General features: G+C 31.4%; 2 protein-coding genes across 2 annotated transcripts; both read left to right on the plus strand.

Annotated features, from left to right (window-relative positions):
* The first annotated feature begins 3,354 nt into the window (after window positions 1–3,354).
* LOC139484364 (vacuole membrane protein 1-like) lies at window positions 3,355–25,107 on the plus strand. The gene is made up of 8 exons (XM_071268101.1): window positions 3,355–3,373; window positions 4,247–4,272; window positions 8,682–8,792; window positions 10,228–10,311; window positions 12,633–12,773; window positions 20,228–20,308; window positions 21,456–21,572; window positions 24,329–25,107. Exons 1-8 carry the CDS (start codon window positions 3,355–3,357, stop codon window positions 24,374–24,376), a joined length of 627 nt encoding a protein of 208 aa, XP_071124202.1. The 3' UTR covers window positions 24,377–25,107.
* A 1,102-nt stretch (window positions 25,108–26,209) lies between these two features.
* On the plus strand, window positions 26,210–50,505 carry LOC139486320 (fibroblast growth factor receptor 2-like). The gene is made up of 6 exons (XM_071271184.1): window positions 26,210–26,275; window positions 33,316–33,451; window positions 36,983–37,179; window positions 37,652–37,815; window positions 41,292–41,404; window positions 45,462–50,505. The coding sequence occupies exons 1-6, from the start codon at window positions 26,225–26,227 to the stop codon at window positions 45,656–45,658; spliced, it is 858 nt and encodes a 285-aa protein (XP_071127285.1). The 5' UTR covers window positions 26,210–26,224; the 3' UTR covers window positions 45,659–50,505.
* Window positions 50,506–72,089: the final 21,584 nt, after the last annotated feature.

Genomic DNA, 72,089 nt, shown 5'->3' on the forward strand with positions numbered 1-72,089 from the left:
TCTAAATAAAACTTTGAATCTTGAATCTTGAATCACGGATATGAGTTTTGCTAATGCTAATACAACTGAGTGTTTTTGTTAATTAGTATCGTCCTGAATATCATGAAATATTGTCCATTGGACGTGAAGCAAACAACTTATATCCATACATTGTTTTTGATGTTTGGTCTATTATATCATAACGCAGGAAAACGAAACCATCCAAATTCATGTTTTCGGTATAAATCTTAACGTCATTCTTGTGTTGGTTACAGTTTGACATTATTACATTGAAAAAAACAAAACAACAAAAATTAATTAAGTTAATTAATTAATTAAGTCTCATTATAGGTTATTAGAAAAAAATGAGTATGGTTAGATTATTAAATGCATGTAAACGTAATATTATATGTAAAACTGAAGTTTCTTTTCAATTTCCTTCATTCTTTTTAATGCATTAAATGTATGTGTATAGATAATCTGTCAAAGTTGTCCCATTTCTAGAACATGTACTATATTTTTCTATCTTTGAGTGGTTATTAGAAAATCCAAAAACCTTAGAACTTGTTGTTTTAGCATGTTATTATCTGCATGCCATAACAGATTAATAGCTTTATTTTGCCTTTTTATAACTGAGAAAAAAATCTCCACGGCTTAGATCATGCAGGACTGTATCCTACTGATGTAAAGTTTTAAAAAAAATACAAATCATAATACTAAATTACATCTTTTCGCGCCTTTTGATAAAACTGTTGCATATAAATGTTTCACTCAATTGATGTATTTACTTTGGCGTTGCTAATGATATAAGTGCGAGAACTATTAGACGGTGCATCATTGAACTGAATTGACCTGCGTAGGCGTAGGTGCAATAAAGTTGTCATTTCACTTATCAAGCTTTTAACCACATAACGGTAACCAACTCATCATGCATGCTGATTTTGAGCACGCGTCTAATCGTTTCAGTCCCTTTAACAAATACCGCTGTTATGAAAGACCTTTAATAGATACTTTCAGCTTCCTTTTTTTAATCATTAATTAAAATATTAATTCTTCCGACTTGGGTATCTTGTTATTTAAAAAGATGCCTTTGGTCTTTGTTTTAGATTGCATTTCTGTAATAAATAGGATTTTACCGAAAAGCACTAAACTTAAATATTTTGATATACGTAATTCCAGAAACATCTCTTATTATCATATATATGGGATGTGATATGACTGTTGTTTCTCTACTATCTGATACTATCTAATATTTGAGACCATTCAGGTAAATGGTATTTTTTTCAATCAGATTATTAATCGGTTTTGTCTAAAACTACTACATATAAATTCAACATATAAAAATACAAATCATAATACTAAATTGCATCTTTTCGCACCGTTTGATAAAACTGTTGCATATAAATGTTTCACTCAAATGATGTATTTACTTTGGCGTTGCTAATGATATAAGTGCGAGAACTATTAGACGGTGCATCATTGAACTGAATTGACCTGCGTAGGCGTAGGTGCAATAAAGTTGTCATTTCACTTATCAAGCTTTTAACCACATAACGGTAACCAACTCATCATGCATGCTGATTTTGAGCACGCGTCTAATCGTTTCAGTCCCTTTAACAAATACCGCTGTTATGAAAGACCTTAAATAGATACTTTCAGCTTCCTTTTTTTAATCATTAATTAAAATATTAATTCTTCCGACTTGGGTATCTTGTTATTTAAAAAAGATGCCTTTGGTTTTTGTTTTAGATTGCATTTCTGTAATAAATAGGATTTTACCGAAAAGCACTAAACTTAAATATTTTGATATACGTAATTCCAGAAACATCTCTTATTATCATATATATGGGATGTGATATGACTGTTGTTTCTCTACTATCTGATACTATCTAATATTTGAGACCATTCAGGTAAATGAATTTACACTAGTACAAAAACTGTCTTTAATAATAAAAAAAAAAAGAAAAAAAAAAAAAAAAAAAAAAAAACCTCTATATCTAAATAATCGAGGTCCCGAATTTAAAGAAATTTAATTCCCGACATCCCGAAATTAGAAAAAATAAATCTTGGATCCCGAAAGGGTCAATCCCGAAATCAGGCCCGAGCTTAAAAACACCCGATCCCGACGTCCCGAAAAAGTCCTGCCCCTCCCTCTGCCATGTAGTTATCAAAATTTTCGTGTTTATGCTGCATACATCAGATTTTTTTTTCTTTCTCGATACTCAATCAAACAACTCAGACTAAATGATCTTATTAAACATATTGCGGATAGCCATTTAATAAAAAAAGTACAGAAACTAACTAACTAATTTTATTCAGTATAAAACCCAGCACAAAAGGATCATCGCTGAAAAACAAGAGCACATATCATACAAAAAATTATCAGTTTCCCTTTATGAGGGGGGATAGGAGGGGTCTTAATCCCGAAATCCCGGACTTGAAAAAAATCCCGAGGTCCCGAATTTAAATAAAGCAAATCCCGACATCCCGAAATCCGAAAAAAAGGATTCCCGGATCCCGAAAGGGTCAATCCCGAAATCCCGAGTTTAAAAACACCCATTCCCGGAGTCCCGATAAAGGTCCTATTCCCCCCCTTTATCAGTTTATGATCCTGTATGTATCCATACCAAAATTGTAAAAAAACAAAACACAGTTCTTTGATTTGCAAAGAACGACAATAAATTCTAGGTTATCATTATTTGAACTGAAGAAGGTTATAAAAAAAAACAAAAAAAAAACCACTGTAAGTCAGAAAAATAGTCGTGAAACATTTTCTGATTAGCTGAAGGGTGGTTTGCATTCGACAATCCTCGGTAGAATCCGATACTCTAGCTCCTTCCTAGATGAGGGTACGGAATCGGCCGAGTTGAGACGAAGACAAGTTTTTAAGTTTTAGATCTAAGTAAATAAAGACATGACAATTGGCTTTACATATACAGTGCGTGCCTAGATCGTAAACGTCACACAAAGTGCTAATATATAGATACGATGAAATCTTAAAAACCTTTTTATTAGATGTTATGATGTAAAACGACAAATTCTATGCGTGGATTAAGTATGTAGACACTATGAACGTTTTATTCGATTTTAGTTAATGAAAACAGAGTCTCTGATGAAAAGAAGACAAAGTGTTTTAGCTTTTAGATCCTTAGTCTATATTGTGAAAAGCGAACTATTTTTAGATTTAAATGCTGCAAGCTTGTTATTCTTTTTACCCGTGTGAATGTGAGTGAAGTAATTTATTTTACAACATTTATCTTTTACTATTTTACTACGTAAACATATATAACCCATAGGCGGATCCAGGGGGGCCTGGGGGCCCGCCCGCCTTTTGTGTGGGAAAAATTGGTTGCTTATATAAGGAATCACTGACGCATGACTGGAGCCCCCTTAGGTCAGTCAACGGGCCCCCTTATGAAAAGTTCTGGATCCGCCACTGTAATCCCCCCTGTATATATGTCCGGTAACTAGCCTAACAATTTTTAACGCAACTAAGAATGCATACTACAAGCTATGTGACCTACCGAATTAGACTATTTACTGGATTTGTTATCTCATACGCAACACGACGGGTGCCAAATGTGGAGCAGGATCCGGCTGCTTACCCTTCCGGAGCACCTGAGATCACCCCTAGTTTTTGGTGGGGTTCGTGTTGTTTTTTCTTTAGTTTTCTATGTTGTGTCATGTATACTTTTGTTTGTCTGTTAATATTTTTCATTTTTAGCCATGGCGTTGTCAGTTTGTTTTAGATTTATGAGTTAGACTGTCCCTTTGGTATCTTTCGTCCCTCTTCTATACGTCCTCAATCCTCAATCTTATGGCCTGTTGGCACGAATTGTCCCAATGTGCAGTTTTCCTCTCTGGTGCGTTTTCCTCGACGTATTTTCTCAAGTTCTCTGTGCTTTAAATTTGGTATGCGCTGGTTAAGATTGGGATTGAGGAACAGCAGTATTAAATCTGCCCGTTCTGTGCAACTAGAAAGTGATTCTGTATATATTAGTGGAGGATATCATTATTCAATATATAGTGTACATATTATATTCCTACATTCATGGTGGTGGGTTTTGTTCTACACGCCGTAACGGTGTGGTTGTCCTACAAAGGATGTGAAAATTTGGAAGAAGAAGAAGAAGTTTACCTTATCTCCCTTTAGAACTATTTATAGATGGCGCTGTATACAACATGGATGCTGTCTGTAACATTATCAATTTATGTTTTATGTTTACATCTTCATGGCACACATTTAGTAGAGTTATTTGATTGCCAGGGGGATGTTACATCACATTTCAAAAGGTTAGGATTGAAATGTGGACAGAGACGAGATTTTACAGCCGAAATTCTGTCGGAAGGCAATTTATAATGGGTACAACTTCAAGTCAAATCGGCACCTGTTCAAATCGGCACCTTGTTAAATCGGAACTAGTCAAATCAGCACCTATTTAAAGTCAATTCGGCATCCTATAATATTTGATAAAATAAATATAAATAATTCTAAAAATGTATAAATTCATGATCTATTATGGGGGTTGGATTTCTTCTTCTCTTCTTTTGTTACAGAAAACCATCAACGTACTGATGTTTACTTTCCGGCGCATGCCTGGTAAATGTTTTTTAATAAATTTATGTTGATAATTTTTGTCAAAATATAAATTAACAAAATATTTCTTATTCAAAGTTGTTTTTGGTCATATGTTTTCATATTTTCAATTTTTACAATTTTTCTTTGTTTTTAATTTATACAATTTTTTTATTTAGTTTTTAAATATTACATTTTTATACGACCGCAAAATTTGAAAAAATTTTCGTCGTATATTGCTATCACGTTGGCGTCGTCGTCGTCCGAATACTTTTAGTTTTCGCACTCTAACTTTAGTAAAAGTGAATAGAAATCTATGAAATTTTAACACAAGGTTTATGACTACAAAAGGAAGGTTGGGATTGATTTTGGGAGTTTTAGTCCCAACATTTTAGGTATTAGGGGCCAAAAAGGGCCCAAATAAGCATTTTCTTGGTTTTCGCACTATAACTTTAGTTTAAGTAAATAGAAATCTATGAAATTTTGACATAAGGTTTATGACCACAAAAGAAAGGTTGGGATTGATTTTGGGAGTTTTGGTTCCAACAGTTTAGGAATTAGGGGCCAAAAAAGGGCCCAAATAAGCATTATTCTTGGTTTTCGCACAATAACTTTAGTTTAAGTAAATAGAAATCAATGAAATTTAAACACAATGTTTATGACCACAAAAGGAAGGTTGGTATTGATTTTGGGAGTTTAGGTCCCAACAGTTTAGGAATTAGGGGCCAAAAAGGGACCCAAATAAGCATTTTTTTTGGTTTTCGCACCATAACTTTAGTATAAGTAAATAGAAATTTATGAAATTTAAACACAAGGTTTATGACCGTAAAAGGAAGGTTGGTATTGATTTTGGGAGTTTTGGTCCCAACAGTTTAGGAATAAAGGGCCCAAAGGGTCCAGATTTAAACTTTGTTTGATTTTATCAAAAATTGAATAATTGGGGTTCTTTGATATGACGAATCTAACTGTGTATGTAGATTCTTAATTTTTGGTCCCGTTTTCAAATTGGTCTACATTAAGGTCCAAAGGATCCAAAATTAAACTTAGTTTGATTTTAACAAAAATTGAATCCTTGGGGTTCTTTGATATGCTGAATCTAAAAATGTACTTAGATTTTTTATTATTGGCCCAGTTTTCAAGTTGGTCCAAATCGGGGTCCAAAATTAAACTTTGTTTGATTTCATCAAAAATTGAATAATTGGGGTTCTTTGATATGCCAAATCTAACTGTGTATGTAGATTCTTAATTTTTGGTCCGTTTTCAAATTGGTTTACATTAACGTCCAAAGGGTCCAAAATTAAACTAAGTTTGATTTTAACAAAAATTAAATTCTTGGGCTTATTTGATATGCTTTATCTAAATATGTACTTTGATTTTTGATTATGGGCCCAGTTTTCAAGTTGGTCTAAATCAGGATTCCATATCAAGTATTGTGCAATAGCAAGAAATTTTCAATTGCACAGTATTGCACAATAGCAAGAAATATCTAATTGCACAATATTGTGCAATAGCAATTAATTTTCAATTGGAGTTATCTTTCTTTGTATAGAATAGTAGTTGATAATATATGTTGGAAATTTACCAGACTTGACTATGATGTCATTTTCTATTTTTATTTGCCAATAACTTTATGTAAATAACTTCATTGGAAATTTGCCAATATAAAATGTTGCTGATGAAGCTTTTTTTCCTTATCTTATCTAAAATGTTTTTAGATAATGTATGTTGGACATTTGCCAGACATGACTATGATGTCATTTTCTATTTTTATTTGCCAATAACTTTATGTAAATAACTTCATTGGAAATTTGCCAATATAAAATGTTGCTGATGAAGTTTTTTTTATTGTTTTATACAATAAACAATGTATATTCACTTTTACTACCAACCAATCTTTACCATTCAGTGATAACAAGCACTTTATTTTACATTTTAATATCTTATGATGTATTTAAAAGAGTAGTTATTGTTGCAAACTCCATTAGAAATTTGAATTGATATCAGTTTTGGAAAAAGGGAAACGGGGATGTGAAAAAAAGGGGGGGGGGTTTAAATTTTTCTCATTTCAGATTTCATAAATAAAAAGAAAATTTCTTCAAACATTTTTTTGAGAGGATTAATATTCAACAGCATAGTGAATTGCTCAAAGGCAAAAAAAAACTTTTAAGTTCATTAGACCACATTCATTCTGTGTCAGAAACCTATGCTGTGTCAACTATTTAATTTTAGATTTAAAAAGTTTGAAGAAATCTTTAATTGATTTGTAAAATCTTGACATTTGTTTTGTGTAAAAAAAAAAACATATAATGTAAAAAATTTGATCACAATCCAAATTCAGAGCTGTATCACGCTTGAATGTTTTGTCCATACTTGCCCCAACTGTTCAGGGTTCGACCTCTGCGGTTGTATAAAGCTGCGCCCTGCGGAGCACCTGGTTTGACATAAAATGTCGTTTTATGTACAAAACACTTGGGATGGACATCGTTCAGTGTGAGGAATTTGTACAGCCTCATAAAATTTTTCAAAAGTTTGCCGTTTTGGGTTAAAAAATTACGATTTGGGGTCAAATAGCAGAATTTTGAGAATTTCACCGAGATATAATGCCGAAAATTTGAAAATTTGAATATTTTATGAGGAAAAAATGATCAAAACATGAATAAAACTGTGAACATGGTGTAAGTGAATGAAATAAATACACAAATAACTACAAACAAGTTTTTATTGACATTTATTATGAAGATCTCCCACTTGAGCAATAGTAGCCAGGGAAGCCATCGTCTCAGAGTACCGTAGATACTCGCTTATAAGTCGGAAGTTTGGGAGTAAAATTCAGAATCCAGAGAGGGGTACCGACTTATAAGAGAGATCCAGCGACCAGAGGAAAAATCCAAGCTCGAGAAAAGTGGTCAGGAGTGAATTTCCTGGTCAAAACTACGTCGGTGATTGCCAAACCTACATAAATCCCTAAATTAAAAGTTTTTGTTAAAAATAAATGACTACAATACTGTCTTTGTGTTTCATTTGTTCTCTGTTAACATTTTTCTGTCAATTTGTTTTGAATCTCCGACTGTTTCCGGTTTGTGTATTGATTTTCATGGTCAAATGGTTTGTGCATAAACCCAAAAGAAAAAGCCAAGAACCAAAAATGAAAACGAGATACTAATGTACCAACTATGTAAAAGGATGTATTCAGCGGAGTTATTGTGTCATTATTGTGATATCATGATATCAATTCAATACTTATAAATCATACAATAATCAAAAATAATTTTAAGATTCATTCCCAAGATCAAAATATTATTCATTAAAAGGTCTCAGGTAAACCACAGTGAGGTAAACACAAAGATTACAAAATTGATTGGCAAGCCAATATAATCCATTGATAACCTTTAATTAAGAGACAAAGAGTTGTATTCACTAAAGGTGTGAAAAACATCAGTGATATGTGAACAGATGACACTAATGAGTTGGGAGTTATTTTAATATAAAGTTGATTAGCTTCACTTAATTTTTTTAATCCTTTATAAATCATCACAATATAATGAGAATTATGAAGTGTACATGCTCCTTTAACGCTGAGTTATGTGTGCTGTGAAAATATTGATTGACTTTAAATTTTTTCAGGTTCATATTGGTTTATGTTCGCTTTTTCAAACAATAGGTTGTTAGTCATACCCTACAAAATCATTGATGCATTACGTAAACAACACATGGCTAATCTGTAATCAAACAGTGAACAAAACAACAGGAATAAATACATCTTTATTATTAAACAGCTTTATAAATTATCATAATCAACATCAACTAAATTCAAACCAAACAAACATTCATGCAGAAAATGAATATAATTCCTGGATTTGCATTGGTTTTACCGACGTTCAGTAACTGTCAGCTGCAAACAAAAATGTCCAAATTTTGTCCTATTTATACGAGGGTCAAGACTAAATCCTCAGAATTTGGAGCTGAAAAGGGTATCCGACTTATAGTCGGATCGACTTATAGGCGATTATCTACGGTAGCTTCTGTCTGGGCAGCAATCGGTGAAAGGGTTAAAAGAAATATTAGATTTATTAAGAAGAAATCAATAAGAATTTATAACCCATGATATTATGTCCTCATTTTTCAGTATGTTGCAAAAATAGAGAAATATGTATTATGGTGTGCATATTGGTTAGGTCTTGGTGTACTATCATCTGTAGGTCTGGGGACAGGATTACATACATTTCTATTATATCTGGTGAGTATATCTTGGTGTACTATCATCTGTAGGTCTGGGGACAGGATTACATACATTTCTATTATATCTGGTGAGTATATCTTGGTGTACTATCATCTGTAGGTCTGGGGACAGGATTACATACATTTCTATTATATCTGGTGAGTATATCTTGGTGTACTATCATCTGTAGGTCTGGGGACAGGATTACATACATTTCTATTATATCTGGTGAGTATATCTTGGTGTACTATCATCTGTAGGTCTGGGGACAGGATTACATACATTTCTATTATATCTGGTGAGTATATCTTGGTGTACTATCATCTGTAGGTCTGGGGACAGGATTACATACATTTCTATTATATCTGGTGAGCACTTTATCTAGGTGTATTAACATTAGTCTGTCATGAAACACATGATTACAAACATTTTTTGAGTATCTTGTGATTGACCAGGATTACATGCAGTTCTGTTGTGTTTTGTAAACTTGTATATTTTGTCTTATCTCTAAGTCTGTTAAAAAGATTACCTTGTGTTTTTCAGAAATTCTAGATTCAGAGTTTATTTTTACAGGAATTTAGATGCCATCCTCTACAACTCCATATACACAATATCCCATGTTAAATGTTATTATACCCCACGCAACGAAGTTGCGGAGGGTATAATGTTTTTGACCCGTCCTTCCGTCAGTCCGTCCGTCAGTCCGTCCGTCAGTCCTGTTTCTTGTCATCGCAACTCCTCTCAAACCACACAACAGAATTTCACGAAACCTTTTCAGATAATAAGGACATACTATGTAGTTGTGCATATCGACAGGAAATTGCGATTTAATTTTTTTTCTAGGAATTACGCCCCTTTGAACTTATTTACTTTAATGTACTACTACAACAGTTTGTCATCGCAACTCCTCTCAAACCACACAACAGAATTTCACGAAACCTTTTCAGATAATAAGGACATACTATGTAGTTGTGCATATCGACGGGAAATTGCGATTCAATTTTTTTTCTAGGAGTTACGCCCCTTTGAACTTATTTACTTTAATGTACTACTGCAACAGTTTGTCATCGCAACTCCTCTGAAACTACACAACAGAATTTCATGAAACCTTTTCAGATAATAAGGACATACTATGTAGTTGTGCATATCGACGGGAAATTACGATTCAATTTTATTTCTAGGAGTTACGCCCCTTTGAACTTATTTGCTTCAATGTACTTCTGCAACAGTTTGTCATATCAACTCCTCTGAAAACACACAACAGAATTTCATGGAATTTTGTAGATAATAAGGACATACTATGTAGATGTGTATATTGACAGGAAATTATTATTCAATATTTTTTCTTATACCATTTTTTTTTCTTGTACTTATTTAATTTCTCCAATGACAATGTGGGGACTTGGGGTATGTGAGCGTGCTCACTAAGGTTCTTTAATTTGTATTATTTCAGGGACCACATATTGCAGCAGTAACGTTAGCAGCTTATGAATGTAAATCTACAAACTTTCCAGAACCACCATATCCAACAGAGTATGTATAAAGTTTATTATACCCCACGCAACGAAGTTACGCCCCTTTGAAATTATTTGATCAATATACTACTGCAAGCTTTTGTCATCGCAACTCCTCTCAAACCACACAACAGAATTTCATGAAACCTTTTCAGATAATAAGGACATACTATGTAGTTGTGCATATCGACGGGAAATTGCGATTCAATTTTTTTTCTAGGAGTTATGCCCCTTTGAACTTATTTACTTTAATGTACCACTGCAACAGTTTGTCATCGCAACTCCTCTCAAACCACACAACAGAATTTCACGAAACCTTTTTAGATAATAAGGACATACTATGTAGTTGTGCATATCGACAGGAAATTACGATTCATTTTTTTTTCAGGAGTTACGCTCCTTTGAACTTATTTACTTTAATGTACTACTGCAACAGTTTGTCATCTCAACTCCTCTGAAACCACACAACAAAATTTCATGAAACTTTGTAGATAATAAGGACATACTACGTAGATGTGCATATCGACAGGAAATTACGATTCAATTTTTTTTCCAGGAGTTACGCCCCTTTGAAATTATTTGATCAATATACTACTGCAAGCCTTGTCATCGCAACTCCTCTCAAACCACACAACAGAATTTCATGAAACCTTTTCAGATAATAAGGACATACTACTTAGATGTGCATATCGGCAGGAAATTACGATTCATTTTTTTTCCCAGGAGTTACGCCCCTTTGAACTTATTTACTTTAATGTACTACTGCAACAGTTTGTCATCTCAACTCCTCTGAAACCGCACAACAGAATTTCATGAAACCTTTTCAGATAATAAGGACATACTACTTAGATGTGCATATCAACAGGAAATTACGATTCAATTTTTTTCCCAGGAGTTACGCCCCTTTGAACTTATTTGCCCAATATACTACTGCAACCTTTTGTCATCGCAACTCCTCTCAAACCACACAACAGAATTTCATGAAACCTTTTCAGATAATAAGGACATACTATGTAGATGTGTATATCGACAGGAAATTATGATTCAATTTTTTTTTTATACAATTTTTTTTTCTCATACTTATTTTATTTCTCCAATGACAATGTGGGGTATGTGAGCGCGCTCACTAAGGTTCTTTAATTTAAAAATGTTGTGTTTAAAATTTTTATACCCCACCTAGGGGCAGTACCTTTTTAGGTCTGTGCGTCGTTTATTTGTCTGTCTATCCTGCTTCAGGTTAAAGTTTATGGTCAAGGTAGTTTTTGATGAAGTTGAAGTCCAATCAACTTGAAACTTATAGCATGTTCCCTATGATATGATCTTTTTTTATGTTAATGCCAAATTAGAGTTCTGTCCCCAATTTCACAGTCCACTGAACATAGAAAATGATAGTGTTAATAGGGTATCCGTGTACCATTGACACATTCTTGTTTGCTAATACTTCCCATATTTCTTAATTTAGTAAGATACATGTATCAATGGATTTAGTGAATGCTTTATAAAATTTTGATTTAAAGTTTCTGAAAGACTTGCTTACTCTTAAATTTCACGGAATAGTATGATTGTGTTAATCTTCCTAAATTTTTAACCTTCCAATATAAACAGTATCTTTAAGTAGTTGGAAAGTTATTTTTCATTTGATACTTTCTACTTCATCAAAAACAAAGTTTTGTGTTCAGTAATATTTTGAAGATTAATTTTCCTGTTTGAATTGTTTTATTTTGTGAATGATAGGAATCAATTCTGAATTTTATAATTTTCTGGATTTTTTTTAATAAATTTCTTATGTTGAAATAGCATTTTTCTTTAATTTGCTTGTGTTTCTTTCCCTATTAGTTGTATGACATATAGTTTCTTAAATATTTATTATAAAAAAGAAGATGTGGTATGATTGACAATAAGACTACTCTCCTCAAGAAACCAAAATGATACAGAAACTATCATAGCAAATAAATAAACTCATCATATATATATTTAGATAAAATTGAGAATGGATATAGGGAATGTGTTAAAGAGAAAACAACCCAACCTGAGAGCAATATTCACCAAAGACCACCAATGGGTCATCAACACAAAGAGAAAAATCCCGCACCCATGGCATGCTTTAGCTGGCCTCTAAACAAAAATGTGTACTAGCTCAGTGATAATGGATGTTAAACCCGAAATATATAAATGAACTAAAATTAAAAATCATACAAGACTAACACAGGCCAGAGGCTCCTGACTTGGGACAGGCACAAAAATGCAAGAATATTTTTTATACCACACCATACAAGAAGTACTAATTATTGGATAATTTATATTATAGAGTGAGAGATTAAAAAAATATATCTTTATGTTTCAGGGTGCTGGGACAGCACTTGGAGAATTGCCGCCCTATTTTATGGCAAGGGCAGCCAGGCTGTCAGGGGCAGATCTTGATGACGATGAGTTTGAAGAAATAGAAGAACTCATTCATGAGACAAAAGAGCATCCTGAAGAATTAGTAAGTCTCACAGGTTATGGTCCGAGTGAGAGTGTGTACTGTTATTTTTGGCCTTTCATGTTTTTGTGGGTGCCTTCTAGTAATCACTCTGTTTTTTATGCCCCACCTACGATAGTAGAGGGGCATTATGTTTTCTGGTCTGTGGCTCCGTTTGTCTGTCCGTTCGTCTGTGCATCCATTCAGGTTAAAGTTTTTGGTCAAGGTAGTTTTTGATGAAGCTGAAGTCCAATCAACTTGAAACTTAGTACACTTGTTGCTTATGATATAATCTTTCTAATTTTAATGCCAAATTAGATTATTACCCAATTTCACAGTCCATCGAACATGGAAAAGGATAGTGCGAGTGGGGCATCTGTGTACTTTGGACACATTCTTGTTCTGTCTATTTTATAATTTTTACTTTTGTCCTTTGTGCATTTTGTGTCAACTTTTGTGAAACCATTGACACGATTTAAAATGTAAGTGGCATTCTATCTTTTTTAAACTCCCCTTCCAACAACCTAAGCTTTTGAGGTTTAAATCTAGGAATCAGACTACCTATCTGTCTGTTGGTCACTTTACACAGTTGTAGAACTCTACCTGACAATGTACATGAAGGAATATAATCTTGGTCGTATTATGATAGGGGAGATAATTGAACCTACTTCAATATTACAATATGTGGCACCGTACTCGGGCTTGCAAAATCAATAGTCTTACTGCAAATCTCAAATTGCTGGGCAGCAGTGCAAATTTTTAAGTACTTAAGGCAAGAATTTTGTGATGTTTGCTTACTTTGCGAAATGTTCTGAAAGAGTAGAGGGCACCTTTATTTCTTTTCAAATTCTTTAATGATTATCTGTTCCATACTAATATTCAATTAAAAATATTTACTAATAAATATCAAAATGTAATATAATTCATTAGACATTTCTTACTTCTATTCATAGCATTGCATAATGATGTATAAACTACATTTTTACGTAAGAAGTTATTTATTGGATTTGGTGTTTCAGACAGCTGCTGGCGGATAATTTGGCTACGGTCATCACACGTTCAAGCCATGAATAAATTGAACAGTAATTTACTAAAAGCTAACACCTAATATCAAGTTGTATTTTTTCCCCAATATTTATTATGGATCGGATTTCTACATGTTTTACATACTTACAATGAAATTGTTTATAATTTACACAAAAACTTTCCAATATTTTTTATTTTTTTATTTTGTGTTTATTTAGCATCTGTACAGTCATAACAGTGTTCTAGAATCCTTTTCAACATTTTGAACTATAAACATTTTAAACGACCATGATCTTGAAAGTTGAAGAATTTCACTGAGTGACAAAAAGGTTTTTCTGAATTCCTGTTGCAAAAAGGGAATGGGGACTTATCATACTGAGCTTTTTATGGTAATTGTCTCTTGTAAGTGTAACTCCTCTTTAACATCTATGCACAGACATTGATGATACTTTCTCTAATTTTTGTGCTATTTTCACATTTCCTGACCGGTGTGAGAAAAATATTTCTCCTCACTAGTGAAAAATCTGTTCTCGGCAAATGATCAGTCGAAATTTGATTATGACATCTAAATGTTTTTTTTTCTTCTGAATTGTCCTATGGTGACGCCATGAAAAAAGGCGGCAATGCCTGATGACGTCGCATATAAAGAACACAAGTTTCTGAAAATCTTTGAAAAAGAAGGATAAAAATCATTAGAGAAACAGATTCCGACACTATAACTCGTGTATTACGATATTTCTCCACTTGAGACAGTTAAATTTTAAGCCTCGTGCTTTAAATAATAAAATTTAACTGTCTCGAGTGGAGAAATATCGTAATACACTTGATGCAGTGTAGGAATCTATATAGATACAGTTGTTGAACACTACTTGACGGTGTAAACAAAGAAACGTTATCTTGTTCTTACTGTCCGAGTGAAGATAATATTATTTATGGTTTTGGGGATATCCATTTTAAAATTCACTAACAGTGTAGGTATTATACCTCCCTTTTTAAGGGAGCTGTATATAGTAATTGTATGTTTAACTTGTTGGTCTGTTTGTCTGTTCATTCTCATGTCTCATATTTGGACTGCTATATCTTCAGAAGTTTTTAGGCATCTTGTTTCTGAACCAGCATTGAAATGGATTTCATTTAAAAAAATTAAAGAATTTTTCTTGCATAATGATATTGAGCACATAAATAACCATATGCTACGTCTTAACAAAACACACGACTTTGCTTCTTTGTTATGTTGGCTTGATTTGTCACACTTTTTACAGTGCTTAGAGGGTATGACTTTGTTAGCTTTGTTCACTGTGTTTGTTAGTTATTACTGTAATTAATAACATTAAAGGTACCAATTTTTCTGCACCAGATGTGCATTTTGACAAGAAATGACTCTTCAGCAATGCTTTAGGTGGAAATATTTGAAAATCCAAAACTTATAAAAAAAAAATAAGAGCATATGACCTAAAACGAGGAAAATATAGCTAGAAGCAAATTAGCAACAAAAAATTTATCCATTATTTTAAATCAGTTCATATTTCAAGTAGATCTAGAGTTAACAATGGTTAAAAAGTAGAATTAAATGTGTCCAAATGCATTTAAATAGTAAACAAACAAGAAGGATTTGAAATTTCTGTTATCTCAAGCATGATAATTGGAAAAGAATTTTTAGGCAGTTAAGCTGCCTTATGCGAGCACCCTGGATTTGTGTTCTACCCAATAAATGCTGAAATACGTGCCATTGTTATTATCTAGCTGGATATTATGTTATTTATAACTTATTGGACATTTTTTTCATACTTTTCATTCTGGATTACAAAAAATATGATCAAAAAAACCTTAAATGATCGTCGATTTTCCCAAAAGTTTTGAAGTTGCACATAGGAAGTAGAGCACATTAGGAATCCTTATGTATTTTATTTTCCCCTGATCTCTTGGCTAAGATGTCAAAGAACAAATGTATGAAATATTTAATCGCCGAAAATCTCTAAAGATAAGTAGTTTAGATTTCCGAAATTGCAAAAGTCGTAGGAATATTGTTTGTCATCAATACGTAGTCATTTACGTCAGCAGTCTATTAAAATAAGTTCGACTGATCACGCTGTTGGCGGCAATTTTGAATTAGAATACGAAATTTCGTATCTTTTCAGTTTGGACGCAGGGGTTCAAATAAGCGGTGGTCCGAGGTCTGCGACCTTCCATTTTTGCAGTCGGACTTTCTACTTGGTTACTTGCTACGCCCGACATGCCCGACGGACCTTGAAAGAAAATAAAAAATTAACTTTCCAAACATTTTTACCAAAGTTTTCTAATAAACGATCTCAAACTTATTTTCATCATTACTATCCATGACAGCGATGTTCAATTAGTTCAACCGCTAGATTTATACAGAAAATCGCCGACAAATAATGTGTAAATCCGAGTAAAATCGTATCTCACTCCATCTGTCAAAAACAACATTGAAAATAAAATGGCGGCCGGGGAAGACAATTACAATATCGGATCCGATTCCGGAAGCGGATAATGGTAATCCCGGGTTTGGCTATCATTTAAAAAAAATCCAGACAGGTGGCAAAATACATCTATGCATGGTAAATAAATATAAACACTAAAATTGAAAACCAAAAGATATATGTAAAAGAAAGCAAAAGGAGAAAACATTTTGTACACAAATTTTAATGTCAAAATCCAATACAATGTGACAGCTGGGAACAGTTTATCTAACAATATATATGTTCCTGGTAACAGTATAAATTTTCTTTATCAGTGATAAATGTTGGTAATGCATGTTAGATGCTTTTAAAGTTAAACATATTACTGCAATTTCAAGGGGTATTTTTTTCTTCTCAATTTTGATGGGTCAGTTAAAATAGATGGAAGTTTCTTATATAAAATAAAGATGTACATGTATGATTGCCAATGAGACAACTGTCCACAAGATACCAAAATGACACAGACATTAACAACTATAGGTCATCGTACTGCCTTCAACAATGAGCAAAGCCCATACCATTACCACATAGTCAGCTATAAAAGGCCCCGATAAGAAAATGTGAAACAATTCAAACGAGAAAACTAATAGCCTTATTTATATAAAAAAAATAACTATGAAACAAATATGTAACACATAAACAAACGACAACCACTGAATTACAGGCTCCTGACTTGGGACAGGCACAAATAGTGCAACTATATATATGATACCTGAATGTAAGCAAATCTTATTATATACAGTCCGCCAAAAGTTAAGCACCACCTATTTTTATTGCATCGAATTTTTTTCAAATATAAAAAATCAATGATTCCTCGAAAAAAAGAAAACAATCATATAGCAATTTTGCTAATGTATACCATAAACAAACCACAAATATAATTTTGGTCACTTATGAAGGTTCTATGCATGTAGGTTTTTCGTTCATATAAGTAGTGTTAATTACACAATTCAGAAACAGAATTTAAGTTTCACTGTGATTTTATTTTTTTACAACAATTGATTACCTAATACCAATAAAATTTTCTACACATAATCTTTGGTATGTTTGGTAAATTTAATGTCAATATTTGAGTCAATAGCATGTGTAACAACCTCTCTTCCGGTACAATTTCATAACACGACGTATCATTCTCGGTACAAGCCTTCAAAACTTTAGTTAACGAATCTGTTGCATTAAACAACAAATGCCACTTTAAAATCGACAAAATATTGTGAAGGTGGATCTCTGCGATTGAGATTTCCGCCAATGGCACCTCATACATGTTTGGTAGGGTTTTTGTATTGAGACATGCAAGGTTAAAACATAGTGTAAATGGCTTGTTGCTCTTTGGACTCGGTTAAAATCCGTGCCCTGTGTGGTCTAGCGTTGTCGTCCATGTACAAGGGTCTTGACAATGTTGACGCAAGTGGGGGATTATTAAAACAAGGGACTTAAATGTGTTAAGGCATCAAATCTCTGTATGTCTGTCCGTTTATGTTACCCATCAGAATATGCATACCCAGCTTATAACGGTATAAGAAGCAATCCTGTACTGGAACAACACCAGCACTGAATGCAGTCCTTGTGCAAACATTGTCTTGGTCATCGGCCGTTTTGTTTTCCAGCGAAATTCGTATTATGGGGTCTACTGACAGTAAAAGATACTGATTCCCATCTGACCAATGAGTGTTTTGTCAGCTTCCTATTTTCAAGCATAGAACGTCATTTTCCCATTGAAACCTGATGATAGAGTGCCTGCTTGTAATTACAGGTCTCTATACACCACGACTCGCTCTTAGGTTGCCTCTATGCAGTCGACGGACCAATGTACGAACACTAATACGACCACCTGGGGAAACAGTGTATTTGTTAACTCAAAGATGACCTTTAATAAAAGGTTGCTTGACTGCTTTATCGGAGTTCAATCTTTTTTGTCGTAATGAATTTTCTTAGTGTGTGTTAAGGGTAATTCATAACACCAAACATACATTTTTTTTTCGAAATTGTTAAAAAAATATTGCCAATTATATTTCGGTGGTGCTTAACTTTTGGCGGACTGTATATATAGGTGGAGTCCATTGGGCCACTCTGCCTCCTCCTGTTTGATAACTTTGAAACGGATGAGATCCCCAACCCTCGACCATATACATTCATGTATGAGACTAAATAAATAATCAAATGAAATATAGGGGAAGTCCCCAGGGTCACCCCACCCCCTCATGTTTTAGAACTTGGAAACAGTCGAGATTCCCACCCCTAAACCATATTTATTCATGTATGGGACAATATATAATTAATCAAATGAAATATAGGGGGTGTCCCTGGGGATCACCCCATCCCTCCTGTTTGATAACTTGGTAACGGTCGAGATCCCTATCCCTAAGCCATATATCTTCATGTAGTGGACAATATAACAAATCAAATGAAATATGTAGAGGGAGTCCCTGGGGATCACCCCACCCCTCCTATTTGAGAACTTGGAAACGGTCGAGATCCCCACCCCTAAACCATATATATTTATGTATGGGACAAAATAATAAATCAAATCAAATATGTAGAGGGAGTCCCTGGGGATCACCCCACCCGTCCTATTTGAGAACTTGGAAACGGTCGAGATCCCCACCCCTAAACATATATATTTATGTATGGGACAATATAACAAATCATATGAAATATAGGTGGAGTTCGTAAGGCCACTCTCCCCCTTCCGGTTAGAGAATTTGGAAACAGTTGAGATCACCAATTTTAAACCATATATATTCATGTATGGGACAATATAACAAATCAAAGGAATAATGTGGGGGTTCCTAGGGTCACTGTTCATCCTCTTGTTTGAGAACTTGGAAACATTCGAGATCCTCAACCCTAAACCATATTTATTCATGTATGGGACAATATAACTATTCAAATGAAATATAGGGGGTTCCCTGGAGGTCATCCCACCCCTCCTGTTTGAGAACTTGGTAACGGTCATGATCCCCACCCCTAAACCATATATATTCATGTATGGGACAAAATAACAAATCAAATGAAATATAGATGGAGTTCGTGGGGCCACTCTACCCCTTCCTGTTTGAGAATTTATAATGGTCGAGATCCACTATCTTAAACCATATATATTTATGTATGGGATAATATTACAAATCAAATAAATTATAAGGGGGTCCCTATGGTCACTGCACACCCTCCTGTTTGAGAACTTGGAAAAATTCGAGATCCTCACCCCTTAACCATATATACTCATGTATGGGACTATATAACAAATCAAATGAAATATAGGGGAAGTCCCTGTGGTCACCATACCCCTCCTGTTTAAGAACTTGGAAACAGTTGGGATCCCAACCTCTAAATAAAATGAAATATAGGGAGAGTCCCTGCAGTCACCCCACCCCTCCTGATTGAGAAATTTTAAACAGTTGAGACCCCCACCTTTAAATTAAACCATATATATTCATGTATGAGAACTGATCAAATGAAATAAAGGGAGAGTCCTTAGGGTCACCCTACCCATTCCTGTTTGATAACTAAGTGTACTGTTGAACACATACAAATTCTAGGGAAGCAAGTCTATTCATACTTTTACAAGCTCGTACTAAAGTCAATTTGAACTTCTAACAGTCAACCAATACTAACGTTAACGAACTGCAATCATTGCAAACTTGTACCACTGCAGACTCATGACCATGAAAAAAATATACTTGATATATATATATATATATATGTGTTGCTTTTAAAAACTTTGACAAAATATGAATTATTTGCCTCAATGATTAATTCATTAAATGAACATAAATGTACAATATATGATTGTTTAATGTTTGTTCTTTTTAAAAAAATCTTCAAAAAACAATTTGAAGCGACAATATTTGTCTTATTATATAAACTTCTGCCAAGTTTGCCTCTGCTTTTTTTTTTTAACTTAACTGCCTACAGCGCCTTTGGTGCTTTGATTAATATATTCTTGTCTATTGTTTTATTTTTTATTTTCAGGGATTTATGGAAAAATCTAAATTAGCTGTACATAACCTTGTACAGAAAGTTGGATTCTTTGGTATATTAGCCTGTGCATCGGTAAGTACTGACCCCAAGGGTGACTGGGAAATAGAATATGGTCACTTGGTCTTCTCTCGACTGGCAGTAAAACGCTTGCTGAAGTGGGGTGTCCGTTTGGCTGTGCGGGATGTATCAAGTTCGCAGTCACGTCCGGTCAGAATGGGGACGTTAAATCCGATGTCTCGTGTAGAGAGAGTGCCACGCTCTTTGCACGTAAAGAACCCTTGCAACAACTCTTTGAGGGGTCCGTAGGTGGCCTGTTGCAAGGCAAAATTTCTTTCCCTATCCAATAAACCCTCATTTTCCAGTGGCAGTCCAAATTTCCCCGACCATCATCCCAGATGGCCTCTATTGTGACAAGACCTACCTATTGTATTTATTGTGAACTTGTTCTCGTCCTGAATATGCATGAAATAATTGCCACTGGACGTTAAGCAACCAACAATCAATCAATCAATCGGTAAGTACTAAGCTAGATAAACATTACTGGGGTTTCTATGTAAGGTTTAATCTTAATAAATGGTACTTTTAATTTGTGTCTGAAATTCTGAATACTGTAAACCAACTTAATTTCGCAACTGATTAATTTTCGCGACTCTTGGGGGAAGAAAAATAACGCGAAATTAAATCGTCGCGAATATGTATAACTTGGATCTTTCCTTATTAAACTATATCAAGTTAACTAAAAAATCGCGAAATTAAATCGCCGTGAAGTAGACTAGCTGGAGATAAACGCGAAATAAAGTATCCGCGAAAATAAGTTGGTTTACAGTATGCAGGTATTAATCTTAAAAACATCACTTCTGGAAAAACTTTTCCAAACGACAAAACATTTTTTCTATAAACATGGTCAATTTGTCCATTATCAGACAAAAAAACATGCTTTATTTTAATCTGTGCCTCTTTGTTCTTTAATTCTATTTTTAAATCTGTATAAGAAGTCTGTCAGTTAAATATATGAGTTGCAGATGCTCAGATGTTGGTACATATCTATTGATAAAATATTAGATATAGGCTAATTTTAGAAATTGGTATTGTAATCTTTTAAACATTGAAAAAGCATAGATTTTATTTAAGCTTACTTCATTGTGAAACTGGATTGCCTCTGAATTTGTTTAAATTCAATTTTGATTGTTTTGATTATAAATTTTACTTTTTTTTACAGATACCAAACCCTCTGTTTGATTTGGCAGGAATAACATGTGGTCATTTTCTCATTTCATTTTGGACATTTTTTGGTGCAACATTAATAGGAAAAGCTGTTATTAAAATTCATATACAGGTAAGTTCTATGTTATGTTGTTGGGTAGCTATATCATAATGAATACTCATTTATTGTAATTCATACACATTTGCAGTGTACTATAGAACTAGAGGCTCTAAAGAGCCTGTGTCGCTCACCTTGGTCTATGTGAATATTAAACAATGGACACAGATGGATTCATGACAAAATTGTGTTTTGGTGATGGTGATGTGTTTGTAGATCTTACTTTACTAAACATTCTTGCTGCTTACAATTATCTCTATCTATAACAGTACTTTCTGTGGAAAATGTTATTGAAAATCTTCAAATTTTAAGAAAATTGTTAAAAATTGACTATGAAGGGCAATAACTCCTTAGGGGATCGTCGTCGTCGTCCGAATACTTTTAGTTTTTGCACTCTAACTTTAGTAAAAGTGAATGGAAATCTATGAAATTTTAACACAAGGTTTATGACCACAAAAGGAAGGTTGGTATTGATTTTGGGAGTTTTGGTCCCAACATTTTAGGAATTAGGGGCCAAAAAGGGCCCAAATAAGCATTTTCTTGGTTTTCGCACTATAACTTTAGTTTAAGTTAATAGAAATCTATGAAATTTTGACACAAGGTTTATGACCACAAAAGAACGGTTGGGATTGATTTTAGGAGTTTTGGTTTCAACAGTTTAGGAATTAGGGGCCAAAAAAGGGCCCAAATAAGCATTATTCTTGGTTTTCGCACAATAACTTTAGTTTAAGTAAATAGAAATCAATGAAATTTAAACACAATGTTAATGACTACAAAAGGAAGGTTGGTATTGATTTTGGGAGTTAAGGTCCCAACAGTTTAGGAATTAGGGGCCAAAAAGGGACCCAAATAAGCATTTTTCTTGGTTTTCGCACCATAACGTTAGTATAAGTAAATAGAAATCTATGAAATTTAAACACAAGGTTTATGACCATAAAAGGAAGGTTGGTATTGATTTTGGGAGTTTTGGTCCCAACAGAATAAGGGGCCCAAAGGGTCCAAAATTAAACTTTGTTTGATTTTATCCAAATTGAATAATTGGGGTTCTTTGATATGCCGAATCTAACTGTCATGACTGTGTATGTAGATTCTTAACTTTTGGTCCCGTTTTCAAATTGGTCTACATTAAGGTCCAAAGGGTCCAAAATTAAACTTAGTTTGATTTTGACAAAAAATGAATCAGTTAGGTTCTTTGATATGCTGAATCTAAAAATGTACTTAGATTCTTGATTATAGTCCCAGTTTTCAAGTTGGTCCAAATCGGGGTCCAAAATTAAACTTTGTTTGATTTCATCAAAAATTGAATAAATGGGGTTCTTTGATATACCAAATCTAACTGTGTATGTAGATTCTTCATTTTTGGTCCTGTTTTCAAATTGGTCTACACTAAAGTCCAAAGGGTCCAAAATTAAACTTAGTCTGATTTTAACAAAAATTGAAATCTTGGGGTTCTTTGATATGCTGAATCCAAAAATGTACTTAGATTTTTTATTATGGGCCCAGTTTTCAAGTTGGTCCAAATCAGGATCTAAAATTATTATATTAAGTATTGTGCAATAGCAAGTCTTTTCAATTGCACAGTATTGCGCAATGGCAAGAAATATCTAATTGCACAATATTGTGAAATAGCAATTTTTTTTTTAATTAGAGTTATCTTTCTTTGTCCAGAATAGTAAGCAAGAAATATCTAATTGCAAAATATTGTGCAATAGCAAGATTTTTTTTTAATTGGAGTTATCTTTCTTTGTCCAGAATCAACTTAAATCTTTGTTATATACAATATACAATGTATATTCACTTTTTACTACCAACTGATAAATTAAAATAATCTTTACCATTCAGTGATAACAAGCAGTTTTTTTTACATCTTAATATTTTATGATGTATTTAAATGAGTAGTTATTGTTGCAAACTCCATTAGAAATTTTAATTGAGATTAGTTTTGGAATAAGGGAAAGGGGGATGTGATTAAAAAAATTGGGTTCAATTTTTCTCATTTGAAATTTCATAAATAAAAAAGAAAATTTCTTCAAACATTTTTTTGAGAGGTTTAATATTCAACAGCATAGTGAATTGCTCTAAGAGAAAACAAAAATTTTAAGTTCATTAGAACACATTCATTCTGTGTCAGAAACCTATGATGTGTCAACTATTTAATCACAACCCAAATTTAGAGCTGAATCCAGCTTGAATGTTGTGTCCATACTTGCCCCAACCGTTCAGGGTTCAACCTCTGCGGTCGTATAAAGCTACGCCCTGCGGAGCATCTGGTTTTTCTGATGAACACATGAAGAAGGAGCTCACTTCTTTCAATGCATACATACACATTCTCAGTCAAATTCAGTGTTTACAGTCAAATATGCCAGATTACATGTACATGTATATAATTTATTTGTTAAGCATGAAGGATTATGATACAAAATGTGAATTGTATGCAATTATTCATATTTGCTAGACAAATAAATAGCTTATACTGCAAAAGTATCTGTTTTCACCACATAAATGTCATTATGGTGTCATTTGTTTACATCACAACACCATTTGTATTTATATACTATACATGTAGATAGTGTAAAAAAAATAAAACTCTGGAACGATGAACAGAAAATGGAACATTAACAATGATTAAAAAAAAAATGGTATTTTTACCTAATAGTGATATGATAGTGGGATTTTGTATTGACAGTTTTTATGGACATTTACTTTTAGATATACCTTGGAGTATGGAACATATACCTTTGTTATACATGTATCTTTCTTTTTTGTTACAGTATCGAGAAAAACAGAGTGATTGGTTTGGTCAGCATGGTAAGAACTGACATGTGACAGTTTGCATCATGGGGGATCCTAATGGAAAATTGTGTGTAAGTAAAATAAAATCTCTTATGTCTGAGATTTTTATTTCATGTACATTAATTATAACCCATGGATCAAAGTTCTGTAGGGTATAATGTTTTTGACTTTGTCCATCAGTCCTGTTCTAGTCATCCCAACTCCTCTGAAACCACTCAACAGAATTTTATAAAACTCTGTAGATAACAAGAACAAAATATGTAGATGTGTTTATCGACAGAAAATTACGATACACTGTTTTTTCTTTCATTACAATACATTGCAATATCAAAAAAAAAAATGTCAGATTTTTATAAATAAGCAAGTTATAATATAACTTCTGAATGAATTAAAATAAATCGTACACAATCGTCTTTGGATGCGTTATATGTGGGCACACTGTGACCATGTGATTGTTTCAAATCATCAATCATTTGATTCAAATGTCATGAATGTGGGAGATTAATAAATGATGTAAAAAAATCTGTAAACACATAAACATGATAAAGACAAGAAGAAGAATTTAAAATTTGCAAATCCAAAAACAAACAAAATTTGCAGAGTTTTCTCCAGCTGGGATGCGTTGGTTTTTATTGAGTCCTAAGTTAAATTATGACCATATTTGTTGACCATTGTAACAACTAGATATGGCTTTTTATTCCCTCTATGTCATGTGTGCGTTTTTGAAATTTGCATGTGAATATTAACAGAACTTCTCATTATTCATGTTATTACCATGTAAATATTTTTTGTAAAAAATGCAAAATAACTTCAAAATGTATGTACACATTATACTTATGATACTTTTTTTTCTTGTAGCACAGAACCTTTACTCATTTGTTTAAATCCGAGAAATAAGATTGGTTTACTGTGGCATCAATTCTAGAAAACACCTTTTCCACTGTTAAGCTACAAGTTCCAAATATAAGAGATACTTTTGTCATCCTACTTACACCTGAAATATACTTTTGTTAATTGTTGCAATGCCAATGGCGTCTTTGCAGGGTTACTCACACTAACAAAGAAATTCACTTATGTTAAATCAGGGTACTCACCATTTGACCATGACCTTAGGATGAAAGACAACAGCCAAAGCACCCTTCCTTTGCTTTTAATTTTTTTCCCCAATAATACATGTACATGTATGATTTTGTATACATTATTGTTCTTCTAAAACTTCATGCAATGAAAATAGCATGAAATATATGCTTTCAAAATGTTGCTAAACATTTCTTTGTTCATATCTCGCAAAAGTGTAATTATCTTCTTTTCATACTGGAACCATTCACATGTGCTTTGATACAATGACCATATTTCTGGCGACTACATGATGTTTGGCTAATTAAAATGATTAAAATCTTTTTGTAAGTGCTGTTATACATAACAAAAAAAGTAGAATAACAGAAATACTGAAATCCAAGAAAAATCCTACAACAACCATGACAACTGACAAAATCTAATCACCAAATTCATCAAGCAACATAATCCAACGTTAACAGTTCTGAATATAAGTTACACAATACTTTACAATTGTTAAGCACTGGTTATGTTTCATGCTATTTAAAATCCTAATAATTATAAACAACCTTGGCTTATGTAGTTAGGATTAATTTCTGCAAGCACTTAGTATAATAAACATACTGCCCTCAATTGATGCAATTCTGGGCTGGCAAACAACTGCATTCAGAAATATTAATTCAACACTTGCAACGTTGTCTTAATGTTAGATTTATTTTTCTTTATTGGATATTGTACCTCAACACTTAAGACAGTATATATATTTACTACATATTTATTTTTGTATTTTTTTTCTTTTCTAGATCAGATAACACAGGATGTTACCACTGTGGTATGACTATCAATTCATGGCATTAGTGAGCCGAAAGGTTTGTAAATATTGTAGCTTTGCCTTTTATTTTTCAACCTTTTATTTTTAATTTTGTGTTAAATGAGGTCTTAATTTCCATTTAAGTTAAATATTTCTTTACAATTATGGAAACAATGCTGAATTTTCTGTTTCCATTCTCTAACTGAAGTTTGCATCAACCAAATAATATAAAAAATGTATACACAATGCTTATTCACACAAATTTTTAATGAAGCATGAATTTGGGTACATTCACTTTTAACGTTATGGGTTTATATGTCCGTTTGATACAACCGCAAAAATAATTAAAAAAAATTTAGTTGATATTGTTATACGTTGTTGTCATCTGCCTTGTTGAGCGTCATCCAAGACCAATGATTTCGGGATAATAACTTTAGTATTTATAAGTAAATAGAAATCTATGACCACAAAAGGAAGATTGGGATTGATTTTTAGAGTTTTGGTTCCAACAGTTTAGGAATGAGGGGCCAAAAGGGTCCAAAATTAAACTTTGTTTGATTTCATCAAAAATTGAATTATTGGGGTTCTTTGATATGCCGATTCTAATCGTTTATTTAGATTTGTGATGTCTGGGCCCCTTTATCAAATTGGTCCACATTGAGTTCTAGAGGTTCCAAAATTGAACTTTCTTTGATTTCATCAAAAATTGAATTGTTGGGGTTCTTTTTAAAATATGCTGAATCAAATCATGTATTTAGATTTTGTATATTGGACCATAGCAGGTAAATGTCCAATTTAATTTTTTTAAGTTCTAACACAACATTCATTGTGTGTCAACTAGCTATGTAGGCCAAAAATTAATTATTGTTTGTTTCCCTTTCCACGACTAACCCTGTAAAATCACTGCAACACGAAAATTTTTATTGGCCATTCTTGTCCAAATTTTTTTTTTCTATGTTGGTTTTTTTTTATACCTTTCTGATGCTGCAGTCATCAAACGTTTTAAATCAAAGCTTTTTTGCTTTGAAGCTTCTATATGATTTGGAATCAAGGAAAACAAACATAATGCCTTGCCACATGATTTGTGTTGTGTGCAAGGGTGATCTTAAATCTGAAGCATCTTTCAACCCACTGAGTGCACCTTGATTGGATTTGTCTTTAACCTCTGTTCCTGTTTAAAGGATAAAATCTTTTGAGTAAAAATAGTCTGAGACGTCTGAACAGGTTGAGCACAAGTCAGGAAATATATTTCCTGCTTTCAGAGAACGTCCCTGATTTCTGGTGTAAAAAAAAAGTTTAAATGTGATTTCATTTTTATGCCCCACCTACGATTGCCCCACCTACGATAGTAGAGAGGCATTATGTTTTCTGGTCTGTGCCTCCGTTCGTTCATTCGTTAGTTCGTCCATCTGTGTGTCCGTTCGCTTCAGGTTTAAGTTTTTGGTCAAGGTAGTTTTTGAAGAATTTGAAGTCCATTCAGCTTAGTACACATGTTCCCCATGATATGATCTTTCTAATTTTAATGCCAAATTATAGTTTTGACCCAAGTTTCATGGTCCACTGAACATAGAAAATGATAGAGCAAAGTTCAGGTTAAAGTTTTTGATCAAGGTAGTTTTTTAACTTTAACTTTCTTAAACTATCCTGGGTTTGTACCAAACTTGGACAGAAGCTTGTTTATGATCATAAGATAGTATCCAGAACTTAATTTTGTAAAAAATTAAATTCATTTTTTCGGTATTTTTCGGGCGTCAATCAAATGTTGTCCGTGCATTAACTCATGAACCGTTCAACCAAAGCTTTTAAAATTTTAATATGTTGTTACTGACAACTAAATGAAGGTCAAGTTCAATAATGGCGATTTTGACTTTTAGGAGTTATGGTTCTTGAAAGATTGAAAAATGGTTTTTCCAGTCGTGTCCGTGCATTTACGCATGAACTGTTCTACCAAAGCTTCCCAAATTTTAATATGTTGTTACTGATGACAAAATGGAGGTCAAGTTCAATAATGACGATTTTGACTTTTACCGTTCAGGAGTTATAAAGACTGAAAAAATGGAGTTTCCAGTCGTGTCCGTGTATTTACACATGAACTGTTCTACCAAAGCTTCCCAAATTTTAATATGTTGTTACTGATGACAAAATGGAGGTCAAGTTCAAAATGACGATTTTGACTTTTACCGTTCAGGAGTTATGGTTCTTGAAAGATTGAAAAATGGTGTTTCCAGTCATGTCCGTGCATTTTCTCATGAACCATTCAACCAAAGCTTTTGAAATTTTTATATGTTGTTACTGATGACAAAATAGAGGTCAAATTCAACATGTTCAATAATGACGATTTTGACTTTTACCGTTCAGGAGTTATGGTTCTTGAAAGATCGTAAAATGGCGTTTCCATTCACTTTATTGCATTTACTCATGAACCATTCAATCTAAGCTTTTCTAATTTTAATATGTTGATACTGATGACAAAATGGAGGTCAAATTTGATATTGACGATTTTCCCTTTCACCATTCATCAGTAATGGTTCTTGTGATATTGCTAGGACACAAATAAATGTTAATAAATCCGGTTTGCTGTCGTTGTGACAGCCTCTTGTTTTCCTTTTTTTGTTCAGCCTGCGATTTACAGCAAAAGTAGGTGAGACACTGGGTTCCGCGGAACCCTTACGAATTTTTTCATTACAAATTTTATTCATCACACTATTAGTTATTGCTTTATGATATGGTACAAAAATCAACTAAAAAAATCAATTTTGTTTGCCCCCAGGTGACTTTTAATATGTTTATAGCATTGAAAAAGCTCCAAATTATCTCCCTTTGATGCAAAAATACATTTTTTTGGCATTAAAGTTGAAATATCTTTTTTAAATCATCGATGACCTATATTTTTTATTATTGTTTTCAAAAAGCTGTACATAAACTAAATACTTGTAAAATTTAAGCGATTTCTGTAATTTAGTTCTTTTTTTATTTCGATATTACCTCTTTTTCTCCTATTAGTTCAACAGTAAATAAGGACATTAACAAAAAATTATGCTTCTTTCAGAGGCAGATTGTTAGCGTAAATGAACGGTGACCCAATTTTTTTATTTCATTTTTAGCTCACCTGGCCTAAAAGGCCATGTGAGCTTTTCTCATCACTTGGCGTCCATCGTCGTCGTCTCTAGTCGTTACCAATTTTTCAAACATCTTCTCCTCTGAAACTACTGAATAGATTTGGATGAAACTTAGCATGATAGTTCCTTAGATTATCCTGCACAAAGTGTGTGCTTCGATTTTTGATCCGTCAAAAAACATGGCCGCCCTTACTTTAAATAGAACATAGGGGTCAAATGCAGTTTTTGGCTTATATCTCAAAAACAAAAGCATTTAGAGCAAATCTGACATGGGGGTAAAAATGTTCATTAGGTCAAGATCTATCAGCCCTGAAATTTTCAGACGAATCAAACAATCAAACAAACCATTGTTGGGTTGCTGCCACTTAATTGGTAATTTTAAGGAAATTTTGCAGTTTTTGGTCATTATCTTGAATATCATTATAGATAAAGATAAACTGTAAACAGCAAAAATGATCAGCAAAGTAAGATCTACAAATAAGTTAAAAATGACCAAAATTGTCAATTGACCCCTTAAGGGGTTATTGTCCTTTAATGACAATTTTTTCACAATTTGTTCATCATATTTGCTAACTTTAAAAAATCTTCTCCTCTAAAACTACTCAACCAAATTCAACCAAACTTCAACTGAATGATCAGTAGGGTGTATAAAATAAAGTTTGTGTTTTATTTTCTATTTTGTCTAAAAACATGGCCGTCATGGCTAAAAATAGAACACAGGGTAAAATGCAGTTTTTGGCTTATATCTAAAAAACTCCAGCATTTAGAGCAAATAAGACTAGAAGTTAAAATATTTATTAGGTCAAGGTCTACCTGTCCTGAAATTTTCAATTTGCAATTTGCAAAATAAATAATTTCTTGTGCTACTTCCAAAAAATAGAAAATATTCTGACTAGAAAAAAAACCATGTCCCCCTACAAGTTAAATGGTCCATGCCTAACTGTTATTAATGAAATCATTTAACTGTTTTGCTGTTATTGGAGCCCCTTGCCCCTTCTCAGCAGTGGAATAAATCCAAATCATGAATGAAGAAATTCGAAAGAATAACAATTTAATAATGTAACAATAACAATTTTATTGTTAAAATTCTTTTATTGTAACTATAATGTAATAAAAATAACGTCCTGCCGCTCTTCTTGTATGCATATTATATTAGAAGGAAACATGTAAACATGGTAGAACTTGTATTTCTAATATTGAAGAATTGTTAGCTGTACATGTTTGCCTGGCATGGTTCAATATGTTCAATAAGGCATTGTTTACCAGGTGAGCGATTCAGGCTCTTGAGAGCCTCTTGTTCTATTAAGTATATGATAAAGTTCATTTATCATGTTTATAGAAAAATATAAAGAAATCATATATTAGAAAGAAAAAAAAGATTTATACTGGAGAGCCCCCTTAATATAAACATATTTTATTTGTAATCATCAAAGGGAATGAGACACAAGCTAAGACTTATGATGTCTTCTTTGGTATCTTTTCTTGTCTACATGAAATTTTATTTTGCTGTTATCACAGTCCAGGCAATTACTGAAAACTGTAATATTACTTTTTTATATAATATTACAAGTAAAAGTAATATTACAAAAAATAGTAATATAATTCTTATATTACTAAAACCTGTAATATTGTTATATTACTGAAATGTGTAATATAGTCTCCATATTACATAAAACAGTAATATTACTAGAAAATGCCTATATTACATAGAACTGTAACATAAGGCTAAAAATCACTAGGTTTTCATACTTTAATTACTATAATAATTTAGACATATGATGATAATAAATCAATTATTAAACAATTCCAAATAATAATAATAATCCAATTAAAGTACATAGTATCAATTCAAAATAAAAAATCCAAAGTAAAACTATTTTCTCCTTACAATGTAAAATATGAAATAAATGCCAAATTTACTAAATCATAAAATGAACTTAATCTCAAAATCAAAATATAAAAGTCTTAAAAGTATTTTCTAAAATTAAATTATGATTCAGAGATAAATTTTGTCTCAACACTGCACAGTCAACTAGTAGACTGGTAAAACAATCTTTTAGGTCTAGTATAATGACATGAGCATGACGAGTAGTGTGAGGTTACGCTTCCAGAACACTGACTGCTATCTTAAAATATTCTCAAAAATAAAAGGGGAGTCAAAAAATACATTTTTGTCCAAACACTACAAAGTCAACTGGAAGACTGATCGTCAGTCCTACAGGTCCAGTATAATAGACTTTAGCAGTGCAAGTTTGTGTTTCCGAAGGGTGACTGCTCTTTCAAAATTTTGCAACGATATTTATACTAAAACACAAAATAACTCAATTTATCCTGACATGTTAATATTACTCTCATTAGCAAAAATAGACTTTAATTAACAACGCCTAATCATATAATGTTTTGATAAAATCTGTGGATGCTAATTGTCGAGCCTGCAACTTTTGTTGCAGAAAGCTCGACATAGGGATAGTGATCCGGCGGCGGCGGCGGTGTTAGCTAACTTCTTAAAAGCTTTATATTTTAGAAGGTGGAAGATCTGGATGCTTCATACTTTGTATATAGATGCCTCATGTTACGAAGTTTCTGTCAGTCACATGTCCAATGTCCTTGACCTCATTTTCATGGTTCAGTGACCACTTGAAAAAAAAGTTCAGATTTTTTGTAATGTTGAATTCTCTCTTATTATAAGTAATAGGATAACTATATTTGATATGTGCGTACCTTGAAAGGTCCTCATGTCTGTCAGACAGTTTTCACTTGACCTCGACCTCATTTCATGGATCAGTGAACAAGGTTAAGTTTTGGTGGTCAAGTCCATATCTCAGATACTACAAGCAATATGGCTAGTATATTCGGTGTATGGAAGGACTGTAAGGTGTACATGTCCAACTGGCAGGTGTCATCTGAACTTGACCTCATTTTCATGGTTCAGTGGTAAGTTATATTAATCTGAAGATCTGTTTACTTTTTTGTGATGATTCTTTATCTTATTTTAGAGTGATCATGTTTATTAAAAATACATGTTGTGCCGTATCTCAGAAACTATTTATGATTATTCCATAAATCTTCACACACTTTTTAGTTATATTAAAACCACAAAAGGAAGATTCAGATTTTTTTTTTGGTGGTGATGGTCCAAACTGTTTAGGAATTACGGGCCAAGACCAGTATTTTTCTATCTATATCTATATAGTCAATCTAGACTTCAAAAAAAGAGTGACGAAAGATACCAGAGGAACAGTCAAACTTATAAATCAACTAAAATAAATTGACAACATGCACCTGGCTAAAAATAAAAAAGACAAACAATAGAACACATGACACAACATAGGAAAATAAAGAATAAGCAACACGAATCCCATCAAAAATTGGGGGTCATCTCAGGTGCTCCGGAATGGTAAGCAGATTCTGCTCCACATGTGGCACCCGTCATGTTGCTTATGTAATAACAAGTCCGGTAAATAGTCTAATTTGGTAGGTCACATTCATGAAAGGGAAGGGGATTGTAGTAACAACATAAGGAACATATCCGATATCATTTGTGAAACAGTTATTTCATAACTTCAACTTATTAATACCTCAAGTAGAAGGTTGCATTGGGATTTTCACACCAAAATGTATGTCGCTTGAAAAATGTCTCACTGAGTCATGAAATGTTTACAGATATGGTGTGTCTGAATGATCTTGATGTGAATGTTTCTTTAAATTTAATTTCTTATTGTCTGTTGATAAGTTTATCTTGCTGTTAAAAAGTGTTATACAATAGTATATATACATGTGTATATTTAAAAAACTGACTGCATGACAAATCTCAAGTGACTTAAGAAAATAATGTGATTCTAATTGTCTAGTTTATTGAAATATTTTCTTCTTTTTTCACTTTTTTTATAATTTATTGTCTTAGTTCACTTTTTTGAAAATTTTGCTTTTCAATGTTTTATATACTCATCCTCTAATGCTGTTTTATTTGATATTTTAGCAATCCATGGTGAATTTAAGTCACCCAGAAATACTGACAATAAAGAATGTAGCAAAAGATAATGCTGGATGGTATGGTTGCTTGATTTCTAATCCACTTGGTAGATATTACCAGACTGCCTGGCTAACAGTTTTAGGTAAAGGCTTAGATAAGAATGAGAAATGTTTGTTTTTCACCAAGAAATAATACGTCTTAGAGCAAAATATTCACATAAAAATGATTTAATCGCTTGGAGAATTTAATTATCAATTTTCGATTACATCATTATCAATAAATTTTTTATAGACTGTCATAAAAATAGGAGGTTTGGCATCATGAAAATTGGAAATGTACTGTTTTTTCTAAAAAAATTAATTCTTTTAATGCCGCCACAACTGAAACGTCATATTATTTTACCCCTGTCAGTGTCTCTCTGTATGTCCTTCCCATTATGGGTGTACAGTTATTCCACTTAACTCCTCCTACAGTTTGAATTCTAGGAAGTTTTCACTCTGATGTCTGTTTGTAGTCTTTGTACATGTATTGAAGGTGTGCATGTGGTCAGGGTTTTGATTTTGTTTAATATTTGCTCTTAATCATTTTTTGTAGTAGTTACTTGCATAAGGGGAGCTCGCATACAGATAATTGTCCTACAGTTTTATGCTAGGAAAAAGTAAAAACACAAAAATACTGAACTCCGAGGAAAATTCAAAAAGGAAAATCAAAAATCAAAAGGCAAAATCAAAAGTCCAAGCACATCAAAAGAATGGATAACAACTGTTAGGAAGTGTTCACTTAGTTGGTGGTTTTTTCCATTTTTTGTGCATGGGGTCAGAATTTGATTCTTATTTATATTTGCTCTTTTGGGTGATAATATAATTTACCTTTGTCGTATTTAAGGTAAAGTGTTAGACAGTTATTTTTAAATAAGACTTTGCATCTGCAGGGGCATCATTTGTGTCTGTCAAAGAAATCCAACATTGACTTTGCTATAAAACAGTTTCAGAGTGAAGTGTGGCCAGGGATTTCACTTAGTCTAGTTTGTATTGTGTAATAATTAAATTTTGTATGTCATACATGTGATTCTTCCGATGGGAGTCGAAATCTCTTGTTTTTCAGACCCTCTTCCATCCCTCCCATTAAAATTTGAAATCTACAACTTTTGAAAATGTCAACATCGAAAAAGTTTCAGTAAACATTTTTGTTTACAGAATTAAAACTGACAGGGTAAAACCAGGGATCTCCATGGCCTGTTTAACGATGGAGCCCCGCCATCGTTCAAATGTCTTGGGCCATCGTCAAATGACTCGCGCCATCGTTAAATTGTCTTGCGCCATCGTTAAATTGTCTTCCGCCATCGTTCAAAACTTCATCGTTTTTTGTAGCCCGACGCCATTTTTTTATCAATTATAATCAAATGTATGTAATTGCATAACCCTTAGGCTTTTTATGTTATAATCCAATACAGTTCTAACGCCTGAGGGATATCCGGATTAAGATCGCTAATTACTTGTACCTGAGCTTGTACAGGTAGATCAACAAACCAGACAGGAGAATACTATCTGAGGATAGACGATCCATTTGTCGAAGTAATCAACTAAGTTTCAGCAAATGATTATGATCATTTAGATTAAATAAATAAATTAATAAATTAATCCAGTTACAAAGAAAACAGTTTAACAAGTCGAACACGTGCTTTATTTTGACTTACGCAATCAGCATCCCCCTTTTTAAAGAAGTACAAAATAAGACGCAAAACAGTAAATATTATTTCATCGCAAATAACTCGAGTACTGCTGTAACGATAATTTAGAATTACTTTAAAAGTTTAAAAGTAAAAACTTAAATATTTCCTGTAAAGAAATATCGTATCTAAATTCCGAATTCATTTCGTATATTACAATCAAATTGATACATCCGCGTTTCCGGTTTCTATTCTCAGACTCGAAAGATGCATGTTGCACAGCATCAATTTTTCCAGATAAAGTCATTAAAAACCTTTTCATTTGTCAACGTTTGCTTTACAAATCTCTTTAACCTTTTACATAACCCGTACGAATTGTTTTGTTGTTGCTGCAAATCAGCCATACCGGTAATGGGCTCTGAATTTGACAGTGTCCTCGAAAAATAAGCTCCACATCAGATGATTTTTAACCCCCATAACAATTACCAAAAATAAAAGAAATCTGCATGGGGACCTTCATGACAGCTTTTGGTCATTTTCGACTAAGGGGGGACCATGAAGACTTGGCATTTGAATGGTTAAAAACGGCAATAAATGAAAATATTGATACTTCTAATTCTATAATGAAAATTCAAATAAATATAATTTAAATAAGCAATGAATTAGCATGTTCACCATTCCTTGTATGGAGGGATAAAATACTTCCGATCGCGCTACACTGTACAGCGTAGACAAGGTTTGTAATGGTGAAAGTTCCTCCATGGTTCAATTTTCATCCATGGAGATCCCTGTAAAACTCTTGAGAAACTCGAAATTGATATCGGAAAAGTCTGTAAAAACAGAAGGTCACCATTTCTTTTTCTTGTTTTTGTGTCGTAAGGTAAATAGCTTCGAGTAATCAATGAAGGTGTTTATTATTAGACTATATATACAGCAATAACAAATTATTGGCAATTACCTGGTCATCAACTAGCTAGTTTAAGACACACGTCTGGATGATTAAAAGTGAAATACTGACAATGGATTAAGATGTTAAAAAAAAGACTTTAATTTGATGCTGTTGAAAACATTGAACAGTTATTAGTACTGAGCCTCAAAGACAAATGTCTTAATGAAATCAAATACGATATTTATGGCTTGTTTTCTATCTAAACCAATGGAATACCTAAGTATAAGTATGTTTGTCTTTGAAAATTCTAAATTTTTATAATTTGATGAAATGCAAACTATGTTATCCCATAGACATATAATGTATTATACATGTATGTCTCTGTTATTACCAAATACCCTAGCAGCAAATTAAATTCAACCAATTATCTAGCCATATTTTCTCTGCCTGGAGATCTGTAAATTGTACAAGTCCAGTGCCATTGGGTCAAGATCATGCTTACTACACTTCTTGCCAAGCTGACTATGGTGACCCTAATGACTTTATTAAACATATTGAGACAGCTACCTACCAGAAAGCCACTGCTCAATAGTGTTACCAAAGTTGACATTATGTAGCTTAAGCAGAGATACTTTTTACCAACTATATATGATGGCTGATCACTTTATCTTAACTTTATATATGTAATGAATAAATATTTGAAACCCCCTTATCTTATATTTCTATCAAGTAAAAATGGCTATGCAGGTGCTTAAAGTATAGAACACTTACAAAAAAGGAGAATAAGGAGTTTTAACACCAAAAATAATCATGGCCATCGTTAAAAATGTTGAATTTGATACACACTTTAGAGTAACTTATGTAGTGGGTTATTCAGTGTGCACCACATTTTTTTTAATGATATTATTCCTTCATAGACAGAAAAAAATATTACAATCATTCCTAAAATAAAGACTTTTAACAATTAAAAGTTTGATGAGGAGGAAAAAAGGATTGAATTGGTTATAAATATTGTAGATAAGCCAGCTATTGAGCTGACACATATTTACCATTTCCTTTCAAACATATTATTTCATCTTTTGAAAACTTTTTAATTACAAATACTTTAATTGCAGATGAACAAGCAGAAGCAGTAGACATTAGGTCAGGAGGAACAAACGATAAAGAGCAAATAGTAATCTACATTATCTGTGGTGTCGCATCAGTAGTTGTTCTCTTCCTGTTACTCCTGATATTTATATGTTATAGACGTTACAAGAGGGTTCAGTCCAGCAAATATAGAAATGTCAAGAGAGTAATTGTCATGACACAGGCTAGTTTCAATATTCAAACATATTTTATTACTGATAAGTTCAAATACAAGTGCACAAAAAAGAATATGTTTGACTTATTCGGTTATAATTAGGAAATGAAGTTTTATGAGGAAGTTGTCTTTATATGGTGTAAAAGTTACATAGTAAGTCTTAAGAAAGGAAGATTATTGAGATTCATTAAATGTTCATCAGTAATGTTTAGATTATGAAAATAGAGATATTCAATCTAGACAGAATCTAATTTAGTTTTAAGGAAGTTTTTGTCAATTTTAGATTTGAATATTTATAACAGCTTTGCATCTGGACTTGCTTCCTTTATTATTAGCGATAGTCTGTGTGCTCTTCAAACTTTTATGATGTTTATTTCTATTACAAAATCATGATAATTAAAAAAATGACATGGATCTGCACACAAATTTAAAACAGGTATACATTTTAATTTCATATCAGAATGTTTTGCATCAATTCCAGAATGAGAATTACCATCCATACAAATCTTATGATGGTACACAACCATTTGTTTTACCCACAATCAGAATCGAACCTGGTCCAAGAAGACGCTTGTCATCTGATTTGACCATGATGTCAGAGTATGATCTCCCTCTGGACAAACACTGGGAATTTAGACGGGAACAGTAAGTTAAAGCATAACATTGACCATTCCATGAAAGTTATCATACTGTAAAGACATATATATTGACTCATGACAACATTTTAACTTATATCTGTCGACCCACAAATAGCATTGCTCACTGTTTCTGACATCCAGATTGTTTCTTTGGTTAAAAGCTGTATAATGACCTGATATTTGATTGGTTGTATCAATTTTCAGATGAATTCAATAGATATTGTAACCACTGTAGTATGAAATATAACAAGAAGTTTTTCCAAAAACTCTTTTTTTCCAAGGTTTAACATTTTCTCATATATATACTGGAATCATTAGGGCTCAACAATAACACTTGTCTGATTGTCTTGTACTAGAGGATAAAAAGGTCAGACAAGTAAAAGCTATATCAATATTAATTTAATTTAACAGGTTTATATGCTCTTATAATATACTAGATTATGGAGTGTGTGTCCGAGCGAGAATATTTAGTCAGACGTCAGTCGCTACCCTGATATACCCTATCTTTTTTGGGTAATTAATACAGATAGCGTTTGACATCTTTAGCTGAACAGATTTATCATTTTTTCATAACTTAATTCATTGTATGCTGGTTCATATTCTGGACACCAGTCTTTGCTCCTTTCTAATATAATTCACAAACAAAAAACAAATAGGAAGCTTAGAAATGGAAAAATATTAAATACTTAACTCGTTCAAAGGGTAATTACACGTCTCAATCTTCAAAATCGCCTATCTAAAAATACTACCATCGCTAACATTTTTAAAAATAAAAATCGTGGTTACCCTTCTATCGATAAGTGTCATGCCGAAAAATGAGTAACATGTCCCTGTCTTTCCACCAACAATACGGTAAGGTCCACACTTAATGGTCGCTCATTTTCTTTAAAATTTGAAACTGATATAACTTGAAAAACAAACAGTCTTATTTATTTACTCACATGAAACAAACCAGGATGCGGTATTCAGTACATAGGTTAAACTGGTCGATATTTATCTAAACGCACTCAAGAAAATAACCCAATAAATTCAAAAGTATCATTTATCAACACCTTAAGAAGCACAGTCATCCTATCAAATATTTAGCAGTTCAACCTTTGGAAGAAGTAAATAAGCAGCCTGGTGAATCTCATTCAAAGTTTGTACAATCACGGAAAATAATTGAATTAAATTAGATTAAAAAATATCAAGAACCGATACTGTTAACATTTTGGATATTGTTTCTAAAACTGTTCGAAAAAAAACATTCTCATGGTCGTAGAAAAAATCACAATCAAAGAAAATTTCGGACCAATCACACCAATATTTCGGACCTAATTTCTATTTCAAAAAACAACGGAAGACATTATCTGTTAACAAAGCTCTGTTCATTACCGATTAATAAGTTAAATAAAATTTTAGAGGATTGCAACACAATTTCATATAGCAGTCCTAAGTACGAAATTGTTCAAATTATAATGGCATATTGTTATTCTAAACTGTTTCCTAAAATTGATCGTCCTGAAGATCATAAAAAACATTTTTATTAAAATAAAGTATGTCAATAAAGGCTTTGATTTTATAAATATTGCTGGTATTTTTAACAACCATTCTGTTAAAGAACAAATTCCTTGATATTTTGATAATACTGAGCTCCCTCTTATTTGTTATATTTACAAGAAATCTACCTGGAAATTTGTGTTAAATTATAGCCAATTGTGTAAAGATTTTAATATCAGTGAAAATACACCTACTTCATGTAATTGCAGTAATTCCAAATACATTTATGGACCAATTTTCCATGTTATAACAGGAGATCTTAACATATTTCAAGACGGAGAGTTAAATTCATTCCTCAGTAAAGGACCTAATTATCTTCCCCAGTCAATTATAAATTGGAATGAGTGTCGTAATATCATCCATGACTCACTCTACTTACTGTATGAAATGGATAAAACTGGAAAAAGCTGACAAAAAATTCGACTTTAAAATAAAAACAAGATACAAATCCAATGAATTTACATTGACATGCCTATCAGACGGTGCCTCATATGCAAGTCTGATTTGACTTAACATTGTTAAAAAGTAGATCCTAAGTTCTGTGACATGACTAGTTTCAGTTTTTCTTGACTCATAATTTTTGAAAAATATTTCAAAAGATATAAAACCAACTTCTGTTCTATTGTTTTAAATTTCTTTTGTTCCTTGAATCAACTTATAATGCAAAGTCTTCCTGGACAAGTTGAAAAAAATATTATTGTAGAGGTCTGATCATGCAATACAATGTGAGAAACTTGATTTTCTGGTAATTTTTTAAAAGAGCAAATATAACATTCTCACATTACCTAGATAAAAAAAAACATGTGTCTCGTACAAAATTGTTCAAAAACACTGAAAATTGTAAATCATTAGTAATAAATGGTTTAACCCATTAAAACATTTAATCCATCACTGCAAATGTTTGCACCTGTCCTAAGTCAGGAATCTGATGTACAGTAGTTGTAGTTTGTTTATATAATTTACATGTGTTTCTCGTTTCTTGTTTTTAGCTCACCTGGCCCGAAGGTCCAAGTGAGCTTTTCTCATCACTTGGCGTCCGTCATCCATCGTCGTTAACTTTTATAAAAATCTTCTCCTCTGAAACTACTGGGCCAAATTTAACCAAACATGGCCAAAACATTATTAGGGTATCTAGTTTAAAAATTGTGTCCAGTGACCCGGCCAAACAACCAAGATGGCCGCCAGGGCTAAATATAGAACATAGGGGTAAAATGCAGCTTTTGGCTTATAACTCAAAAACCAAAGCATTTAGAACAAATCTGACATAAAGTGAAATTGTTTATCAGGTCAAGATCTATCTGCCCTAAAAATTTTAGATGAATCGGACAACCTTTTGTTGGGTTGCTACCCCTGAATTTTGCTGTTTTTGGTTATTATCTTGAATATTATCATGATTATAATAGATAGAGATAAACTAAACAGCAATAATGTTCAGCAAAGTAAGTTTTACAAATAAGTCAACATAACCGAAATGGTCAGTTGACCCCTTTAGGAGTTATTGCCCTTTATAGTCAATATTTAACCATTTTTCATAAATCTTAGTTATCACCAAAACACAATTTTGTCATGTCCTTGAATATTCACATAGACAAAAGTGAGCGACACAGGCTCTTTAGAGCCTCTGGTTTTATATAGATTAGAACGTTGGTTTTCCCGTTTGAATGGTTTTACTCTGACTAGTAATTTTGGGGCCCTTTATAGCTTGTTGTTCAGTGTGAGCCAAGGCTCTGTGTTAAGGCCGTACATTGACATATAATGGTTTACTTTTATAAATTGTCATTTGGATGAAGAGTTGTCTCATTGGCACTCATACCATATCTTCTTATATCTAAGAAAATGTGTACAACTATTAGAATTTTATTTAGTTATATATATATGGTTACATCAATCAGTATCTCAATATCTAAATGAATATGAGATGAAATAATTTATTTATTGTTATAGGTTATCACTTGGTGAACCTCTTGGGGAAGGAGCATTTGGTAAAGTTTTTAAAGCAGAAACTGTTGGTTTAAATAAAGCTCCAACAACTGCCATAGCAGTCAAGATGTTGAAGGGTAAAATTTACTTATATATTTTAGATCAAAAATCAAATAGTATTAATGAAAACTGGATTTATGCTAAGGTTTTCTTTTTTTATTAGACAAGCATAAAATTTTGGGAAATAAGAATTGAATTTTTTCCATCTTTTTTATCTTTATTGAAAAATTTGCATTGTTATGGCCCTGCAACGAATATGGCCCGCAACAAAGATGTCGGTGCCATATAGTTTTACCCATGTCCGTAATTCTGTCATTCCGTAATTCTGTCATTCCGTCATTCCATCATTCTGTCATTCCCTAATTCCACAACTAGGAATTGTTAAGTTTCAGTTTTGTTCTGCTTGGCTCATTTTTGCTATAATTATGGGCTTTGAACTTTGATAATTTTTTGAAAATCACAGTTAAAAGGATGAATTGTTTGAGTATAAAGGACAAGATTATAAATATCCAATTAATGTTCTGATTCAAACAATAAAATAATTACAAATCAATTAATGTCATTAGTGCTGTAATGAATTGTTAAAATCTCAATACTTTTATTTTTTGTTTGATGATTCTAGCTGTTAATCTGGATTATCCCACCTCAATCAACAGGCCTTGAAGTAATAAATATTTGAGTCAGTTTTTTGTACTTAAACAAATAAAAACCAATCAAAATGCTGGATTTTATGTTTTGAGCAAGATTTTTGTGCTCCGAGCACTGAGCAAAGTTTTATGACTTCAACCCCAGGTCTAATGAATGTCAAAACAAATCAGTGACAGGTTGACCTTGTTCCTAATTAAATTTGTTCAGGTTACAATTATGTGATAATCATGTTTTCAATCATAATTTCTTGAAAGGTTTTAAACAGTTGTTTAAAAGTTGAAAAGTTACAAAGTAAAAACGTATTTATAAAAATAAACTTCTCATAGAATAAATCATCACTTTACAATATTATGTCACATGACTGACCAACATGACTTGTGATCACCTGATATATTATATGGTTTATCTTTTCAAAATGAGTGTTGTTTATTCAATTTTCATACACTTTTCTTCAACTCTTTATGATGAACACATACAAAACAATAAGGTATGACAACAAGGAACACAACTCTAGGCTGATTTAACCAATAACAAAAGCTTTATTGTGTCTTCAATATTAAGACAATTGGCAAATTTCCGGATTGCAAAACATATTGACAAATTTACACGAAAAACGTAACAACAAAGATATAAAATGTATTTTATTTGAATAAAACATGACAAATCAAGAATATTAATATTATAACACATAAAAAACAATCAAGGTTTGAGCAAAAAAAATCCTTACTTTTCACTTCAATTGGAAATTTCTTGGTCCAATTTTGGACCTGAAAAAAAACTAAGAAAATATTTGTAGTCATGTATAACACACAGGGTAATGAGGGTATAAATGTAAATGTGTTCGTTATACATACCAAAAGACAGTACATAAACATGGATAGTTTGTAGGATCGATTAAAGCCCATTTTAATGTCCCATTTATTATGCCCCATTTTGGTGCATTATGTTTTCTGTTCTGTGCGTCCATTCATTCGTTCTTTTGTCTGTCCATTTGTTCATCTGTCCATCCATTGGTTCGTTCTTCTGTCCGTTTGTCTTTGATGAAGTTGAAGTCCAATCAACTTGAAACTTAGGGCTGATGTTTTCTATTTTATAATCTTTGTAATTTTTATGCCAAACTAGAAATTTTCCCCCATTTTCAAGGTCCACTGAACATAGAAAATGATAGTGTGGATGGGCTATTCATGTACTGGGGACACATTCTTGTTAGCTATAACCATTTGAGCTTATGTTATCACTAATGACTTGGCGTCCATCATCATCTGTTGTTAACTATTTCAAAAAACCTTCTCTGAAACTACTGGGCCAAAGATTTCAAACTTTAACAAAAAAAAATTTCCTTAATTATCTGGTATCTTGCTTATAAATTGTATCCGAAGTTTTGATCCATCGACAAACATGGCTGCCATTGTTGGGTTCCTGCCACTAAATTGGTTATTTTAAGGATTTTTTTTAGTTTTTGTATGAAATTAATTAAAGATAAAGATAAACTGTAAACAGCAAAAAATGTTCAGCAAAGTAACATCTTCAAAAATGTTTTTTATCACAAAAATTGTCAATTGACCCGTTACGGAGTTATTGACCTTTAAGGAAAATTACACAAGTTGTTTTATTTTTTTTTTAACTTTATAAATCTTCGCAAATGAATTTAGTATAAATTTGTATTTTATTTCCTTGTACTTCAAGAAACAAAGACACTATGGTTAAAATGGAACAAATGGGTAAAATGCATTTATTTGCTTTTAATGAAAATATGACAGATACAATGAACATTGTATTGGCATTTGTAAGCCTCTTATTATTAAATATAAATTGAAAAGCAAAAACAGTCATTGATGAAAGATTTAAGCAAAAAAACAAACTTGTGAGCAATGCAAGCTCTGCTTGTTCTATTGGGGATCCAAGGCAGTGGCGTAGCCAGGGTTGAAATGATGTGGATGTTTTGCCGAGTCGAGCGAGCCGAAAAATGTTTTGGACCTTTTTGTGCAGAAAATATTTTTTATTTAAGCACATGTACTCCCCCAGAATCCGACACTAGTTAGATTTTTGTTTAAATTCAAAATACCCACCAATTCATATATTTATATTTTTAACCAAATTTTATTGTTTTCTTGAAACTACCATCATTCAATTCATAAATATTTGATGTAAAGTTTCCCCCCCAATCTTCTATTTGACATATCAAAAACCGTTTAAACGGACTCCATTACAGCAGCACTTCTGTATAATTTAGGAACTTCTGAGTATAGGAACTGAAGTGACTTCTCTTTCCAGGAATTTGAGTCTACAACCTTGGATTTTTTATTACTGAGCTAAACGCATGCAGGAGACATAAAAATACCGGGCGTCCGATCGTCCGGTATTTTTAGCACTCTCATGTGTACAATTCATGTCAGATTAAGTGAAACTCATATCATAAGCAATGTCTTTGACAATTTTGAAAATAATTCGTAATCAAATATTTTTAACTAGTAATGTCCCTTTGAAATATAAATTGTAATGGAAATCCCATTTCATTTGCTGTGAAGCTTTTATTTCTTTTTAGATATTAAAAATAAAAAAGAAAAAGAAATAAAAGTTTTTTTTAGTTATTCCCTTGTTCCTTGGCCTTTGATAGATAAAATATGACATGTAATGTGCATGGCGGGGAATATTGGATCTTTGTTCTTTACTGAATAAAAATAAAATTAGTATTTGAACCTAAATAGAAACGGGAATTCATAAGCCTAGGACTTATCACGATCTATTACAAATTGATTTGTTTTATCACGTCGTTTACAATGTCGCAAGAAACGATATCAGGATATGGTGTTTTAGTTGTTAGTTACTATAGTCAAATGAGAAGCCATCCCTCCACTAGGTTCAATTTCAGATGAAACATATCCACGGGTCTGCGTATCAGTCCTCTCCACTTGCCTTAGCTGATGACATAGACTATTTATACGAAGAAAAGTTAACTTGAAACACTATTCTGCGATTCATGTATCAAACTAAATTATCCTAAATGAAAGACCAGGCATACTGCTTCGAAAATGACTGGATGTTATCCTCATATCCTCAGCCTTGTTACATTTTGATACTTCCGAGTTAAACTGCTGTTTTTTTTATTTTTGTTTTGTCAAAATGATGTGGATGCTTGAGCATCTGAGCATACATGCAAGCTATGCCACTGCAAGGGGAGGGTTCCTGATCAATGTTTTTGAATGGGGACATATAGTCCTGGGTTGGGACAAATTACTTTTGATTCATTAACATTAGTTTGATACCAATTTTCGTGGGTACAGGTGAACATTGAATTCAAATGTTCATTGAATAACATATTTTGAATAGGCTTTGAATACAGAGATTGGAAAAATTACAAAATCAAATATCCACGATTATGCAAGTTTTAAGCAATCCATGAAAATGAATGAATCCACAGTATTCTTTGAATGTGACCAATGGTTTTATCCATTAATAATTGTCAATATTATTTAAATATTTTAGAGGATGCAACCGATAGAGAATTGACAGATTTAATGCAAGAAATGGAAGTGATGAAATTAATAGGATGCCATGAAAATATTATTAATTTCCTGGGATGTTGTACACAAAATGGTAAGTGGTGTACTTTAAGGGTTAAAAACGATCTTGGTCCAATGGGCAGCACTTGTTGTCTGTCGTCCATATTAAATGTCCGTTAACTTTTAAAAAATCTTCTCCTCGAAATTACACAGGACCCATGCTCTGAGAAAACCATCAACTGCCCCCTGTCTGATTTGCTCCAAATGGTTTAGTTTCAGAGATATATACAAAAATCTGCATTTTACCCCTATGTTCCATTTTTATTCATGTGGGCCATGAGGGTTGGAAGGTGGGGTCATCTGATACATTTTTTAAAGAAAAAACATATTAATTATTATGGTCAAGTATGGTTAAATGTGTCTCAGTAGTTTCATAGAAAGAAGATTACCCACACATGTCAGATTTGCTCTAGGTGTAATACCACCATTGATTTTTCCCTATTAAAATTGAAAAAGGAAATGGGGAATGTGTCAAAGCGACAACAACTCGACCATAGTCTTTGTTAAATTTGCACTTTTAGAAAAAATGTGCAGAATTTATCTTTGTTACAAATAAAGATATACTTGGCATGAGTAAAGTTTTATCCTGTCCAGTACTATAGAAAAAATTTAACATAACATTTGATTGCATACAAGAAAATAACCATCACTGGAACTTAACCAATCAAAGGAGTAGGAGCAATAAGGCCCTTATTCGGCCCAAAAATTACTGTAAATTAAAAAGTTATCATACATATAGTAGATAAGATGCACACAGATATACAGATTACGTGACGTCATTTAAATATATTGGTAGATAAGAATATCAATTGTGGTAAATATAAATAATGTGTGTTGCATGAATTTAATATTTGAAATTTCAATATTTTCACAACCATAAAAGAAATTGTGTTTATTTAAATATTATGGAATCTAACATCTGAACAAGAATTTGTGTATTAATATTCATGTCACGTGATAAGATAGGCACGATAGTAGATAAGGTGCACACAGATATACAGATTATGTGACGTCATTTAAATATATTGGCAGATAAGGTGTACATCGTAGTTACAAAGCGAGTTAAAGTGGCTGTGAATCGAAATATATATATATATTATTGTGGAAATTCCAATACGTCACAAAGCAATATGGCGATTGTTTACATCAATGTTGACAATGAGTTGACAATGAGATGATGTGTTGAAACACGAAAAGGAAAATATCTCTCGAATGTGAATAAACTGCATGCAAACGTAAGTGAATCTATATATCAGATATTTTATTTAGTATAAAAGAATGCAGTATTATTCGATTTTGTTTTGTAAAGAATATCAATTGTGGTAAATGTAAATAATGTGTGTTGCATGAGTTTAATATTTGAAACTTCAATATTTTCACAACCATAAAAGCAATTGTGTTTATTTAAATATTATGGAATTATACATTTGAACAAGAATTTGTGTATTAATATTCATGTCACGTGATCAGATAGGTACATGGTAGATTAGGTCCACACAGATATACAGATTATGTGACGTTATTTATATATATTAGTAGATAAGGTGTACATCGTAGTTACAAAGCGAGTTAAAGTGGCTGTTATTTGAAAATATATATATTGTTGTGGAAATTCCAATACGTCACAAAGCAATATGGCGATTGTTTACATAATAATAATAAAATTCTTTATTTAACGAAGGTAACACATTTAACAATTACATGTTAATCTTCAAAAACTATCAATACAAATAAAAAACGTACAAAAATACATACAATATAAAATACATAATACAGTTAAATAAGCACATATGCATTCAGTAGAAGAAGAAAAAGAAATACATTAGTTTCATGCATCTTTATTCTGTTCAGTTAGAAAATAGTTTGAACAGTTGGTCATAAATGTATCTAAATTATCTATTTCTTTAATATTATTTGGTAAATTATTCCAGGTAATAAGACCAGAATATTTAAATGTTCTTTTCAAAAAATCAGAATTAGGTCTTGGTACTGTGGATTCATTTTTATTCGTGGTATACCAATTTTCGTGGGTTTCGTGGGTCACAGCGAACCACGAATTAAAGAATTCAACGAAGAATTAAAAACCAATTGTTCAGAGAACAATTGAAAGTCTTTCCACACCAGAGAAATTTGGATAAGAAGGTAATTTGTTTATACTGATGCGATAAATGATGGTTTAATTATCTTTTTGAGTGATATAAGGGAGATAATATGCTACTTCCGGTGAAATGAATGTCACTTTCGGTCTCATATGATAGCTTCTTTCACACTGATTCTAAAAATATATAGTTTCTATATACTTTTGTATGTAGAATGGGAGATAATTGGCCACTTCCGGTTTGTTGGAAGTCATTTTTAGTCTTTAGTAATCTGTTTATGTATCTATATGACAAATTATATGGATTTTGAGTACTTTTATGTGAAAAAAATTGCAAAAAAAGCTACTTCCGATTTTCTAAAGGTCACTTCCGGTAGCCATTTTTCAAGGTCATTTGTCACTTAACCTTTTGTATAAGGTCAAATGTCTTTATAATGAACTTAATTGAAGTTGTAATCAAATAACTTTATATCAAGACATTTCAGGGGCAATAACTCCTATAAGATGCCATTTAATTGTATAAGACTAAATGTAGCATATCTTCATTACAAAAAAACTGACATTTTCCACTTGTTTTTTCTCTGTACCTCTCAAAATGTCGGAGAAAATGCAAAAACAAGCAAAAATCACAATTCAGAACTTGACCTTGACCTTTGACCTTGACCTCATTTTCTAAGTTGGGACCTAGAGGACTCAAATAAAAACATTCCAGGGTTATACGGTTAACTGTTTATGAGTTAAACAAACATACCGACAAATTTATTTTGTAAAGGTAGATAACTCCTATAAAATTTCATCGAATCGCTTCGATCCAAATACGCCAAAAATTACTGAGGATGAAACGAACAATTTGTAAAAAGAATTTTGTCGCTATCTTGTTTTGTTACGAAGGAGATGCACACAGAGGGTAAACAGTGAAAAAGGGAGATAACTCTTACATAGATAATGGTTCCGCTCAGCAGTGTGAAATTTAAAAGCGCATTTACTATACGATACTATATGAGAAATATCTAAGCGACATATTGCGAAACAAACATTTTGCGCAAGAACAAAATTTGGCGGAAGAAAAAAATAAAAAAAATAATAATAATCAGAACAAAAACAATAAGTCTTTCCACAGAAAAGTGGAAAGACTTAATAATCCCGAGAACTGTGTATGGAGTTGGATGTTTATTTCCGGTTATGTTATGCAGTTTTAGTATAGTGTTGACTAGTGATAAACACTGTAACATAACACGTGATTTTTACTGAAAGAAGATACAAGTATTTTGAATAAATCTATAATAAATACATCGAATATCAGTGATAATTTACTTTTAAAATTGATTAAAACTGTTCATGGAAAATAACTGCAAGTTGTTAATTACCGTGTCATAGTTTGGTTTACCAGTGATTAAAATCAATAGGATTAAGTACGGGGATATTGCCCGTAGGTAATATTGTTTATGACAGGAACATTTATTTTCACACCTTATACTTATATCACTGTTTATTCTATCGTGATTAGGGAAATTAGCTTTCAATCATAAAGTTTTGAATGCCTTATAGAATTCAGACAAGAATTTATAAATTGTAAAACAAACAAATAATTAGTTAGTGTTTCCTACAGGTGGTTTTGGCGTGTAATGGCGCCCTGCCGCGATTTCTCGAAGCCCTGCCCTTTTTGGGAAAAAAAATTTGCGCCCTGCCCTAATTTTGTCGAAATTCCTGACGCCATGCCTTTATCGTCGTAATTAACAACTGGTACTGAAAGACATATTTTATGAATACCGCTCGAGTTATTTCCCTTCAAAACAAAAGTTCACTAGGTCGCCATTTTGTAATCGATTTCGTAATCAGCTGATTAGCAAACTGCAATAGATTGAATAGTGAATACAGATACTAATCACGGGTCCTGATTGTATCCCCCAAGTCCCAGAAACATCGTTTTGCCTAGAAGATTAATGAAAAAACATCGATGTGATGCTTAGATAATTTTTTTTTACAGCTGATAGATTTCTAATTTACATAATTTACATTGTTTGCATGGTTGAACAAGCCAATGAACGGCGATCTGACATGAGACATTTGTCAAATTGAAAAGTAAAAATTCTTTGCAAACTATTTTTTAAATACAAATGCTTGACTGTACCTTAAATGAAATGAATAAAAATCCAAACTAAATTATTAAAAGCAGAATAATCCAGAAAATAAATGGATTCCTTGATCAAATGTTTTCTTTTGTTTACAAACATGTCACATGATCATTTTAGGCGGGAAAAATACTTGGGGAAAACACCTAAGTAACAGACAACTATGTCTGGCTATTTATAGACATTTAAAATAAACAGCTGATATGGTAGTGCCATGAAAGTAGTAAAACTTGTTGTATCTATATTAATTTAATTTGGAAAAGGGTGTAGAGGGGAAGGGGTTAATTTGTAAAGTTATTTTTTTTTGTAATTTAATAAATTTTGGTTACTAAAAATGACCCTGGATATCAGGGAATGTGTCAACCTGTTTTTAAGGAAAAAAAGGAGGATTTGTCAATGACAATTGATATGACCAAAGCAATATTTTTATATACATGTATATGACATAGTGCTTTCTTGTTTTTAAAGAACTGATTTTGTTTTTAATTGTGTTTATTGTTTTAAATATTTCATATATATATGTTTTACACACTTTTTCTTGTTTAACAATTTGTTTTAATGATTGATTACAGATGTATATGTCCTTTTTATAGTATTAAACTAGTATGTTTTAAATGAATCCATTTTATAGAAATTGCCTGTTTATGTTAAGTAAGTGCCCTAAAATTGTTGTCCATCGCGCTTAATGTGCCCTCTGAGCTAACAATTACCCTGCCCTTTTTAAAAGCTGCAGGAAACACTATTAGTTGTCTCTGCCCATTATTGTAATCGAAGTTATCAATGAACACTTTAACCTAGAATGACCAATTAAGCGAGGATTTTGACAACTCAAAACTTTTTCAATGAATTCCTTCTTTTTTGTTTTGTTTTATTATTGATCGAACCAAGGATGTTATATAATCTCCTAAATCAAAAAGAAATCCACGAATTACGTATCTAATTGTTTTGGTTGTAGTCAGCGATCCACGAATTTACGTATACCACGAAACGTCTTTTTTTCTCTATCCACGAAAATTGATACCCACGAAAATAAATGAATCCACAGTAAATGAAGAAGTGGCATGTTCACGTCCTTAATATATGCATATTTATTTGCCACTTGACTTTAAGAAGCCATCCTTTAACATATTTGGTCGGGTTCTTGTCTCTTTGACATATTCCCCATTTCCATTTTCAATTTTATCATCAACTAAAAAGTAAAACAAGACAAAGAAAATTTGCCTGTCTGTAATTGTAGGAACTTAATTTCACACAGTGGCAATTTTCACAAATAAATTTATATTCTCGCTCTATCATTTACCGAAATTGACGAAATACCTATTTGCTGTGACGATGTTTGATATTATACAAACTAAAGGCATGTAGAACAAAATCAGAAAACTTTTCCAAAGCCCGAAGTTTTTTTATTGTTTTTATTTTTCTTCTTCAAAAGTTTGACAATGGAATTTGATACACAAATCCGAACATTTGAGTTTAATAAAGCATATTACACATAGAGTTTGTTCTAGAACGGGAGCCTGTCGTGAATTTAAAAGTGATGCAAAAGACGTCACACTTCTTCTGATGTCAATCGAAGTAAAACCGTTAAATATTTTAAACTAAACACTGGTGTTGTCACCATAACTAATTATGGTTTATTTCATACAACACAAACGATTTAAAATGGGCCGTGGCATTTTTGAGAAATAACTTTAAGGCCAAAATATTGACCATGTGGCACAGATTTTCTGAATACCATTAAAGTCAATGAGGCTATCAGTTTTTACAAATACTAATAAATTGCAATTAACACCAATTAAAAGACTGATCAAATATAAAAAAAAACACAAATACAGTAAAAACATTCGACACTTGAGAGTGATAAATGAACGAAGCAGACATACTGTGGTGTCATCACACGAGCAATCATATACAGGTACCATGCAGAATAGCGTGACGTTATCAATTGTTGTCAGGGTTGCCATGGCGCTGTTTGATAAAGTTCGAAGCCAGGCCGATTCTTAGCAGTCAAAGGTAAAACGTTTTTCAATGCCATGGCAGTCAAAGGGTCAATACTCTATGATAAAACCACAAAAACGTAAAACGCTTCAAATTCTACAAACTGGCATGTAGACTCCTGCTGTCCTTTTGTAGCTAAGTACAAAAAAATGTACAAGGAGAAGACATCATATCTAAGTTTTATTTATCCGGTTGGGAACAAACCCTCTATATGGTGTTTATACCTGTATAGAGGGATAAAATTATTGCTGGTGCTGGAAAAATATAAAATATGTTATTTTTGTGAAGTCATGAAAGGCTATTTTATTTCTTGCCTTGATCCCTTTCTGCGACAGGAAAGTGTCACAGCAAGAATAAGCTTTTGGTTCGATCTGGCCCCACGTAGATCCGGCCCAAGTCGATCCGGCCCAACGTCGATCCATCCCATATTTAAAATCGATCCGGCCCCAATAAAAAATATATTTATCATGTATATAAGAAATAAAAATAAAGATATATATTAATTGTAATTCATAAATTTTTATGATTTTTATTATAATGTCAATAAATGTAAAAGGTGTACGGTAAAAAAATAAAAAAGACCTTTGAAAAATATCTATTTTAGATGAGTATAAAACAACTAGGTTGATTATGTTTTTATTGCAAGTTTTCTAGATTATTGGGTATATTCATATTATAACGTATATAAAAGAACTCAAACATCAACATTAATCAGCAGTAAGGCCCTGGGTTCGTTCTCCTTACTTTTATCAAGGACGCATAATACTAAAATATTAATATTATGGGTATTTAAGTTAAATAAACCTTTTCAGATATTTAAATGGTAAAAATTCTCGAAATTCACGAAAACACATGAAAATAATTAAAAGTTAATGGCTTGTTTTGGAGCATTAATAGGTCATAATAATAATTCTCACTGATTGTTGTTATAATTGCCTTTGAAACATTAATAATTGGAATAATCCGAATGAAACAACTGGATTATTCGGGTTAATCTTAATCAAATTGGTTACGCTTCTGCGCATGTGCACCATTAGGAAATTTAATTGTGCATCCGAAAGTTTCAAAATAATGATATCATTTATTCATACAATCCATCTCGTGTTAAATTCAAGTATGTACGAGGAGAGTATGACTTCAAATCAATTATGCTTGAACAAAAATATATGGATTTAGTCATGTTAGTTGTTCTGTCTGTGTTCAGATCTTTAACGCAATCAAATCATATTCCAGTTTTGGACATGTGTTTTTTAAAACGAAGGTTAAAATATTTTATGTCAAAGAGAAGATGTGGTATGATTGCCAATGAGACTACTCTCCACAAGAGATCAAATGACACAGAAGTTAACAACTATAGGGCACAGTATGGCCATCAACAATTAGCAAAGCCCATACCGTATAGTCAGCTATAAAAGGCCCCGAAACGACATTGTAAAACAATTCAAACGAGAGATCTAACAGTCCAATCTATCAAAAACAAATATGTAACACATAAACAAAGGACAACCACTGAATGACCGACTCCTGACTAGGGACAGGAACATACAGAATGTTGCGGGGTGAGACATAAGAGGTGTGTTCATATTTTTTTTTTATTTAAGCGTTCATCCTGAGATTGCGGTACCTTTTTGGTCACTATTTATGTGTTGCCTCTAAATATGAATTGTAACACTTTATAGTGACTGAACAGGTTGATTTAACTTCCTCAAGAAACAGAAAAAGAAGACGAATTCAATGGAACAGCTCTAGACTATTTAACATGCAAGCTGATTATAGATAGATTTATAAGGATAGTACATGTAACGTAAGTTATCAATAGATTGAATAATAATGGGGATAACCAACATTTTTATGCCGCAGCCTTAGCTATGGATGTTATAGTTTGACTCGACCAAATGTTTGAAACTTATACACAATGCTTATTACGCAAAACACGGATCAAGTTTGAATTTTAGTGGCATAACTTTAACCTTTCTAGAGAAAATGTATAGTACTATCAAACACTTATCAAAGCTGGTATATAGACCAGTTACATCCCTGAATAAGTAAACATTAAATAACTAAAGAGCATTACAAATAGTATCAACAGGTCAAATAAACAAGAAAGTACGATTTGAGAGTACTCTTAGTTACTGAAAAGCCAAAAACAATTAATTAAAAAAAAAATCATGCATCAGAGACTAAAATCAACTAAAACAGATCCCAGAGATTTAGTATTTCAACGTTATGAACAGTCAAAGAAGACATGACTTGTGCAATGCCAAAAATAAATGTATGCTTGTTAACATATTGAAAAATTGCTGAATTTTTCGTCGTTTTCTTTCTCAAACTTAAGTTTCCCTCAACCTAACGTTATAAAACTTATACACAATTCTTATTGCAACAAAATACAGATGAAATTCAAATTTTGATGGTGTTACTATTACTTTTCTAGAGTTATGCCCCTTTACAAATGAAAAAATTACTGAATTTGTTAGTTGGTCTATCTTTTGAAACATGCTTGGTATAATTGGTTTTTATTGTGTAGAAAGATAGTACTATTATGTTAGATGGTCTATCTTTTGAAACATGCTTGGTATAATTGGTTTTTATTGTGTAAAAAGATAGTACTATGATGTTAGATGGTCTATCTAATGAAACATGCTTGGTATAATTGGTTTTTATTGTGTAGAAAGATAGTGCTATGATGTTAGATGGTCTATCTAATGAAACATGCTTGGTATAATTGGTTTTTATTGTGTAGAAAGATAGTACTATGATATTAGTTGGTCTATCTTTTGAAACATGCTTGGTATAATTGGTTTTTATTGTGTAGAAATATAGTACTATTATGTTAGATGGTCTATCTAATGAAACATGCTTGGTATAATTGGTTTTTATTGTGTAGAAAGATAGTACTATGATGTTAGATGGCCTATCTCATGTAACATGCTTGGTATAATTGGTTATTATTGTGTAGAAAGATAGTACTATGATGTTAGATGGACTATCTAATGAAACATGCTTGGTATAATTGGTTTTTATTGTGTAGAAAGATAGTACTATGATATTAGATGGTCTATCTAATGAAACATGCTTGGTATAATTGGTTTTTAGTTTGTAGAAAGATAGTACTATGATGTTAGATGGTCTATTTAATGAAACATGCTTGGTATAATTGGTTTTTATTGCGACATAAGATAGTACTATGATGTTAGATGGTCTATCTAATGAAACATGCTTAGTATAATTGGTTTTTATTGTGTAGAAAGATAGTACTATGATGTTAGATGGTTTATCTAATGAAACATGCTTGGTATAATTGGTTTTTATTGTGTAGAAAGATAGTACTATGATGTTAGATGGTCTATCTAATGAAACATGCTTGGTATAATTGGTTTTTATTGTGTAGAAAGATAGTACTATGATGTTAGATGGTCTATTTAATGAAACATGCTTGGTATAATTGGTTTTTATTGTGTAAAAAGATAGTACTATGATGTTAGATGGTCTATCTAATGAAACATGCTTGGTATAATTGGTTTTTATTGTGTAGAAAGATAGTACTATGATGTTAGATGGTCTATCTAATGAAACATGATTGGTATAATTGGTTTTTATTGTGTAGAAAGATAGTACTATGATGTTAGATGGTCTATCTAATGAAACATGCTTGGTATAATTGGTTTTTATTGTGTAGAAAGATAGTACTATGATGTTAGATGGTCTATCTAATGAAACATGATTGGTATAATTGGTTTTTATTGTGTAAAAAGATTGTACTATGATGTTATATGGTCTATCTAATGAAACATGCTTGGTATAATTGGTTTTTATTGCGACATAAGATAGTACTATGATGTAAGATGGTCTATCTAATGAAACATGCTTGGTATAATTGGTTTTTATTGTGTAAAAAGATAGTACTATAATGTTAGATGGTTTATCTAATGAAACATGCTTGGTATAATTGGTTTTTATTGTGTAGAAGGATAGTACTATGATGTTAGATGGTTTATCTAATGAAACATGCTTGGTATAATTGGTTTTTATTGTGTAGAAAGATAGTACTATGATGTTAGATGGTCTATCTAATGAAACATGCTTGGTATAATTGATTTTTATCGTGTAGAAAGATAGTACTTTGATGTTAGATGGTCTATCTAATGAAACATGATTGGTATAATTGGTTTTCATTGTGTAGAAAGATAGTACTATGATGTTAGATGGTCTATCTAATGAAACATGCTTGGTATAATTGGTTTTTATTGTGTAGAAAGATAGTACTATGATGTTAGATGGTGTATCTAATGAAACATGCTTGGTATAATTGGTTTTTATTGTGTAGAAAGATAGTACTATGATGTTAGATGGTCTATCTAATGAAACATGCTTGGTATAATTGGTTTTTATTGTGTAGAAAGATAGTACTATGATGTTAGATGGTGTATCTAATGAAACATGCTTGGTATAATTGGTTTTTATTGTGTAGAAAGATAGTACTATGATGTTAGATGGTCTGTCTAATGAAACATGCTTGGTATAATTGGTTTTTATTGTGTAGAAAGATAGTACTATGATGTTAGATGGTCTATTTAATGAAACATGCTTGGTATAATTGGTTTTTATTGTGAAGAAAGATAGTACTATGATGTTAGATGGTCTATCTAATGAAACATGCTTGGTATAATTGGTTTTTATTGTGTAGAAAGATAGTACTATGATGTTAGATGGTCTATCTAGTGAAACATCATTGGTATAATTGGTTTTTATTGTGTAGAAAGATAGTAATATGATGTTAGATGGTCTATCTAATGAAACATGCTTGGTATAATTGGTTTTTATTTTGTAGAAAGATAGTACTATGATGTTAGATGGTCTATCTAATGAAACATGCTTGGTATAATTGATTTTTATCGTGTAGAAAGATAGTACTTTGATGTTAGATGGTCTATCTAATGAAACATGATTGGTATAATTGGTTTTTATTGTGTAGAAAGATAGTACTATGATGTTAGATGGTCTATCTAATGAAACATGCTTGGTATAATTGGTTTTTATTGTGTAGAAAGATAGTACTATGATGTTAGATGGTGTATCTAATGAAACATGCTTGGTATAATTGGTTTTTATTGTGTAGAAAGATAGTACTATGATGTTAGATGGTCTATCTAATGAAACATGCTTGGTATAATTGGTTTTTATTGTGTAGAAAGATAGTACTATGATGTTAGATGGTGTATCTAATGAAACATGCTTGGTATAATTGGTTTTTATTGTGTAGAAAGATAGTACTATGATGTTAGATGGTCTATCTAATGAAACATGCTTGGTATAATTGGTTTTTATTGTGTAGAAAGATAGTACTATGATGTTAGATGGTCTATCTAATGAAACATGTTTGGTATAATTGGTTTTTATTGTGTAGAAAGATAGTACTATGATGTTAGATGGTCTATTTAATGAAACATGCTTGGTATAATTGGTTTTTATTGTGAAGAAGGATAGTACTATGATGTTAGATGGTCTATCTTATGAAACATGCTTGGTATAATTGGTTTTTATTGTGTAGAAAGATAGTACTATGATGTTAGATGGTCTATCTAGTGAAACATGCTTGGTATAATTGGTTTTTATTGTGTAGAAAGATAGTAATATGATGTTAGATGGTCTATCTAATGAAACTTGCTTGGTATAATTGGTTTTTATTTTGTAGAAAGATAGTACTATGATGTTAGATGGTCTATCTAATGAAACATGTGATGTAAGATGGTCGATCTAATGAAACATGCTTGGTATAATTGGTTTTTATTGTGTAGAAAGATAGTACTATGATGTTAGATGGTCTATCTAATGAAACATGTTTGGTATAATTGGTTTTTATTGTGTAGAAAGATAGTACTATGATGTTAGATGGTCTATCTAATGAAACATGCTTGGTATAATTGGTTTTTATTGTGTAGAAAGATAGTACTATGATGTAAGATGGTCTATCTAATGAAACATGCTTGGTATAGTTGGTTTTTATTGTGTAGAAAGATAGTACTATGATGTTAGATGGTCTATCTAATGAAACATGATTGGTATAATTGGTTTTTATTGTGTAGAAAGATAGTACTATGATGTTAGATGGTCTATTTAATGAAACATGCTTGGTATAATTGGTTTTTATTGTGTAAAAAGATAGTACTATGATGTTAGATGGTCTATCTAATGAAACATGCTTGGTATAATTGGTTTTTATTGTGTAGAAAGATAGTACTATGATGTTAGATGGTCTATCTAATGAAACATGATTGGTATAATTGGTTTTTATTGTGTAGAAAGATAGTACTATGATGTTAGATGGTCTATCTAATGAAACATGCTTGGTATAATTGGTTTTTATTGTGTAGAAAGATAGTACTATGATGTTAGATGGTCTATCTAATGAAACATGCTTGGTATAATTGGTTTTTATTGTGTAAAAAGATAGTACTATGATGTTTTATGGTCTATCTAATGAAACATGCTTGGTATAATTGGTTTTTATTGCGACATAGGATAGAACTATGATGTAAGATGGTCTATCTAATGAAACATGCTTGGTATAATTGGTTTTTATTGTGTAGCAAGATTGTACTATAATGTTAGATGGTCTATCTAATGAAACATGCTTGGTATAATTGGTTTTTATTGTGTAGAAAGATAGTACTATGATGTTAGATGGTCTATATAATGAAACATGCTTGGTATAATTGGTTTTTATTGTGTAGTAAGATTGTACTATGATGTTAGATGGTCTATTTAATGAAACATGCTTGGTATAATTGGTTTTTATTGTGTAGAAAGATAGTACTATGATGTTAGATGGTCTATCTAATGAAACATGCTTGGTATAATTGGTTTTTATTGTGTAGAAAGATAGTACTATGATGTTAGATGGTGTATCTAAGGAAACATGATTGGTATAATTGGTTTTTATTGCGACATAAGATAGTACTATGATGTTAGATTGTCTATCTAATGAAACATGCTTGATATAATTGGTTTTTATTGTGTAGAAAGATAGTACTATGATGTTAGATGGTCTATTTAATGAAACATGCTTGGTATAATTGGTTTTTATTGTGAAGAAAGATAGTACTATGATGTTAGATGGTCTATCTAATGAAACATGCTTGGTATAATTGGTTTTTATTGTGTAGAAAGATAGTACATGGTCTATTTAATGAAACATGCTTGGTATAATTGGTTTTTATTTTGTAAAAAGATAGTACTATGATGTTAGATGGTCTATTTAATGAAACCTGCTTGGTATAATTGGTTTTTATTGTGTAGAAAGATAGTACTATGATGTTAGATGGTCTATCTAATGAAACATGATTGGTATAATTGGTTTTTATTGTGTAGAAAGATAGTACTATGATGTTAGATGGTCTATCTAATGAAACATGCTTGGTAGAATTGGTTTTTATTGTGTAGAAAGATAGTACTATGATGTTAGATGGTCTATCTAATGAAACATGCTTGGTATAATTGGTTTTTATTGTGTAAAAAGATAGTACTATGATGTTTTATGGTCTATCTAATGAAACATGCTTGGTATAATTGGTTTTTATTGCGACATAAGATAGTACTATGATGTAAGATGGTCTATCTAATGAAACATGCTTGGTATAATTGGTTTTTATTGTGTAGCAAGATAGTACTATAATGTTAGATGGTCTATCTAATGAAACATGCTTGGAATAATTGGTTTTTATTGTGTAGAAAGATAGTACTATGATATTAGATGGTCTATCTAATGAAACATGCTTGGTATAATTGGTTTTTATTGTGTAGTAAGATTGTACTATGATGTTAGATGGTCTATCTAATGAAACATGCTTGGTATAATTGGTTTTTATTGTGTAGAAGGATAGTACTATGATGTTAGATGGTCTATCTAATGAAACATGCTTGGTATAATTGGTTTTTATTTTGTAGAAAGATAGTACTATGCTGTTAGATGGTCTATCTAATGAAACATGATTGGTATAATTGGTTTTTATTGCGAAATAAGATAGTACTATGATGTTAGATTGTCTATCTAATGAAACATGCTTGATATAATTGGTTTTTATTGTGTAGAAAGATAGTACTATGATGTTAGATGGTCTATTTAATGAAACATGCTTGGTATAATTGGTTTTTATTGTGTAGAAAGATAGTACTATGATGTTAGATGGTCTATCTAATGAAACATGCTTGGTATAATTGGTTTTTATTGTGTAGAAAGATAGTACTATGATGTTAGATTGTCTCACTAATGAAACATGCTTGGTATAATTGGTTTTTATTGTGTAGAAAGATAGTACTATGATGTTAGATGGTCTATCTAATGAAACATGCTTGGTATAATTGGTTTTTATTGTGTAGAAAGATAGTACTATGATTTTAGATGGTCTATCTAATGAAACATGATTGGTATAATTGGTTTTTATTGTGTAAAAAGATTGTACTATAATGTTATATGGTCTATCTAATGAAACATGCTTGGTATAATTGGTTTTTATTGCGACATAAGATAGTACTATGATATAAGATGGTCTATCTAATGAAACATGCTTGGTATAATTGGTTTTTATTGTGTAAAAAGATAGTACTATAATGTTAGATGGTTTATCTAATGAAACATGCTTGGTATAATTGGTTTTTATTGTGTAGAAAGATAGTACTATGATGTTAGATGGTCTATCTAATGAAACATGCTTGGTATAATTGGTTTTTATTGTGTAGAAAGATAGTACTATGATGTTAGATGGTCTATCTAATGAAACATGCTTGGTATAATTGGTTTTTATTGTGTAGAAAGATAGTACTATGATGTTAGATGGTCTATTTAATGAAACATGCTTGGTATAATTGGTTTTTATTGTGAAGAAAGATAGTACTATGATGTTAGATGGTCTATCTAATGAAACATGCTTGGTATAATTGGTTTTTATTGTGTAGAAAGATAGTACTATGATGTTAGATGGTCTATCTAGTGAAACATCATTGGTATAATTGGTTTTTATTGTGTAGAAAGATAGTAATATGATGTTAGATGGTCTATTTAATGAAACATGCTTGGTATAATTGGCTATTGTGTAGAAAGATAGTACTATGATGTAAGATGGTCTATCTAATGAAACATGCTTGGTATAGTTGGTTTTTATTGTGTAGAAAGATAGTACTATGATGTTAGATGGTCTATCTAATGAAACATGATTGGTATAATTGGTTTTTATTGTGTAGAAAGATAGTACTATGATGTTAGATGGTCTATTTAATGAAACATGCTTGGTATAATTGGTTTTTATTGTGTAAAAAGATAGTACTATGATGTTAGATGGTCTATCTAATGAAACATGCTTGGTATAATTGGTTTTTATTGTGTAGAAAGATAGTACTATGATGTTAGATGGTCTATCTAATGAAACATGATTGGTATAATTGGTTTTTATTGTGTAGAAAGATAGTACTATGATGTTAGATGGTCTATCTAATGAAACATGCTTGGTATAATTGGTTTTTATTGTGTAGAAAGATAGTACTATGATGTTAGATGGTCTATCTAATGAAACATGCTTGGTATAATTGGTTTTTATTGTGTAGAAAGATAGTACTATGATGTTAGATGGTCTATCTAATGAAACATGCTTGGTATAATTGGTTTTTATTGTGTAAAAAGATAGTACTATGATGTTTTATGGTCTATCTAATGAAACATGCTTGGTATAATTGGTTTTTATTGCGACATAAGATAGTACTATGATGTAAGATGGTCTATCTAATGAAACATGCTTGGTATAATTGGTTTTTATTGTGTAGCAAGATAGTACTATAATGTTAGATGGTCTATCTAATGAAACATGCTTGGTATAATTGGTTTTTATTGTGTAGAAAGATAGTACTATGATGTTAGATGGTCTATCTAATGAAACATGATTGGTATAATTGGTTTTTATTGTGTAGAAAGATAGTACTATGATGTTAGATGGTCTATCTAATGAAACATGCTTGGTATAATTGGTTTTTATTGTGTAGAAAGATAGTACTATGATGTTAGATGGTCTATCTAATGAAACATGCTTGGTATAATTGGTTTTTATTGTGTAAAAAGATAGTACTATGATGTTAGATGGTCTATCTAATGAAACATGCTTGGTATAATTGGTTTTTATTGCGACATAAGATAGTACTATGATGTTAGATGGTCTATCTAATGAAACATGCTTGGTATAATTGGTTTTTATTGTGTAGCAAGATAGTACTATAATGTTAGATGGTCTATCTAATGAAACATGCTTGGTATAATTGGTTTTTATTGTGTAGAAAGATAGTACTATGATGTTAGATTGTCTATCTAATGAAACATGCTTGGTATAATTGGTTTTTATTGTGTAGTAAGATTGTACTATGATGTTAGATGGTCTATCTAATGAAACATGCTTGGTATAATTGGTTTTTTATTGTGTAGAAAGATAGTACTATGATGTTAGATGGTCTATCTAATGAAACATGCTTGGTATAATTGGTTTTTATTTTGTAGAAAGATAGTACTATGATGTTAGATGGTCTATCTAATGAAACATATTTGGTATAATTGGTTTTTATTGCGACATAAGTTAGTACTATGATGTTAGATTGTCTATCTAATGAAACATGCTTGATATAATTGGTTTTTATTGTGTAGAAAGATAGTACTATGATGTTAGATGGTCTATTTAATGAAACATGCTTGGTATAATTGGTTTTTATTGTGAAGAAAGATAGTACTATGATGTTAGATGGTCTATCTAATGAAACATGCTTGGTATAATTGGTTTTTATTGTGTAGAAAGATAGTACTATGATGTTAGATTGTCTCACTAATGAAACATGCTTGGTATAATTGGTTTTTATTGTGTAGAAAGATAGTACTATGATGTTAGATGGTCTATCTAATGAAACATGCTTGGTATAATTGGTTTTTATTGTGTAGAAAGATAGTAATATGATGTTAGATGGTCTATCTAATGAAACATGATTGGTATAATTGGTTTTTATTGTGTAAAAAGATTGTACTATAATGTTATATGGTCTATCTAATGAAACATGCTTGGTATAATTGGTTTTTATTGCGACATAAGATAGTACTATGATGTAAGATGGTCTATCTAATGAAACATGCTTGGTATAATTGGTTTTTATTGTGTAAAAAGATAGTACTATAATGTTAGATGGTTTATCTAATGAAACATGCTTGGTATAATTGGTTTTTATTGTGTAGAAAGATAGTACTATGATGTTAGATGGTCTATCTAATGAAACATGCTTGATATAATTGGTTTTTATTGTGTAGCAAGATAGTACTATATTGTTAGATGGTCTATCTAATGACACATGCTTGGTATAATTGGTTTTTATTGTGTAGAAAGATAGTACTATGATGTTAGATGATCTATCTAATGAAACATGCTTGGTATAATTGGTTTTTATTGTGTAGAAAGATAGTACTATGATGTTAGATGGTCTATCTAATGAAACATGCTTGGTATAATTGGTTTTTATTGTGTAGAAAGATAGTACTATGATGTTAGATTGTCTATCTAATGAAACATGCTTGATATAATTGGTTTTTATTGTGTAGAAAGATAGTACTATGATGTTAGATGGTCTATTTAATGAAACATGCTTGGTATAATTGGTTTTTATTGTGAAGAAAGATAGTACTATGATGTTAGATGGTCTATCTAATGAAACATGCTTGGTATAGTTGGTTTTTATTGTGTAGAAAGATAGTACTATGATGTTAGATGGTCTCACTAATGAAACATGCTTGGTATAATTGGTTTTTATTGTGTAGAAAGATAGTACTATGATGTTAGATGGTTTATCTAATGAAACATGCTTGGTATAATTGGTTTTTATTTTGTAGAAAGATAGTACTATGATGTTAGATGGTCTATCTAATGAAACATGCTTGGTATAATTGGTTTTTATTGCGACATAACATACTACTATGATGTTAGATGGTCTATCTAATGAAACATGCTTGGTATAATTGTTTTTTATTTTGTAAAAAGATAGTACTATGATGTTAGATGGTCTATCTAATGAAACATGCTTGGTATAATTGGTTTTTGTTGTGTAGAAAGATAGTACTATGATGTTAGATGGTCTATCTAATGAAATATGCTTGGTATAATTGGTTTTTATTGTGTAGAAAGATAGCATTATGATGTTAGATGGTCTATCTTATGAAACATGCTTGGTATAATTGGTTTTTATTGTGTAGAAAGATAGTACTATGATGTTAGATGGGTTATCTAATCAAACATGCTTGGTATAATTTGTTTTTATTGTGTAGAAAGATAGTACTATGATGTTAGATGGTCTATCGTTTGAAACATGCTTGGTATATTTGGTTTTTATTGTGTAGAAAGATAGTACTATGATGTTAGATGGTCTATCTAATTAAACATGCTTTGTATAATTTGTTTTTATTGTGTAAAAAGATAGTACTATGATGTTAGATGGTCTATCTAATGAAACATACTTGGTATAATTGGTTTTTATTGTGTAGAAAGATAATACTATGATGTTAGATGGTCTATTTTTTTTAAAATACTTGGTATAATTGTTTTTTATTGTGTAGAAAGATAGTACTATGATGTTAGATGGTCTATCTAATGAAACATGCTTGGTATAATTTGTTTTTATTGTGTAGAAAGATAGTACTATGATGTTAGATGGTCTATCTATTGAAACATCCTTTGTATAATTTGTTTTTATTGTGTAGAAAGATAGTACTATGATGTTAGATGGTCTATCTAATGAAACATGCTTGGTATAATTGGTTTTTATTTTGTAGAAAGATAGTACTATGATGTTAGATAGTCTATCTAATGAAACATGATTGGTATAATTGGTTTTTATTGCGACATAAGATAGTACTATGATGTTAGATGGTCTATCTAATGAAACATGCTTGGTATAATTGGTTTTTATTTTGTAGAAAGATAGTACTATGCTGTTAGATGGTCTATCTAATGAAACATGATTGGTATAATTGGTTTTTATTGCGAAATAAGATAGTACTATGATGTTAGATTGTCTATCTAATGAAACATGCTTGATATAATTGGTTTTTATTGTGTAGAAAGATAGTACTATGATGTTAGATGGTCTATTTAATGAAACATGCTTGGTATAATTGGTTTTTATTGTGAAGAAAGATAGTACTATGATGTTAGATGGTCTATCTAATGAAACATGCTTGGTATAATTGGTTTTTATTGTATAGAAAGATAGTACTATGATGTTAGATTGTCTCACTAATGAAACATGCTTGGTATAATTGGTTTTTATTGTGTAGAAAGATAGTACTATGATGTTAGATGGTCTATCTAATGAAACATGCTTGGTATAATTGGTTTTTATTGTGTAGAAAGATAGTACTATGATGTTAGATGGTCTATCTAATGAAACATGATTGGTATAATTGGTTTTTATTGTGTAAAAAGATTGTACTATAATGTTATATGGTCTATCTAATGAAACATGCTTGGTATAATTGGTTTTTATTGCGACATAAGATAGTACTATGATATAAGATGGTCTATCTAATGAAACCTGCTTGGTATAATTGGTTTTTATTGTGTAAAAAGATAGTACTATAATGTTAGATGGTTTATCTAATGAAACATGCTTGGTATAATTGGTTTTTATTGTGTAGAAAGATAGTACTATGATGTTAGATGGTCTATCTAATGAAACATGCTTGGTATAATTGGTTTTTATTGTGTAGAAAGATAGTACTATGATGTTAGATGGTCTATCTAATGAAACATGCTTGGTATAATTGGTTTTTATTGTGTAGAAAGATAGTACTATGATGTTAGATGGTCTATTTAATGAAACATGCTTGGTATAATTGGTTTTTATTGTGAAGAAAGATAGTACTATGATGTTAGATGGTCTATCTAATGAAACATGCTTGGTATAATTGGTTTTTATTGTGTAGAAAGATAGTACTATGATGTTAGATGGTCTATCTAGTGAAACATCATTGGTATAATTGGTTTTTATTGTGTAGAAAGATAGTAATATGATGTTAGATGGTCTATTTAATGAAACATGCTTGGTATAATTGGTTTTTATTGTGTAGAAAGATAGTACTATGATGTAAGATGGTCTATCTAATGAAACATGCTTGGTATAGTTGGTTTTTATTGTGTAGAAAGATAGTACTATGATGTTAGATGGTCTATCTAATGAAACATGATTGGTATAATTGGTTTTTATTGTGTAGAAAGATAGTACTATGATGTTAGATGGTCTATTTAATGAAACATGCTTGGTATAATTGGTTTTTATTGTGTAGCAAGATAGTACTATAATGTTAGATGGTCTATCTAATGAAACATGCTTGGTATAATTGGTTTTTATTGTGTAGAAAGATAGTACTATGATGTTAGATGGTCTATCTAATGAAACATGATTGGTATAATTGGTTTTTATTGTGTAGAAAGATAGTACTATGATGTTAGATGGTCTATCTAATGAAACATGCTTGGTATAATTGGTTTTTATTGTGTAGAAAGATAGTACTATGATGTTAGATGGTCTATCTAATGAAACATGCTTGGTATAATTGGTTTTTATTGTGTAAAAAGATAGTACTATGATGTTTTATGGTCTATCTAATGAAACATGCTTGGTATAATTGGTTTTTATTGCGACATAAGATAGTACTATGATGTTAGATGGTCTATCTAATGAAACATGCTTGGTATAATTGGTTTTTATTGTGTAGCAAGATAGTACTATAATGTTAGATGGTCTATCTAATGAAACATGCTTGGTATAATTGGTTTTTATTGTGTAGAAAGATAGTACTATGATGTTAGATGGTCTATCTAATGAAACATGCTTGGTATAATTGGTTTTTATTGTGTAGTAAGATTGTACTATGATGTTAGATGGTCTATCTAATGAAACATGCTTGGTATAATTGGTTTTTATTGTGTAGAAAGATAGTACTATGATGTTAGATGGTCTATCTAGTGAAACATCATTGGTATAATTGGTTTTTATTGTGTAGAAAGATAGTAATATGATGTTAGATGGTCTATTTAATGAAACATGCTTGGTATAATTGGTTTTTATTGTGTAGAAAGATAGTACTATGATGTAAGATGGTCTATCTAATGAAACATGCTTGGTATAGTTGGTTTTTATTGTGTAGAAAGATAGTACTATGATGTTAGATGGTCTATCTAATGAAACATGATTGGTATAATTGGTTTTTATTGTGTAGAAAGATAGTACTATGATGTTAGATGGTCTATTTAATGAAACATGCTTGGTATAATTGGTTTTTATTGTGTAGCAAGATAGTACTATAATGTTAGATGGTCTATCTAATGAAACATGCTTGGTATAATTGGTTTTTATTGTGTAGAAAGATAGTACTATGATGTTAGATGGTCTATCTAATGAAACATGATTGGTATAATTGGTTTTTATTGTGTAGAAAGATAGTACTATGATGTTAGATGGTCTATCTAATGAAACATGCTTGGTATAATTGGTTTTTATTGTGTAGAAAGATAGTACTATGATGTTAGATGGTCTATCTAATGAAACATGCTTGGTATAATTGGTTTTTATTGTGTAAAAAGATAGTACTATGATGTTTTATGGTCTATCTAATGAAACATGCTTGGTATAATTGGTTTTTATTGCGACATAAGATAGTACTATGATGTTAGATGGTCTATCTAATGAAACATGCTTGGTATAATTGGTTTTTATTGTGTAGCAAGATAGTACTATAATGTTAGATGGTCTATCTAATGAAACATGCTTGGTATAATTGGTTTTTATTGTGTAGAAAGATAGTACTATGATGTTAGATGGTCTATCTAATGAAACATGCTTGGTATAATTGGTTTTTATTGTGTAGTAAGATTGTACTATGATGTTAGATGGTCTATCTAATGAAACATGCTTGGTATAATTGGTTTTTATTGTGTAGAAAGATAGTACTATGATGTTAGATGGTCTATCTAATGAAACATGCTTGGTATAATTGGTTTTTATTTTGTAGAAAGATAGTACTATGATGTTAGATGGTCTATCTAATGAAACATGATTGGTATAATTGGTTTTTATTGCGACATAAGTTAGTACTATGATGTTAGATTGTCTATCTAATGAAACATGCTTGATATAATTGGTTTTTATTGTGTAGAAAGATAGTACTATGATGTTAGATGGTCTATTTAATGAAACATGCTTGGTATAATTGGTTTTTATTGTGAAGAAAGATAGTACTATGATGTTAGATGGTCTATCTAATGAAACATGCTTGGTATAATTGGTTTTTATTGTGTAGAAAGATAGTACTATGATGTTAGATTGTCTCACTAATGAAACATGCTTGGTATAATTGGTTTTTATTGTGTAGAAAGATAGTACTATGATGTTAGATGGTCTATCTAATGAAACATGCTTGGTATAATTGGTTTTTATTGTGTAGAAAGATAGTACTATGATGTTAGATGGTCTATCTAATAAAACATGATTGGTATAATTGGTTTTTATTGTGTAAAAAGATTGTACTATAATGTTATATGGTCTATCTAATGAAACATGCTTGGTATAAGTGGTTTTTATTGCGAAATAAGATAGTACTATGATGTAAGATGGTCTATCTAATCAAACATGCTTGGTATAATTGGTTTTTATTGTGTAAAAAGATAGTACTATAATGTAAGATGGTTTATCTAATGAAACATGCTTGGTATAATTGGTTTTTATTGTGTAGAAAGATAGTACTATGATGTTAGATGGTCTATCTAATGAAACATGCTTGATATAATTGGTTTTTATTGTGTAGCAAGATAGTACTATATTGTTAGATGGTCTATCTAATGAAACATGCTTGGTATAATTGGTTTTTATCGTGTAGAAAGATAGTACTATGATGTTACATGGTCTATCTAATGAAACATGCTTGGTATAATTGGTTTTTATTGTGTAGAAAGATAGTACTATGATATTAGATGGTCTATCTAATGAAACATGATTGGTATAATTGGTTTTTATTGCGACATAAGATAGTACTATGATGTTAGATTGTCTATCTAATGAAGCATGCTTGATATAATTGGTTTTTATAGTGTAGAAAGATAGTACTATGATGTTAGATGGTCTATCTAATGAAACATGCTTGGTATAATTGGTTTTTATTTTGTAGAAAGATAGTACTATGATGTTAGATGGTCTATCTAATGAAACATGATTGGTATAATTGGTTTTTATTGCGACATAAGATAGTACTATGATGTTAGATTGTCTATCTAATGAAACATGCTTGATATAATTGGTTTTTATTGTGTAGAAAGATAGTACTATGATGTTAGATGGTCTATTTAATGAAACATGCTTGGTATAATTGGTTTTTATTGTGAAGAAAGATAGTACTATGATGTTAGATGGTCTATCTAATGAAACATGCTTGGTATAATTGGTTTTTATTGTGTAGAAAGATAGAACTATGATGTTAGATGGTCTCACTAATGAAACATGCTTGGTATAATTGGTTTTTATTGTGTAGAAAGATAGTACTATGATGTTAGATGGTCTATCTAATGAAACATGCTTGGTATAATTGGTTTTTATTTTGTAGAAAGATAGTACTATGATGTTAGATGGTCTATCTAATGAAACATGCTTGGTATAATTGGTTTTTATTGCGACATAAGATACTACTATGATGTTAGATGGTCTATCTAATGAAACATGCTTGGTATAATTGTTTTTTATTTTGTAAAAAGATAGTACTATGATGTTAGATGGTCTATCTAATGAAACATGCTTGGTATAATTGGTTTTTGTTGTGTAGAAAGATAGTACTATGATGTTAGATGGTCTATCTAATGAAATATGCTTGGTATAATTGGTTTTTATTGTGTAGAAAGATAGTACTATGATGTTAGATGGTCTATCTTATGAAACATGCTTGATATAATTGGTTTTTATTGTGTAGAAAGATAGTACTATGATGTTAGATGGTTTATCTAATCAAACATGCTTGGTATAATTTGTTTTAATTGTGTAGAAAGATAGTACTATGATGTTAGATGGTCTATCGTTTGAAACATGCTTGGTATATTTGGTTTTTATTGTGTAGAAAGATAGTACTATGGTGTTAGATGGTCTATCTAATTAAACATGCTTTGTATAATTTGTTTTTATTGTGTAAAAAGATAGTACTATGATGTTAGATGGTCTATCTAATGAAACATACTTAGAATAATTGGTTTTTATTGGGTAGAAAGATAATACTATGATGTTAGATGGTCTATCTAATGAAACATGCTTGGTATAATTGGTTTTTATTGTGTAGAAAGATAGTACTATGATGTTAGATGGTCTATCTAATGAAACATGCTTGGTATAATTGGTTTTTATTTTGTAGAAAGATAGTACTATGATATTAGATGGTCTATCTAATGAAACATGATTGGTATAATTGGTTTTTATTGCGACATAAGATAGTACTATGATGTTAGATTGTCTATCTAATGAAACATGCTTGATATAATTGGTTTTTATAGTGTAGAAAGATAGTACTATGATGTTAGATGGTCTATTTAATGAAACATGCTTGGTATAATTGGTTTTTATTGTGAAGAAAGATAGTACTATGATGTTAGATGGTCTATCTAATGAAACATGCTTGGTATAATTGGTTTTTATTGTGTAGAAAGATAGTACTATGATGTTAGATGGTAACACTAATGAAACATGCTTGGTATAATTGGTTTTTATTTTGTAGAAAGATAGTACTATGATATTAGATGGTCTATCTAATGAAACATGCTTGGTATAATTGGTTTTTAATTGCGACATAAGATACTACTATGATGTTAGATGGTCTATCTAATGAAACATGCTTGGTATAATTGTTTTTTATTTTGTAAAAAGATAGTACTATGATGTTAGATGGTCTATCTAATGAAACATGCTTGGTATAATTGGGTTTTATTGTGTAGAAAGATAGTACTATGATGTTAGATGGTCTATCTAATGAAATATTCTTGGTATAATTGGTTTTTATTGTGTAGAAAGATAGTACTATGATGTTAGATGGTCTATCTTATGAAACATGCTTGGTATAATTGGTTTTTATTGTGTATAAAGATAGTACTATGATGTTAGATGGTCTATCTTATGAAACATGCTTGGTATAATTGGTTTTTATTGTGTATAAAGATAGTACTATGATGTTAGATGGTTTATCTAATCAAACATGCTTGGTATAATTTGTTTTTATTGTGTAGAAAGATAGTACTATGATGTTAGATGGTCTATCGTTTGAAACATGCTTGGTATATTTAGTTTTTATTGTGTACAAAGATAGTACTATGATGTTAGATGGTCTATCTAATTAAACATGCTTTGTATAATTTGTTTTTATTGTGTAAAAAGATAGTACTATGATGTTAGATGGTCTATCTAATGAAACATACTTGGTATAATTGGTTTTTATTGTGTAGAAAGATAATACTATGATGTTAGATGGTCTATTTTTTTTTAAAAAGCTTGGTATAATTGTTTTTTATTGTGTAGAAAGATAGTACTATGATGTTAGATGGTCTATCTAATGAAACATGCTTGGTATAATTTGTTTCTATTGTGTAGAAAGATAGTACTATGATGTTAGATGGTCTATCTATTGAAACATCCTTTGTATAATTTGTTTTTATTGTGTAGAAAGATAGTACTATGATGTTAGATGGTCTATCTAATGAAACTTGATTGGTATAATTGGTTTTTGTTGTGTAGAAAGATAGTACTATGATGTTAGATGGTCTATCTAATGAAGCATGCTTGGTATAATTGGTTTTTATTGTGTAGAAAGATAGTGCTATGATGTTAGATGGTCTATCTAATGAAACATGCTTGGTATAATTGGTTTTTATTGTGTAGAAAGATAGTACTATGATGTTAGATGGTCTATCTAATGAAACATGCTTGGTATAATTGGTTTTTATTTTGGAGAAAGATAGTACTATGATGTTAGATGGTCTATCTAATGAAACATGCTTGGTATAATTGGTTTTTATTGCGACATAAAATAGTACTATGATGTTAGATTGTCTATCTAATGAAACATGCTTGATATAATTGGTTTTTATTGTGTAGAAAGATAGTACTATGATGGTAGATGGTCTATTTAATGAAACATGCTTGGTATAATTGGTTTTTATTGTGAAGAAAGATAGTACTATGATGTTAGATGGTCTATCTAATGAAACATGCTTGTTATAATTGGTTTTTA

Source organism: Mytilus edulis, chromosome 8, assembly GCF_963676685.1.
Source record: "Mytilus edulis chromosome 8, xbMytEdul2.2, whole genome shotgun sequence".
Classification (NCBI taxonomy): domain Eukaryota; kingdom Metazoa; phylum Mollusca; class Bivalvia; order Mytilida; family Mytilidae; genus Mytilus; species Mytilus edulis.

What these genes read in the sequence shown, in the direction of transcription:
- LOC139484364 (XM_071268101.1), top strand. An exon ending in GTTACATCACATTTCAAAAG is followed by an intron (nt 4,273 to 8,681) that starts GTTAGGATTGAA and finishes CTCATTTTTCAG; the next exon opens with TATGTTGCAAAAATAGAGAA. An exon ending in TTATTAAAATTCATATACAG is followed by an intron (nt 21,573 to 24,328) that starts GTAAGTTCTATG and finishes TTTTTGTTACAG; the next exon opens with TATCGAGAAAAACAGAGTGA.
- LOC139486320 (XM_071271184.1), top strand. Translation starts at nt 26,225, where the DNA reads ATGTTACCACTGTGGTATGACTATCAATTCATGGCATTAGTGAGCCGA. An exon ending in TGGCATTAGTGAGCCGAAAG is followed by an intron (nt 26,276 to 33,315) that starts GTTTGTAAATAT and finishes TTGATATTTTAG; the next exon opens with CAATCCATGGTGAATTTAAG. An exon ending in TGCCTGGCTAACAGTTTTAG is followed by an intron (nt 33,452 to 36,982) that starts GTAAAGGCTTAG and finishes CTTTAATTGCAG; the next exon opens with ATGAACAAGCAGAAGCAGTA.